Here is a 72,089-nt window from a genome sequence, read left to right as displayed (position 1 = left end):
GTAACTCATTTACTAAAAAAGGTGTGATGCCTTCCTTGCTCAGTAAAAAACATGTAATAGTAAGTTACAGGATAGTGCATTAGTTAGTTGTTGGTATTGTCCTTGGATGTGTCTTCAATAACTTGTGCACATCTGAGATATTACCATAAGCATATCACAAAACAGCTCCAAATTCTTAGGCAGTGTGTTTTTCTTCTTTTTCTTAACTTTCTGATGAGCTTATGGAAAAGAGTCATTCCCACTAGAAGTAAGGGTAAGTGGAAGAAAGATTGCTGGGTGATTCAGCTTAATATAGCATGAAAGGAAATGCCTAACTGCAAGACAGTAGATTAGTTACTGGGAAGGTTTGAAATGTGGGATCAGTCTGCAAAAAACAATCCATTTCAGAAATGTAACCCAAAGCACTGAATATTAAATACTGATAAAATTATGGTCAGGAGTTACCTGTACGAGATTATGTCAAAAAGACCTGAATATTCTTTTATCAGTCAATGAAGCTATGCATTAGCTATTAAATAATTATTTCAGAAATAATTTAGAGCACAGAAAAGAGGAGTATATCCAAGGACAGCAAACATCAGTGAAAATCGTACATACTAAGTTGTTCTAGCTCAGTACTCAGTAGCCACATTCTCAGTAAACAGGCAATTCACATGAGGTCAAAACAATCTGATCTAAAACTTTATTTTTCCCCTGCAGATGCTTTTAGAACATTTCAGTGAAGTTGAGGAAATTGACTGTGGTATGGTTTTTCACCTGAGAAAGGAATAAAAAAAAAAAAAAAAGAGCAATTTGTTTAACCAGAAAGAGAATGTATTTATACTAATACATGTTTCTTGAATAAAACCTGATCTCACTGGTCTTGTTGCCAGACAAAAAGCCAAGGTTTTTGTCAGTCAAACTTCTTATGCTACTCCTGCCTCCCTCTGCTATGCAGTATATCCACCTTTTTGTACAGCTCATCCCATCTGTACGCATCAGTAAAACTAGATTTTGCAGAGAGGAATGCCTCCTCCATTTTCTATCAGCAAGGTGAAGAAATGAGATATGAAGATAGCCCCTACTTCCACTCAGTTTCTCAAGGTTTAAATGACTACACAAACGAAGAAGCTGGAAAAATAGTCCCACTTTATTATCTTGTTTTTTCTTTTTTTTTTTTTTTCAGAAAATTAAGAAAGTCTCCTGAAAAATTTTTAAAGGTCTTTTTCCACTGAAACTGCATTTTCATGGATATGAATTTCTCTGTTGTGAAGTTTGCTAAGGGAGATGTTAAAAGCTGTGATTTTCAAATGACCTAGAGGTACCAGAAAGTTGGCTTCTGCATTTTTTTCCACTATGGAAATGTCAATTTACTTCTAATTTGCAGATGTTACAACTAACAAGCATAGAGGAAAACCTGTAAGTATGACTTGTTCCGTGTCTGAGAAAATCAGGCTACATGTGACTATGCCAAGGTGATATTGTAATGCATATATGCACAGGTTAAAAATTGCTTTATCACTGATTAATTCAAAATAAAAAAGTATGCTTATGCACACTGGGGCATCTCTCACAGTTTGCACTAGAGACAGACAGAGGAGATGGGCACTTTAAAAGCAAAAAGATGTTCAAGATACAAAGAGGAGAATGGAGCAAAGTGCTTAACATTAATGGATGAAGGCAAAAGGCTGTAAAAAAGAACTACAAAAATAGACTGGTAGCAGAGATTTAGATAAGGATAGCACCATAAATACATTTAAGAACAAAGAATGAGGGATTTGAACTACATATGGAATGATGGGGAAAAAAGTAAGGAGAAAGATCACAAGAGAATGTGATGGAATTGTGATGGTAAGGATAAAAAGAGTAGATTCTGAGATAACTAAAGAAGGAAAAGAAAAAAAATACACGCAGAGAACATAAACATGAAGAAAATAAGGCAGAGGTGCTAAGGATTTTTTTGTTTTGTTTTGTTACAACAAAAGGATGACTGACACCATCTGATAAGCAGATCTCCCATGAGGAACAATTATTGTAGAAGACAAAGGTTTAAAAAAAAATAACTTGTAAAGGTTTCTTACTGTCTCATTTTTGAGAGGAAAAAACTTACAAAATAACTTTGATAAGTAAGAAAGATTAATTTTGCTCTAGAAAGGCCAGAGATAACAATTTGATGCGTGGTTGTGACTATGTCTTGTGCTATTAGTAGGACAGTACATTTGCCACAGTGCCCTTTGTGAAAAAACTCCAAATCAACCAACCGAAAGTACCACAGACTGTTTAGAATACACTGTGGAACTGACTTGAAATATGTTTGCATTAAATTATGAAACATGTTTTATGGATTAGATCATTTGAGACACTGGGACAAAGGCCACTGAGAATCTCGTCCCTTCTGTGACAAAATATTTTCTAGTAGAAGAAACACTGAATTTTAGTAATTGCAAGTGGGGAAACTAACCACTACTGGGAAAAAGAAAGGATGGATGTGGGAGCTTTCTTCATAAACCTAGGAGGAAAGAGCAACAGAAACTGCTTTAAAACATTATTTTCCGTAATACAGAGAACAAAAGGAACAAGCAATGGACTAGGTTAAAAAGGCAGAAAATGCTTCCTGGCCTATGAATGCTGAGCAAATCCAAAACTTGCAGAAGTGAAGTCAGGACATTGCATCAAAGGCAGCTCTCCCCTGATGCAGTTCTCTCTTTGATGAGTGTCACAGCACTCTCCAAACTATCAAGCTGTAACAAGGTCTTTTACCATCTCATACCAGCATACTCTTCATATAGTGCCTCTGCTGCCTTCTCCTCTTCTTGCCTCATCCCAGACGTGCATTGTCTCTTCTCTTACTTCTTTCTGCCTCTTCCTCAGCTGCTCTCTTCATTGGCTCTCAATCACTTAACAGAGCCAGCCACAGCTGCACCTTATTTACATCAGCCAACCCACCGCCCCTGAAGCCAACCCACAGTTGTATATTATCAATGCTAATTAACCCAGCTTCATTCCTCTACAGGTGAGAAATTCCTTTGCTAAACGTCATCTTTGAACATATTGTCCACAAATGATTTAACCCGAAGCCCACAGGTAGACGAACACCAACAGCACTTATGTAGAGCTTACGTCAAGTCTGAAGCTCTGATCTCAGGTAACAAGACAGCAAGCATGCTGAAAGAGCTGATACCAGCATTCCTGAATTCTCCAATACATAGGTCTTTGCTGTGCACTGTGTGACCTTGTGCACAGGTAACCTTTCCACCCAGGTGAGCCTGTATATCTAGACCATGAGATTCGGTTTCTTTGGGGTGTGTATGCACAGCCCCCTGCATCCTTTGCTAACGGATCCAGAGTAACACTTGTGTGTCAGATGTTGCTTGCTCTGTCACTGGTGCAGGCTGTGAACATGCTGAGCATTCAGGAATAGACACAGTGGAATGGGGGTGTGATTATACGGAAAGCCTTTTTGTACTGTAGTAAACCAATGGTAAGGTTAAAGAAGAATAGGTTCCTAATACATCTTGGTATCATCTAGTTACCTTCCTTCTCCAAAAGGATCTGGAGTGTCTTCATGTCTTCCTGAACCCTCTAACACCTTCCTGCTTCACCCACCCACTGCCCAGTGACACACAATCCATGGCGCATTCTTGCTCAAATTACATCTTCCCTGATGCTCTGTATCCTTTTAGGTTTTTATTATGAGGGTTTGCTTGTTTGCTGCTTTACTAGGAGATGACAGGACGCAAGGGGAAAGGGAGGAGGCAGGGCAGAAAGTTGATGTATACACAGTTGATTTGGCTCAGGGCAGGGAAACTTGGTAAGGGCAGGGGACACAGGGAGCAAAGTAGCCTGACCAGGGCCTGCAGGAAGGGTACCCCTCCCCCTGAAAACCTCCCTCCCTGTGCTAAGCCGAGAGCTGATGTTCTGGTCCCTTCCCACCTGCCCATAAGGGGTCCTCTCCCTCATCCTTAGGCTTTAGGCAAAAATGGTTTGTTCAGAGAATGACCATGCCTTTTCTGTTTCTGACGGACTGTCAAGATCCCAAGACCTACAGTCTCTGCCCCACAGGATCCTTCAGCCAGATCTCCAGGTAACACTATCTTTGCTCACTCAAAGCACACAGACCCTACACCTTGTATCTTCACCCTCTGTGCACCCCTTCCCTTCCCCCCTCTCCCCAGCATGGTGCCAGACCCTCAGTACCCCAAGATCCATTCTCCTTGACCCAGCTCTCTGCCATCTATTGCAAAAGACTTTCATATTAAAAAAGAAAGTACCTGTAAGCAAAAGTCAAAACCTAATGGGGGGACATCTGTTGAACAGAAATGAGTCATCAAAACAGCACATAAAAAAGCAAGACTGCTCCCTGGAAAAGCCAACATAGCCTATAACTTGTAAGGAGATGAAGAAGGGAAAGTCTGGGGGTGAGATCATGGCTCAGAACTTTTAAAATCATGAGCTGTGAAAGAGGTGGAAGGCCAACATGGGGTAAGGATGAGAGAACAGACTGGCACAGTGCAGTTGTGGTAGATGCCTGTTACAGCTTGCCTGATCATGAAAAGGAAGCAGATGCCTTCTTCGGTCAGCCTAAATACAGGGGCAGGCACAGTGTCTGCTGCTGTGGAAAAACCACGAAAGGCCCAAATATTCATTGTTCAATCCAAAGCCTGTGTCCCGCTAGCCCAGTTTAGGCATCTGCATTCAAGCTCTGTGCTCTGTAGAAGGCAGTCCCTTTCCCAGGTAAGGCTGACCTCCTTCCCTGCCCACATCCATACTGTCTGACCTGGAAGAAAGAGACCTCCCAAAGCAAGAAGTCGTACTGCCCAATGGAGTGCACTTGATTCCTGCCAGCAAACCTGCTCCAATATGTGCTCTTCTCTCCAGGGAGCCACAGGTCCTTCCAGGAGCCTGAGGAACTCCAAGCTAGGAAGAAGTATCTTGTTTTGTCTAGAGGGCTTAGCAGTAAGCAAAGTATGTGAGGGAAAGCACCAGAAAGAGTTTGCTGCCATTTCAGATACAAAAGAGCTGTCTTAGTTTACAAAATACTTATTTCCAGATTTCTAAAGGCAACTTACTAGCTTTTATGTTCTTTCCATTCTAGTCAGTGCTTTTACCTGATACTTCCATTTCTGCAATGCTCAACAGGGTATCAAATGCATTTTTCTTCTCATGTTGTCCAAAAAAGGGGATATGTAGATTCGTTAGACTGATCTTTCAGGATTATTTATTGATTGAGAGCTGGATCAGAACTGATTTGATTTTATAGTGAACCTGAACCCTGAGAACATTCACACTGAATTATTTTTGATAGTGCTGCTGAAGTCTTTGTTCCATTTCTGAACCACTGTGACGGAATATCCCTGTTAATACTAGTGAAATGTTTCATGAACTCTTCACACCTGAAACACTCAAGATGGATTATCAGTTAGTATTTTCATTTCTCAGTTCTTTTGGCTTATAGGGTTGCTGCTGCTGATAAATTTTTCATTATTGTTATTTTTATTATTATTAATAAAGCAAGGTTCTGCTGCAGGAATGAAATTCTGTGATCAAAAAATCTCTAAAAGAATATCTAATGAATTCAGCTGATGACTGAGAGTATGTGAGCTATAGATGTGTCAAAGGATTAAGAGGAAGGCAATGGTTCTTGACTTCCCTGATTCATTTAGTGACAGATGTTAGATTCAAGGAGCAGGGGGATGTTAGAAATAAGCATTCATTTATTCATTCCACAGTCTCCTGCAGCAAAAAACTACTGTAGTGACAGTGTTCACCCACACTGAACAGCTTAGAAATGCCAATTTATGATTAAGAAAAAAATGCTGATTGTTCTGTTAACTTGGAAATCTTTCATAGTACAATACAGGAAAAAATCTTCTACCTCCAGGGTCTTACTGGCTACACGGTATGACACGTACAATAACACATTACTGCAAGTTTTATTTATTACTACTTGAAGGTGGGGATGGCAGATGTTTTTGCAGAACCACAAGCCTAGAACTCATGCTGGCCATTTTCAGAAAGCTGACTGTGGCCCAGTATATTAGAATTCTCTATGAATAAAACCAATGATTCTTGACAAAACAGCAGTGCGTTTTATCCTGAATGTACATGCTACATCTAGATGAATGACCTTGCCACCTCTCAAGTTTCTTCCTGGAATTAGAGTTGCCATAGGAGGTATCAGTAATAAAATGACATCAGTGCAAAGTCAATTATAATTCCCTCACTCTCCTCAGTCTCTGCAGAGCCAGAGGATGGTCACACGGCTTTAGCATTCAGTAGCCTCTTCCCTTTGTATATTTTCAGATATCAAAGTTCCATTTCCACTGTGACACTGCAAACTTTTATGAACTCGGGGTGGGGGAGAGCAGAGAAGGGTGCCTTTGAAAGAAAGCCTTTCCACCACAGTCATTCCTTTTTCTTTTCCCTAACATTTTTTTTAAGAGATCAACAGATGTTTGGCGGAGGGATAGGTCTTAAAATCTTACATCTTATCTCTTGCAGGAGCCTTTCCTTTGCTGGTCAGCCTTGTCTTCCCCCTCATCTACAGATCACCCCAGGACAGTGACTGCAGGGGGCTGGTAGTGGTGCCTGCTGGCAGGCCTGGGATGACAGGAGCTCCAGGGGGTGGCTGATGGTCATCACCCAGTTCTGCTGGCCACCAGATGCAGGAACAGCCCTGGTGGTGGCATGGCACATGAGCTGTGAGTGCCTACGTGGCCTTCACTATAGCTCTGAGCCATGACGAGACAGCAATATCCTATCTGTTGCTTCCAGCAGTGAGGGGAAAGCTGTAATTATCAATCTCTTCAGACAACTACAGTCCCTATAAATTACGATATATAGGTGATAACGACAAAGGACTGTGATCTTCTTTTTTGCTCTTCCTTCCCATCTCTCCTCTGTCTTCCTTCACCAGCCTTGAATACGTGTGCTCCAGTGGGGGTCTGCCTCATCAGACAGGATCATCCCAAAAGGATAATTGGCTGGGACAACGTGAATAAGTTCCCAAAGCAACAGCTTCCTGTTTGTATTTATAGATTTTAATTCATTTTTTTTTTCCTGGGATCATCAAAATCAGACACTTGATGCCTCTCCACAGGAAAGTGCCCATCTTTAAACATGTCATTATGAGTGTGATTTCTTACAGAAAATCCCTATTTTTAAATCCAGGCAAATTAGCTTTGTATACCTAATTATTTCTTCCCACAGTTCTTGGAGGGCACATGCAATGTCTGTCTCCTGTTAGCTATGCAGCTTTATTCTTTAACAAAATTCCATCATTTGCTCTGTATTTTTATGTATTTATTATTCCACCATTTGCTCCGTAGCTTTATATATTCATTAAAGGCCTGTGAAACGCACTATAAAATGTCAAGCACTTTGCCGATCTGATTCACGTCTGCTCAGCATTCAGGAATTAGATCTAGCAAAGCTTCTGTGAACTTTTCATTGCAGCTGGTACAAACTTTGTGCTCTCCCTGTCTGTCTACAATCATCTTTTCATACTGTTCTGTGATGCATTTGAAGGCTGAATCTTTTCTTTCTATAGCAAATCAACACTGTTCTTTCCATTTCCCTGGCTGGCTGAAAGTGCCGTCAGTGCCCTGGAGGATCAATTAGAAACTATTTCATTTGTGTGACTAAAGAAAGATAATCTGACTTCTTTCTTCAATGGAAAAATAAATGAAAAATTAAAAAAGCTGATTTATTTCAGTCCTCCATTCTGTGTTAGCTAGAGCTATGAACTAGGGGAGTTTTATTTTCAATTTCATCTCTCAGTAAGCCCACATGCAGTCAGTGCAGTGTGACAGCATGGCCACCAGTGGTCCACCCCTTAGATCAGCAGTCTAAACAATGCCTCAGAGTTGGTTTGTGATATGCCTGACCCTAGACCATGTCTGACTTCAACACACAAGCAACAAAGCATCACTGAGTGTGTGCAACTATGTGACATAACAGCATTAGGGTACGTGTACAAAATCCATCTCTCATACCTTATCGTGGCTTTTTCTTTTCAGCCTCAGTGTATCCCATCAGCTACATCCATCTTTTGTGAGAAAAAATTATCTGATTTGGGCTTAGTTGGCATGTCCTTTGCCATCTAGCTCTGGTCCATCCGGATCTCCTTGCCACAGCACCACTGCATGCAAACTCAAAATGACTGTCTCGGGTAGGTAGCTACATCACTATACCTTCATACTCCATCTTTGAAGATCCCATTGCTCTCAGACCTCTTATATACAAAGTACTCATGTTAGTGATGGGCTTTGTGTATTCCCAAGCATTTAACTATTCTGGCCACAACTGCAGAAGCCCTGCAACTGCAATGCACTTGCAGACGTGACTCCTCAGAGCTTTGACTCATAATCTCTAATGTTTCATCTGTGGACACTAAATAGGTTACTGGATCCAGATGTCTTTCCATCCTTCTGCTGCTGCGTAGCCACTGCATATCACAGGCTGACATGTTATTTCAAATCAGCAACAAGTTTACTTCACGTTGGTACACCAGTCTATGAAGTATGGCACTTAAGAGAGGACCTTCTTCCCTTTTACTTCCAGGAAGAACAGAATAGAAGGTTTGGGGATCAGGGAAGGATGACACTTTAAACTGACACAGCATGAATGTGGTGACTCAGTCTTCAGTTTCAAACTATCTAGTGGGCTTGTTAGTAGGGTTACACCCTGTCAGCTTATACTGCCTCAAATCCTGCTTCTTCCTTCTTCACTTTTCCCCGCTATACAATATATATTTCTGTTCTTTACTTTCATCATTAAAAAACCCTTCTGTGATGTGTCTAAAATCCTCCTTGGCATTTTTCCATTTGAGTTTCAGTGCTGCCTGTGACCTCAGTGAGCTTCTGAGCACATGTTCAGACATGTCTATGATTTGACAATGAAAGCTAACCTTTGCTGGTTCAGTATTTGCAAACGCGTGCATGCCTATTTCAGACTGAATATACTGCAAAGATAACGTGGAAAATTTGTCCTCAATGAAATTAACTTGGAGGTTTGGCTATTGATTTCAGTGAATCAGTTTTACTTTTAACTTCTACATATAATTTCACTCAGAAATGAAAAGAGAACACTTATTAATGTGCTCTTTCTAGCCCCTTATCTATGGCCACTAAGTCTGCTTCCTAAATCAGTTTCATCCAGTACCTAACATGTAGATACTTTCCCTAAGGGCTGAATGACTGATCCTTTTTACTGATGATGACTGAGTCTTAATGACTCAAATCTGATACTTCTTTCTGACCAATACTAGGTGTACTACTGCCCTTGAAAGAGCAGGCTAAAGAAAGTAATGTCTTCTACATCAAATGTTAGCTTTTCTGACTGTAGCAGGGTGATTTTTGACCACAATTGATCAACAACGTCTTAAGGAATGAACAAGACATCTGTGGGCATGTGTATTTCCTGGAAATTAAGAAACCACAGAAACTCATGAGATGTGCATGGAACTTGTGATAGAGCATAAACATCCCTGAGTTAAATAGCCACCCAGAAAGTATAAATGAAGGGTTTAATTATCCTCCGCTGTGAGCAAGCAGATTATTAGAAATAGCTGCTCAAGAACACTATCCCAGGCAAAAAGGGAGCAGCTGTTTCCCCAGAAGAGACTTATGTGGTACAAGCTGAGGAAAGCTTTGGAAGCAGACACTATCAGTCATGGAAAATAGAAAAAAAAAAAAAGAAAATTAAAGCATTTTTCAGACTTAACACAGAGTTTCCACAATAAAATCTGTAGCAGATAGTGCAGTAGAAGACATTACAGTCTTTGAGAAAAGAAGTGGCCTCCACGTAGAGATCAGTGCTATATATACAACTGTTTGTCATGTATATTGACACTATAAATTCCTGAGTTACAGCTAGTTAACAGAGATTATGGCAGGTGAGATGCCTGCTCTGTCAGAAGTGGCTTATGTGGGCTAGCTGTGTGTGGTGGTCAAGCCTCTTGTGTCAAACTAACAGGCTAGAACCACCTGTCCTGTTGTGGAGCTATTACCTTTTAGCACAATAGCATTCCCTTTCCCCTCCACCTCCATGATTTCTAGAGTAGTTTAAAATACTGTGCCTGAAGCACTTGCATGCTAGTTGAAAGGAATTGAGGACCATGAGAAGGGAAACTGTACAAGGGGCTCCTCTCATGGGGGAACAGTAATGGAAGCATATGTAGCTCTCCTAGCTGGAAGAGCAATAGAGCACCTTGAGTCCCTGAAACCAGCAGAAGAAGACAGAAGAGCCCGAAACTTTGTTTTTGAAGCTAATGCTTCCAGCACTACTTCGAGAAGCTACAAAGAGTGACCTCTAATAAATAATTCACTGGAAAATAACACATAGAGATGCTCCTGTACGGAAAATATTCTTCAAAAAAGGTAAGTAATTTTCCACTTCAGAACAGTACTGAGTCAGCCTCTTCTTTCTCAAATGAAGTGGAAATATAGAGACTGAAGGTCTAATTACATAGTTTCTCTTCCTATGAATCTACCTTTCTTTTTTTGTTAGTATGCAAGCAGAAATTTAAATGTAAGTCTAAGGATCATCAGGCCTAGTTAAAACAAAAATCTCTGCAGTTAAGACTGCTGTTTTGAAAAGGCCTTCTCACATGTAAGGCATTTGGTGTGAAATCCAAGCCTTGGCAAGTCTCCTATTGGTCTCATTTATTTCAGACACATACACTAAGCAGAAAAACGCTTTTCAGTGATGAAGGAAGTGAACTAGAAATGTAACTTTACCAATAAAAATCTTAAAAATTATTCCTACAAAATTTTCCTTGTGTATTTCAGGTTTTAGACTGAAAAGTATTTTTTTTTCCTTCTCCAGAGCTGTATTTATTTCATGTGGCACTTTCTTCAAATCTAGCTTCTGATATTGGAAAGAATCCTCCTGCAAACATTTTAAATTCTAACCTGATTAACTCAGTCCTTTTGATTTCTTTTTTGATTGCCTACAGGTACATAACCCATTCCAATTAACTACTACAGATAATATAAATAGCCATCTTATTAGCTAGCAGCCGCAGCTACCATGGTATCCTCATTTAGTACACCACACGAAAGTCATGCAGAAATGAGAAAATGTAGAGAAGTTTTTAACATACAGAAACTATTTGAAATATGAAATGAACTCCTAGCTCAACAAAATCTTTTTTATGGATAAATTTTATAATGCGTGAGCACCATGATTTTCTAAAGAGCAGACCAGAATATGGGAAGGACATGGGCTACTGTATTTCATAGCTATCAGAAAAAAAGCCTAGAACAAAAACCTCTACAGCTAAAAGTAGATACAGTCAGCCAAGTGAGATCGCTTTTGAACAACCATCTATGTGTACTGAAAGGTCCCTTTGTTATTTCTGCTATTAGAAAAAATTAAAAGGTCAAACACTCATTTATATGTGATAAGTTTCTCATTTTTTTTTAAATTCAAAAGTAAATTTTAATCAGACATTAAAGTATAGTTCTTTACATATTTCCATTTAATTTGGGGAATGGTTTGGAAAAGAAGGTTGGTATATCATCTCCATCAGACACAGAACACTACAAGATCTATGTCAGGCAGCATGTTGTCCTCTCAGACAGTGAAGATTGCTGTATTTCAGGATCAACTGAAAAAAGAACTGGACTATAGAAAATTTTGGAAATGTCATAGTCTTTTTGTTGTTGTTATCTTTAGAATGAGTCAGTTCTGAAGGTTTTTCATTTACAAATTTTAAATGTGGAAGAAAAGGTGGAAAAAGGTTTAAAAGGTGTCACACTTTGAAAAATAAGATAAATCATTTTGGTTTGACTACACAACATTTAAAAAAAACCATTGACACCAACAAGAAATACCAACTATTCTCAAAGCCTTTTGTGCAGGAGAAAAAAAAGGATGGGTTAGAAAGCCAGGATAATGCTCCTGAATTGGGAGATCGTGTCTGTCAAAGAGTGCTCTCAGTGCTGCTGAAGAAGTGCTACCTGTTCACTGGAAGTAACTGCCTGTCTAAAAATATGGGGGGTCATAAAGGAGATGCTTTTCAAAGTTCTTAAGCTATTAACTTCCCCACCCCCCGCCCATATCTAAGTTGAAAATATGTCCTCTTTTTTGCCTTACAGGAAGTATAAGTCTATGTATAAAGCAAACTATCAGTTCCCATTTAAATTAATTTTCTTTTTCTAATCACAGTACATATCAAAATAACAGCAAGCATTCTCCAAAAAATAAGGGACCAAATCCATTACCCTCTGAGCAAAACTGCTTGACAATTCTGGCATTTAAACCTCATTCTTAAATTTAGTCAAGGGATATGGTGAGAAGTGATGGCTCTCAGAGAAAGAAAGGAAGATGTCACAGAAACTTTAGTTGTAAAGGATGGTGCAGGGATGTTCAATATCTCACACAATGTGTCTGAAATTGCTGACCACCACATTTTGCACTGTCAAAAAATGAATTATTTTCCCTTTTTCTTTCCTCTTAATCATTAATAGAACAGAACACGATCACCTAAAGGTGATTCCCTTTTGCATAGACTAAGTCAATGCTGTTTTTCACTTTTCAATTATCTTCTGGAGGAACCTGTAATGAAATAAATCAGAATTTAGATGTATATCTGTAGGTTTGGGACTACAGTTGCTACAGCCTTGCTGCACACCAACAGTGCAATATTTAAAATTATATAATTTTTAGTGGTCTTCTGAAAAGTCTAATCTGCTTAAGCCATACGAATACAGCAGGAGTCTGTGACAGATGTGTTTTGTGACTAAGCAGAGGTTTAGAGTAGTGAATATTGACTTGGGTGCAAAGAGACAGTGAAGGAAGCAATTCTGTGACTCAGGATTTAAAGTGATTACACTGGCAGTGTAATTTTGAAAATTTTACATGGAAACTTTTACATTTCTTGGCCAGGAACACACACTATGACTGCTGGGCCACCTTAGATAAATACCTCTTTTGCTTGACAGGCTTAAAAGTTCAATTGATTGCTGTGAAGAAGAAGAAATATCAGAGATGTATGTAGATGCATTACCTATTAAAGTACTTCTGATCCTTGCCTTTTCTTCAGCTGTCTCCTGTTCATGACCATCTTAAACCCCTTTCCTGAAAAATAGACTTGTATTTAGCAAGCTTGTCATATCAAAGCTGAATGCATTTGATTCTAAATAAAAATGAATGGTATCAAAAGAGTCCATTGTTCTAACTAGGTTTTATAATATATGTAATCTTTATCACATAAAGCACTGACAATAGTAATTTATTTTTTTTTAATAAAAGCAGTTTCCTGCCTTTTTCTGGATTAACATCCATTCTGCAGTCTCTGCACTATCAAACCGTCAAGTCTTTATGTGGGATATACCTCTTCTATAGCATTGATTTCTTTTATGGCAGCATTATAGAATTTCTCTCTTTAAATAAGCTCATTTGAACCTTACTGCAGAAAAAGAGCTATTTAGATGGATGCTTTTACAGTCATTTCATTGTTCATTGTGTCTTCTTAGCAGACACATGCTTTATTTGGGATTTTGCCAGAATTTGAAAGCATCTTGCCAAAAAACCCCTGGGTATTTTTCTGTCATAATATATGTACAGTCCAAGTCGCAGTCCTTGCTGTTGTTTTGGTTGATGTTTCAAGCTGCACTGGGTCAAGTTCCAGTGGTTGTTGATATTTTATTCTTTAATGTAGGCAGGTGCAGTAAGAAAAAACTATGGCACAGTATCACATCAATTATCTGTAAAGATACAGATGTCTTTGAAGACATAGCAGAACTAATGAGCAACTAATATTCACTGTTTTTCTAAGGCATGTGTTTAAAGCCATATCTATCTCATGGATCAATACTTTAGAGAAACAAGAAAAAAGAGGAAAGTATTTTAATTATGAGACCAAAAATCAATTTTTTTTTCTGTCAGGCTTGATCTGTATCAGGAAGATCGATTGAGATGCTCCAAAATGTTGACAGAATATCTTTGGATATTGAATTTGGGTATGAATCAAAGCCACAATAAAACACTGAAGTAACTATTTTGAAATGGGAAGATGACAAAGTTGTTACTGATTGCCATATTGAGGAAGGACCTCTGTGCTTAGCTTTGTTTATATTTGAGATTTCATTCATAGATACATGTTTCAGTGGGTGCTCAGTAAATAAAAATGGTTATATCTCCATACTATCAAAGGAACAAACCCCCTAAATTAGTTGTAGAATTCAGTTTGGATTTGTAGTGATATAGGAAGAGATGAGATCCAATTTGTAGACTGTCACCTAATGAAGAATCTTTAGGTAGACTTTCAGGCCTACATTGAGCAGGGTGTGTAGGCTGTCATTGCTCTGGAGACATCTATATTATGCTGAGAGCTTAGACAGCAGTGTGTGAGCACAAAATTTAGGTGTCATTTCAGCTAGTTACTAGCCATGCCGGTTTACTTAGGTTATTAATCTTGAAGCTGAAAACTGATTGTTTGAGACATTCATGCAAAACACTTCTGGTTCATTTAAGGAGGTGTAAATAAAAGGTTGCATAAAATCCTTGTGTTGATCTGTGTGAGCCTGAACTTAATAATTTTTGGCTATCATGATCTACCTACTTCAGGAGGCTTTTGTGACCAAAAAAAGAGAAAAGTAATTGACAAAGGGCTTGAATATTGATGGAAAGACTGGCTTTCCGGCTATGTATCAGGCTTTCAGCCTTCAGCTGATTGAAATATGCAGACATTAGTATCCATCTATATTAAAAAGTTGTATGGAGAATGATCCCAAATATGTTCTACTAAATTCTTTTACCTTGTAAGCAGCTCATCCTTGTAACTGCCTAATGAGAACTGTAGTCAGCCCATGCTAACCTCTGACTAGCACCCAGGAGGTGTTTGGGGCAGTGCTAGTTGACTTGGGCCAAATCGCCACAGGACTTATTATAACATTTTAGCTTTATAAACTGGTTGCTTCAGGGCCTGGGAATATCTCTTTGTACTCTTTAGTTTATTACTATTTATTTTATTTATTCCATTTTATTCAGGTGCTGGTTGACAGCTGGCTGAACACGAGCCAGCAGTGTGCCCAGTTGGCCAAGAAAGCCAACATCATCCTGGCTTGTATCCAAAACAGTGTGGCCAGCAGGACAGGGGAAGTGATTGTCCCCCTGTACTTGGCACTGGTGAGGCTGCGCCTTGATCATGGTGTTCAGTTTTGGGCCCCTCACTACAAGAGGGACGTAGAGGTGCTGGAGGCTGTCCAGAGATAGGCAATGAAACTGGTGAAGGGTCTGGAGCACAAGTGTTATGAGAGGCTGAGGGAAGTCGGGTTATTTAGTCTGGAGAAGAGGAGGTTCAGGGGGGACCTTACTGCTCCCTACAACTACCTGAAAGGAGGTTGTAGTGAGGTGGAGGTACATCTCCTCTCAGGTAAGTGACAGGACAAGAGGAAACTGCCTCAAGCTATGCCAGGGGATGTTTAGATTGGATATCAAGAAAAAAATCTTCACTGAAAGGGTTGCCAGCCATTGGAACAGGCTGCCCAGGGAGGCAGTGGAATTGCCATCGCTGGAGGTGTTTAAAAAACACATAGATGTGCTTAGGAACATGGCTCAGTGGTGGACTTGGCAGTCCTGGATTAACAGTTGGACTTGACGATCTCAAAGTTTTTTTCCAACGCAAATGATTCTGAGATTCTACTATAGATAGAGCATATATGTTCCTCTAGCAACATATTTATAGTAATGCGTAAAATCCTGAGTGTTCCTATGCTATGGTTGAAGATATGTATTTGGATACAACAAAACAAGCACACAAATAAATCTTTCAGATACTCTTTAAAGAAAAAAGCAAGATTGAGAACCACCCTAGATGTACAAGATTACTGTAGAAGAATGCTGTAGCTGAGGATCAAAGCTATAGAGAAACCAGTACAGTCAAGAGAGTAGCAGGAAAAGTAGTGATCAGAGTTTTGAAGGAAAGATCTTGGAAAATACCCAATGTCCAGTTACTTCAGAAAAGTCAGGATCCAGTTTTCTCCACAGTCCTAAAATGATAACAAATAGAAGATGCCTAAGATGTGGGTAACTTTGAACTGATTTTTCCTTTTAAAATACCTAGTAATTTCAATAATTTAGTTTGTAATACTTTATTTTCCAAGCTGCAATTAGTTGGAAGGACAAAATACTTATCAATGCCTATTTCTGTTTTCCTGAACTAAAGTAACTAAAACTTGCTGCACCTTCAGTTTGTATGTGTTGAGTAGATATCTGTCAACATTACCTACCTGGATTTTATTTCCCTCTCCTGCGTACTTCAAGTGTGTTTATTTCTCTTATTTGACCTCTGCAGGAATTTAGCAAGGTCTGAATGCTAAGGGGAAGGAATGTCTTTCACAGAATCAGGGTAACAGAATGGTTGAGGTGGAAAGGGACCTCTAGATGTCATTCGTCTATGCCCCTTGCTCAAGCAAGGCTACCTAAAGCCAGTTGCCCAGGACCATGTCTATATTGCTTTTAAATACCTCCAAGGTGGGAGACACCACAATCTCGTTAAGCAATCTGTGCCAGTGCTCTGTCACCTTCACAGTAAAAAAAGTGTTTCCTAATGTTCAGAGGGAGCCTGCCTCTGGTCCTGTCACTGGGCACCACTGAAAAGAGCCTGGCTGCATCCTCTTTGCACCTGCCCTTCAGTTTTTTATATACATTGAAAAGATTCCCCTCTGAGCCTTCTCTTCTCCAGGCTGAACAGTCAGTTTTTTATATACATTGAAAAGATTCCCCCCTGAGCCTTCTCTTCTCCAGGCTGAACAATCTCAGCTCTCTCAGCCTTTCATCATATGTCAGGTACTCCAGTCTCTTCATCATACTGATGGACCTTATTGAACTCTCTCCAGTATGCCCATGTCTGCCTTGTACTGAGGCTCCCAGAACTGGACACAGTACTCCAGGGATGACCTCACAGCACTGAATAAAGTGGAAAGATCCCCTCCCTTGACCTGCTGGCAATACTTTGTCTAACACAGCTGGGGACACCATTTGCCGCCTTTGCCAGAAGGGCAGACTGCTGGCTCATGTTCAATTTAGTGTTGACCAGGACCAGGAGCTTTTCTACCAAGCTGCTTTCCTGCTGCGTGGCCCCTGGCACATATCGGTGCATGGGGTGGTTCTTCCCTCGGTGCAGAGCTTTGCACTTCCCTTCGTTGAACATCATGATGTTGCTGGCAACCCATTTCTCTGACGTTTCGAGGTCCCTCTGGATGGCAGCACAACCTTTTAGTGTATCAGGCACTCCTCTCAATTTGGTGCTGTCTGCAAACTTGCTGAGAGTATACTCTGCCCCATCATCCAGTTCATTAATGAAGATGTTAAACAGGACTGGATCCAGTACTGATCCTTGGGATATACTACCAGTCATTGTCTCCCAACTAGATTTTTCACTACTGTTCAAAAACATCTAGGGCCAGCCATTCAGCCAGTTTTCAATCCATTTCACTGTCTTCTCCTCCATCCATGACTTCCCGTTGGTGAAGCCCTACTGACTACTTCTGATTATTTTCTTATTTTTAATGTGCCTGGAAACAGTTCCTAGAATTACCTTCCCAGGGATCAAGGTGATGCTGACCAGTCTTTAGTTCCCTGAGTCCTACTTCTTGCCCTTCTTGAAAATGGGGGTGATACTTGTTTTTCTCCGGTCTTCAGCTATTTCTCTTGAAACAGAGCAAGGTCTTAAAGGATTAGTCAGGACGGGTTTGGTAACATGCTCTGGGTGATGCTCTGTTTATGTTGAGATATAACAGAGATGGCACAGCCTGTTCTGTTCCGCTGACAGTACAAAAGTCAGAGATAGGAGGAATGTACTCTGAGCAATCTATCAGTCATAAATAAAGATAAGGTGGGTATTTGAAGGAGATGAGAAGGCCATGAGTCAGGAGGTTTTGCAAGCTCTGGAAACAAGTTCAAGCAAGGAAGAAGATTAATGGAACAACCACCCCAAAAGTCTCCCCAAAGACGATTCTAGAAGATTCCACCTCAAGCTCCACCTAAACCCCACCTACTATGAATATGATGATTAGATGTCAAAATTGCATGAATATGTATGTAAAGATGTTGTAACCTCTCACGAAAACTGTAAAAATTACCTGACTTTTCACTGAAAACTTTGGAGCTAGTTTCTCTGGCACGAACCAGCTAGCCTCCCCAACGTTGCACAAAATAAATATCTTTGCTGCTTAAAGACAAAATTCGTCTCTGAGCAGCTACTCTGTGCTGTTTTGGCATCACTCTCAGCCAACATGATCAATAAAAACTATTGACAGTAGCCTCACAGTCATCAGCCACCTGCCTCAGTACTTGTGGGTGCATCCCACAGACTCATGTATGCCCAGTTTACTTAAATATTCCCTGACCTGATGTTTTTTTCTACCATGGTTACAGCTTTCTTGCTCTAACGTTTTCCACCTGGTCTTTGGAACCTGAGATTCCTGAAGGCCAGTCATGCTAGTAAAGACAGAGGCAAAGGCAGCATTCAGTACTTCCATCTTTTCCATGTCCTGAGTCCTCTGTAACCAGGCCCTCACCTCATTGAGCAATGAGCCTACATTTCTCCTAGTCCTCCTTTTCCCTCCTATGAGTTCTGGGTTTCTTAATTCTGAATGCCAAATGCTCCATTTATAGGGTCATGTGTGCTATCATAACTTTCATCTTAGGAAAGGGTTAGTGAGAATGTAGCTGGAGATAGTGCTGTTGACAGCCGCCTCTGAATACAAAGCCTCAACAGGTAGCAAAATGCCAGCTATAGCACAACCCTGGAGTCTTGTCTCTTGCTTTGTGACTGAAAGTACCAGATCCTGCTACATCGGGGTTATGATATCCTGTATAAGGAGAGATTGTGGTGCTGCAGATGGTTACATGTCCTGTTGTCTGAGTGCCAGAGCAACCTGACAGATCTGTGGAAGCTGTGGGAGTTCTTCTGGCAGTGGTAAATGGTCTCACTTCAACATGCATAGGTCCCAGTCTGACCCTCCTTATACTGCTCTAATGTGAGACTCGGGACCACCATGGGTAGTGGCAGGCTTAGTGGATGACCAGACCAGCAGGCTTGCTGGGCAGGTCCATAGGTGGTGGGTGGCAGGTCCTGGACGTCTGTCACAGAGATGCTTCCTTGCCTACCCTAGCTTAAGGAAGGCTGTGGCTGGGGTCAGACAAGACATGTAGTTGGGAGGGATTGCCCACAGCCTATTGCCTGTCCTCAGTATCTCCTGTATTATAAATACAGTGGCCGATGAGCAGTGCAGGCTTGAAAAGAACAGCAGGAGAGGAGCAGAAAACGGAATGTTTCAAAGCGTTTTGATTTGGCAAGCCCAGCATGCCCTGAGGCTGGTGATGTCAGTACATAGATTCCCATCAACTTGTATTTGACAAGAATGTATTTTATTTATGTTCATGACAAAAAAGCAGACAAAAAAAAGACATCATGATTGTGGTAGTTCTGGTCAGTGCTAGTTTTCATGTTTGGTTGGTTTTTTTTCAGTGAGCTTGGTTTGGTAGTTAAAGAAATAGCAGTCTTTGTTAAAACTCTAGTAGCTAATCAGTGTATTTGGTGTGACACTGGTTAATAATAACTTGAAAGCAGAAACCTCTGTGAAATCCAGGTTCTCAGATGAAATAAATAGTTCTGGTGACACTGACTTGATTTGATATGACAGTTTGTATTAGCTAAGGATATCCCTGACACACGTATTGGTAGTGTATATGGCACCTCTTACAAAAATAATTTGCTATGGCAAGGTGTTATTTTTCATATAATGTATAACACAGTTTTCTTGTTAAAGTAATGAAAAAGTAAATTAAACTCCATGGAGTGGAATGGAATACAGGCTTTAAATTAGCAAGAAAATAATTCTTAATAGCTTTGTCAATTCAAACAGTAGTTCCAGTTCACAAAATCTCTATCATGTTAATGCTACCCATTAATTTGACTAAGGCTTAAAAGGCAAACAAAAGTTGACATATGGCCCCATATGTTCTTTATTTTTGTCTTCATATAAAACCAAAAATTAATACGTTTAACCATATGTTCCAACTTTTACAAGTAATGGTATTTATTAGAAGGCAATTGCCTGCTTCATTTTGAAGACCTTGAGTATCATTAAGATAGGGATGATGCAGACACATTCAGTAACTACTATTTTTATTTCTTGTAAAATATATTATTTATTAATTATGTCATCTTAAAATTTATAGTCAGATAATTTTATGACTTTTTATTTTCTGACACTATTTATTGAAAAGCAAGTTAGAAGTAAAAAATAAGTGTCAGATTGCTTCCTTACAGATGTATGGAAGGCATCTTGTTTGTTTGTTTGTTTTGAATATTTCCCAAAGAAAACAGAAAAAGTGGCTAGGAATTTTCTTTAGTGCTTTTCACTGTTTCTTACCACTTGTCTCCAGAGGCTGATTTAAGAAAAAAAAGTATTACTTGGTTCAGCTACCATCTCTGGAAAAAAATACTGATTTTTCATGAAATTTTGTTTTTAGTGGTGGAACTTGAAAAAAAATCCTGTTTTTAGGAGTATTGTGTACTCAGACATTCATTAGAGTGTGAGAACATGTTTCAGGAGTTTCGTATCAAAAAATGATTTAATATTCCACCTCCAAATCCTCCTGCTCTTAGTTCCTTAGGATTATAGAGTTTATATCCTCTTCTGCTTGTAAAGCAGTAGTGAAAAAATATTGTAAAAAGAGTTGGAACGACTGCAAAAAACTGTTAAATTATGTGTCTCTAAAAACTGAACTTGAAGTTAATGCTATTTGTAAGTTTAAAGAGTTTTATGAACTGATTTTTAAAAGTAAAGTTATTAGTATTAAAATTAACTACTGACTTGCAGGTCATGCTAACTGGATTGTCTGAGAACTATATTTGTTTTCCTTGAAGGAAGAGTATATAATGTGACGACGAAAATGCCTAAAACTTACCATTGCCCCTAAATTAAGCTTAATTTCTTATTTCCATGATGCAGTCCTCAGCCTTTCTGCCATAACACCCCAAAATTTACATTCTGTTATCATGTCCTGCTCTGATGCAATGTCGTCTCAATGGAAAAAGGATGAACAAAACTGATTTTGGAAAAAAAAGTACCTCGTAAGACAAGCAGATAGAAATCCCTACTTCTACGAAGTTTTGCTCTTTAAAACTTGACTGAACAAAATGGGCTTTATTTCTTTTTCTATATTTTTTCTTTTTTTTTTTTTTTTTTTTTTTTTTATCCCCCGAAATAGTAATTGTTTAAATGTTACACACAAGGTGAAGATTTCTTTCAGGTTTCAAAAAAACAAAGCCAAGTTTGACCATTAGGATCTCTGCCTGAAATCTCTGGGGTAGTAACTTAGATTTCTCAACAGAAAATCCTTCTTTTCCACATTAATTATATCTTACCAGTTTTGTGAACAAAGGACAAGTTACATGCTAAGTTTTATCCACCATTGCAGAGAAATGTACACAACAAGGAAATTTTTCTAGAGTTTTTGTTAGTGTTTGTTTGCTTGGTTTCTTTTCTAACAAAGAAACATTCTCGTTAAGACTAAAAGCACCTTTTGAGAACACCTAATACTTTGGCACAGTTTCAACATTTGCCGCTCATGCAGAATGGTTTGTGAGGCATACTTTAGAAATACAGAGGTGTGGGTACAAAAATACCTGGCACATCTACACAGCAGTCTCAGCTTTACTACACGAAAGGCAGCACATTTACAAGGACCGTACGGCTGGGCCCCAGCATATATGGGCCAGACCTCTAATCATCTGCCCTTAGAGTGATATCGCCAGATTTGTGCCCAACAAGAAGTTTGCAGGGCTGAAATCAGGTGGTGTATGCCTTAGGCTCTTTTCAAAGGACAATTAGGATGTTGGAACTTCCTAACTTCAACAGCAAAGAACAATGACATCAGTATGGATGTGAGGGGCTATGTTTGGGAGTGTACCGGGTTTTGGTCTGCCTCTAGCTCACCTAAGGACATTATTGATATTGCCTTAATTTCTGGTAGCCCGGCACATCTTTGAGTTTTAGCTTGAAGGCAAATGCTGTTTTCAGAACTTTTTTTAGAGGTAGGAGTACAGACGACAAACTTGCCATATGTAGATTTGTGTTTACTTCACAAAAACCTTGGTCTGCAGAAAATGCTATATATCTCTATAGTAAATACTCTTAGACTCGCAACAAATATTTTGATTTTTATTTTAAATGCACATTTGAATCATGGCCTGCTGCCTTAACATATTAAGAACAAAATTTTTGTGTCATAGCACTCCACTAACCTGTCTCTGAAACATAATGTGCTGATTTTCACGTTCTCCACAAAAATCTGTCAAAACAGAAATTTCAGCAGTGTTCCAGAAAGTCATCTTTCATCCTAGAACAAGCACATATAAACACCTGCTCTTCCATGTTGGAAAAGTCTCAGAGGCAAGAAAAGAGGCTCTCATGTGAATCCAAGGATTACTCAGCAATGCCTGCTGCTGTCTTGAGCAAACACATTAGTCTGTTGCTTAAAACAGATGCAGGTCACGTTCTCTGGGCCAACAAGCACAGACAAGACTGTTGAATTGCCATCTGTGCTTAATCTGTCACTAAAGAGCAAACAAGGGTGTTCCTGCCTTTCAAAGGAAACGCTGACTGGTAGGAACATGTGCCGCATTAGAAGGGCCTCCATTCACGGGGCTTTCTTCAGTCTGCCTTCTGTTTGATTGCTTTCTTAATTAATTATTTGGCCACGATAGCTATCTTAATCAGTACAGGCATTTATTTAAAAGATTAAATGCTCCCCTTGAAGGCTTTGGGTTATTTTTTTCCCCAGTATATTACAGCAGCTATGTAAGTTCTAGACAAGTCTGTTCTAATTAGTCATCTTCTTCTTCAAGAAGTTTTTTAAAGCAAAATTTAACAAAGTACATGCTTAGGAATGTAAAAATGTACAAGAAGTACTTTCAAGCTACTTTATTTTAATATATTATCTGAGGGTTTCTTTACAGACAATTCACACGGGAGTGCGTTTTCAGGAGAAATGTTCTGCCAAAACCACGAGTTTGCCAGTGGGGTTTTTAGTCCTGTTTTCTACACTAGAGATACTTCTGCGGATTAAAAGTAGACTTCGCCAAACTCCTTCTCTTCTCTGAATCTCTCCTACATATACAGCAATTCATGCAGCTCCCTCTATCTTATTGCCCATCACCAAAGGAAGGATGTAATTTCGCAAACCATGTATTATGACTCAGCTACTGTAGCAACTAGAAAAACTTATTAAATTGCTTTCTCTCTAGAGGCAAGGCATCCCTTTGATAATTAGGCAAGGCAGCAGAGAAAGTTGATGAAATCAAGATCAAGAGAAATCTCCCTGGATTTTAAATAATATGGATGAGATGTATATCTTGTATGACAAGATAGAGTTCCACCGATTTAAATGACATCCTTATTAATACAGCCTGAGAATTAAGCTTGGTGTGTTTTGGGTTATTGTAATTTATCTAACAAACCACTTAGCTATCTGGTGTCATGGGCGGGGCAGTGGGGGCAGGGAGAGAAGGTAAAATATAAATAGCCAGGCAGTTTAGTTCTGCAGGCAGGCAGAGGGCCTCCCAGTGGGGCCACTGAAATAGCAGGAGAATAATTCTGTTGCACCCTTCATTCTGCTGAAAATCTACAGCAAACTGGACAATGTGCTAGCCTTTAATAGCCTGCATGAGCCTGATTACCTACAAAAGAAGCAAAATGATGAAGAGAAAGGCTTCTGAGGAGAATAGATGGGGGTTTGGGTTTTTTTTGTTTACTCTGCCAGTGCACGAAGTCCTCATGAATCTTTCATAACCTCAGAAGTTTTCTGGCCAAGCACAGCCTTTTTCTGAAACTTACTGTTATATTTCAATATGCCTCTGCATATTAAATTGATTATATGTAGGTTTTCTTCTCCATTTAAGAACAGAGACATCCCTAGCCTGTATTTTGCTAGCCTAAAAGGGAGAAGTTTCAGCCCTAGAATGGTAACACTTTTTTTTTTTTTGGTGTACAGATTTGCCAAACTCAGTGGTATATTGCATCAACTATAGGTGCCTCTATAAAGAAATCTCTACCTTTTTTTTTTTTAGCCTATGGACATAAAATTACTGTACTTCATATTCAGGATAGCTTTGTGACCTCAAGCCCTATTCTATAGAGGCAATAACCTTAAAAAAAATCCATGTGTGGCTTTTTTTTCCCCAAGTCCCTAAAACATCTCTGAAATATTTTTTACGCAATTTTTGTGGTATATCCAAAAAACATGGCAGTGGAATATAATGGTCATTTTGAGCAGTCTTTTGGGGTGTATGATGTAACTTGATCCTGCTCTTACCATGTATGGATAATCCAGTTTCCCCAAACTCATGCTAACAGGAATGAAAAATTATTTGGAAACAAACCCAAAGTATGTTCCATTTTGCTTTTAGCAGAATCTCCCCTCTGTCACCATTGTTATTTTTTAAACGACAGTTCATCAGAGTGACCCTGAGCTGTGTTTCAGTTTTGGCAAACTGTGTTTTCAAGCAGGAAAACGGTCTGTTGGACTTGGACTAGCTCTTCTGCTAGAGCTGAGCAGATGGAAAGCTACTTCTACTACGCCCACCAGCAACGAGATTCAGGGGGTTGATGCTTTTCACTTCCCAGGAATTTTTACTGGCTTAAAATTTTTCTTCTCCCACTCCCAACCCTCAATCCTCTTTGGGGCTGAAACCAGCTTTTTCTTCTGTTTTTCAGTTCTTGCTTCTTAGTAACAGTTAAAAATACTCCCCGCCCCATGTAAGTACTGGGATGACCCCGGGATACACAAACACCTGTATTTCTCTTGCAATGTGCATCCAGAGCCTTCTGAACAGTTTACGAATGCATCAAACACACAGACATATCTAGCAACATCAAGTAAAAGATCACTATTTTACCTGTAGAAAAATCAAAGTGGTTTGGCAACTCCCTTCTCATTCTTCAGCACGCCAGGACTGGAGTGGAGGTGAACGCTTGGGTATTACATGGCTGTGGGCACGTTATTCACACTTTCCTGAAATATTTTGTCTCTTAAGCATCAAACTATTCAGGCTATTAAACTATTTAGAACTTGTTCTAAGAGGACTGCCCCTTCAACGCCTGGATAATGCAGTGCCTTAGTACCCAGGTGTCATTTGTTAGGGAAACTGAAAGGATGTCTCGAAGCTGAATCGGGTCTTTTCAGGCACCGTCACTGGTGCAAGAAGCTCGGCTGGCCGGGTGCCGGTGCCTGTGCGCGGCGCGAAGGCACGCTGGGCCCCGGCGGAAAGCGCAGTCCCCGTAACGCCTGCTGCACCGGCCACGCCGAAGCGCCTCCGCTCCCCTGTTTCGCAGCTCGTCGAATGCACCGGAATTGCGCGGCTGCTGGGAAAGACCCGAGGCAGGCAGCGGTCCCGCTGCGCAGGCTGGGAGCAGCGGCAGCCGCAACCCGCAACCCGCAACCGCCTCCGCAGCGCCGCCCGCGGCCCCCGCCCGCCCGGGAGCGCCCCGAGCCGCCGCCCGCCGCCCGCCGCCCGCCGCCCGCCGCCGGGGAATCGGTCACGGTGCTTTCTGCAATGCAGCGGCAGCACTGGGGCGCTGGAAAGGAGAATGTTTGCTCATATACGGAGAAAGAAACACCAATATAAATATAAACTGGGGGAAGAAGAAGAAAGGTGGGGACATCCGGCGTTATGGCGTTTGTCTTCCCGAGTAACCTTAAACGTGTGCTGCAGCCCTGCTTCCCTGGGGATGGCTGAACCCCTGCCTGCCCATGGGAAGCGGTGAATGAATTCCTTGTTTTGCTTTGTTTGTGTGCACGGCTTTTGCTTTACCTATTAAATTGTTCTTGTATCAACCCTTGAGTTTTACATTCCTTTCCGATTCTCCTCCCCATCCCTCTGAGTGAGGGGGAGTGAGCAACTGGCTGCATGCGTTTAACTGGGGTTAAACCACAACAGTCCACAACGACCAAACCAGACCCAAACCACCAAACTGCGCCACATTTAATTTTGGTGATGCACCCTCCTCTTTTGTGTCATCATGCTGGCTCCATAACTGCTTAAGGATTTCCAATCAGATTTTTCGCATTCAAAAGGACTGAAAAAGATAAGTAGATAATCCAAGCTGCAGTTTTGACAAGTGGTGCAGTACTGGGATCTAAAATTTGTCACAGCTAAGGATCACAACCTCACCAGTCCTCTGACTGAAAACGTTGCAACTCTGGGTGTGTACAGGTTGTTCTTACCCACGAGGGAAATTTTCCATGTGCCTCTTCAGCAGTGGATACATCACTAATGTATCCTGCTAGTATCTCCATAATGCATGCATTAGTCTGCCAAAATTTGCATGGATTTGAACTGCGTAATGCCTCAGAAATCTTGTGGCTAAAACTAGCCATGCTGTGGATGAGGCATGGAGCTGAGCTCAGTGTGACCTACAGAACATACCTTGCACTTGCAGGGCTGAAGCTCGTTTTTCTTTTCTTTTCTGTCTGCATCTTGTTCCAAAGCCCTGTAGGGGACAACTGGCACTGTAGATACGTCAAGTTGGGTCGTATGATTTCCATCGCAGGTTTACATATGAAAACTTTGGCACAGACCAAAGTTGTCTGTTCTGACTGGTATACTGTCATTTTCTTCAGAATATGTTTTTATTCACATGCAATTTCATCAGGGAGAGATTATTTCACGTCTGCAGTTTTTCTTTGTAGTTCACTAGTTGTAATTTTAAGCACTGCCTATTATCATTGGTAATTCTCACTGTAATACCATGTCTCCAGCTGTTGGTAACTGATTGACCATGGGACTGAAATTTTCTCTGTTGGATATCTTCTTCAGGTTTACCTTTTTGGGAAACTTATAGTTAAATTTATTTTATCTGTTTCTGAGAACAAGACTATGAAAAGGTGTCATGTCCTTGTTAAAAGTCTGTACGGTCCTTTTTTTTTCAACCTCCTGTACTTTGAGCAGGAACTCGATGTTGAACTGAAGAATGGCTTTTGATTTAGGGCATAGCCCCTCTGTTGTGAAGAATAATTTAAAAAAAAAAAATCACACATTTTTCTTCCATTTATGAATCTTTAAAGAAAGTGCAGTTTAGTTATGACTGTGGGAGACTTGTGAGTGTTTTGCAGTTTGACTGTCTGAGGATTCCGCTTGCTCTGAGCATGCCCATGCAATCCATGTGGGCACATATACAAGCCCATATTCCAGGGCAGGGTTGGAAGGCGTTGAAACGGATTTGGGCAGCTTTGATCTATTGCAAGCTGAGCTGGGGATGGGGCCTAAACTTGGAGTAAGAAGCTTGCTACTGTTCTGTGTGACCTCGTACTTCTACCAAGGAGAAAATACTTAATTTGAGCTTAGAGAAAAGATGGATCAAACAAGGAAAGGAAGGATATACAGATTGGAACAAAGATGCTGAAGCTGTATTTATATTAATAGATAAAATGGGCCGCTTTGGCCTTGAGGCTGACTGACCCAGCATAGCTTATTTCTGTGTAACTCAGATCCCTTCCCACCCAAAATAGGATGGCCACATCCAAACTGCTGGCTTTGGGTGGTCTCTAGTCCATGCTAACTCCAGGTATTGCCTGAGCACTAGTTCATTCAGGCCAAAATGATGCCAAGGCTCCATGTTAATGGTGTGGAGAGCTGCACAACAGTGCCGTTTAGTTTTCTAGTGTAGATGAAGGCTTATGGTGGGAGTGAGATGGGAAAAAGGAAAATATTCTGCTGCTCAGTCTGGGAATATTAGAGGAGAAGACAGAGGAAGGGGTCTAAATAGGAAACGGGAGACTGAGAGAAAGCTGGCTTTAGAGGAAGCGCTTACTATGAATAGGGAAGGCTGCGATCAGAAGGTAATTTAATTGCAGTCTTTGTAAACAAGTATATAATTTTCCAATACTGTATACTTATCTTCTAAACATCTGTCAAAGTAAGGTGCCCAAACCTCTGTGCTGGTGTAGCAATAACAGCAGTCAGCACAGAGTTATAATCAGTCTAATGTCTTGCAGTCCCAGGTTAGACTTCATGGATTTTGAAAGATGCTACATTTTTGTATTTTTATAAAGATGTCAATACATAATAGAATGTGTAAATCATGTGGATGCCTTATTTGCAAAATAAATAAATAAACAAATAAACAAATAAATAATTAAGCTTACTTAACCTTGAGATTTCTTAAATTTATGTGGCCTAATTTGGAAATAATTACAAGTACTGTTTAATGTTTACATTTCAGATATATATTCGAAGTCACACCTCCCAGTTAAGCAATAGTTCCTGCAGGAATTTTATTGCTTTTCATAAGGTTCATTCATGATCACCAGGAAGGTAAATGCAAAGAAGCATTATTACTTAATCATTAATTGTGTGGGGCTGTGTTTTTAGTAGAATCGCAGGTTTATTGGAGTAGTGATTAACAACTACTTTGTGTTGCCAAAGGAGACAAATGCAGCCCAGATTAAGTGCTTACAGAATCACACAGTGGCTAGAGGCTGGGAGGTCCCTTTGGAGACTGCAGAGTCAAACCCTCCTGCTCAGAACAAGGTCTGCTAGAGCAGGTTACCCAGGACCATGCCCAGTCAGGTACTGAAGATCCAGAGACAGTGACTCCACAGCCCCTCTGGAGTCTGGGCAATCTGTCACAGTGTTTGACCACCCTCACTGAGTGGTCAGTACTTCTCATATTTAAATGGAATTGCTTGCATTTCAATTTGTGCTCATTGCTTCTTGTCTGTTCACTGGGGAACACTGAGAAGAGTCTGAGTGCCTTCTTTAGTGCTCTCATTAGGCATTTATACACATTTATAAGATCCCCCTCAACTTTCTTTTCTCCAAGTTAAGCATCCCTAGCTCTCTCAGACACTCATAATTTTTCAGATGCTCCAATACCTTAATCATCTTCCTGGCCCTTCCCTGGGCTCTGTCCATTATATGCATGTCTCCATAGCTTAGTCTTACTTTCTTTCAATGGCTTTTTTTGTATCAGAGTAACATAAAAGTGGAAGAAGGATGGGGTGCATCCCACTGCTGCTTTTTAAAAGGCTCTCTCAGTAGTCCTGTTCTATTTTCTCTAGCAGTTTTCTCAAAGGACCTGAAGGGTCCTTCAGCTGCCCATCCTTACACCCAGCATAGGGTCATTCACTTGTCACAGCGGGGTTGGTATTCAAAAGATCAAACCAACAGCAGCAAGGAGTCTTCAGGAGTCACTGTGACACCAGAGCTGTGGGATAAATCATCTGTGAAGGAGACATGGTGTTTAGCTGAATTATCCCTGGTGATGTAGTAGCCTTACTCAAGAGTTAGCTAACTATGACTCTGAACCTGTCAATAACCTATGTGGTCATAGCTATTTCATATCAATACATCAGTTACCAACACTGTCCTAGAGGCAGTGTGCACTCAATTTCTGATACGGTTACACTAGAAAGGTTCAAAGAAGAGATTCTCAGTGTCTCTGAAGGTGGGGATGACACTGTTCCCTCACCATTTAATAGCTCAGTAATTTTAATACCTACTTAGGATTGAGGAGACCTGAGTGTCCATTTTTCGGTGTGACCTTAGTCTGGTCTTTTGACTCTATTCAACTTTGTAGTACCATAAATTGCACACTGGAGCACAGATAGAAATCCAGATCTCATCTCTTGAGGTAATTTGCTGAACTAGTGGCTGCAAAGTTGTTCACAGCTTGTTTTTGGTCACTGTTTGCATGTAATACCAAAACCAAAATACTGACCAGTCTGATCTCTTGTATCTGGCACATGAGACCATGGAAAGGAAGAGAGGCCAGCTTGCTGTGCTGCTTGCATTATATACTCCCGGGCAGAAGCAGCAGCAGGTCATAACTAGTTCTGTTAATGTCACAATCAGTAAATAAAGAATAGGACTTTGTTTTCCAGCACCAATGTTAGGAAATAAGAACTACTAAAAATAGCCCTTCTGCTTTACAATAAAGAGATACTGGTAGGTCTGTGGAGTTCCATTAATGGCATTCATAGCAATACCATGTTGGCCTCATTTACCAAATTGAGTATATATTTAATTATGTACAGTAAAAATATTAGTGATTTAGATATTTATGTAATGAGCTTTTAAATCTAAATGTCAACGCCAAGCTGATCTTTATGTGCCTTCAGATGTCATCAGTAATACTTATTCAGACACAGTTCACAATAAATTCGTGCTTTAGGAAGTGTGCATTTTGGGAGGCATTAAAAATGTTTTTCCGGGGCCTTAAGAAATGTTATCCTTATACACAAATAATTCATATTCTCATTCTGTTGATGTGCTACCTATTTGAAAGTATTTACGTGCCAGCTTGAAATTATTATATACAGGTTGCCTGGAGACCTTATCTTAAATATAAAATGTATTTTGATAAATAAGATCATTTCAAAATGTTGCTATAGTGTTGCTTTGGCCTCTTACCTGCAAGGGCACTTTAGAGCAAACTATTTTGCTATATCAGCCCACATTATAAAAAAAAACCCACAAACAAACAAACAAACAAACAAACAAACAAACAAACAAACACAAACCCCCCAAAACAAAAAAACCCTACCAAACCACCAAAAAACGGGGGTGGGGAGAAGCTAATATTTTCTGTATCAATCGTTCTGGTTTTCAATGAGTTCCCTATGCCTGGCTCATACCCTCTTGGGACACCATTATAGATAATCCCTTTAGCAGAACTTGCCCAGGCTTTTTATTTTACTGTTGTAAGAACATCTTCCACTTGTTAATGTTTTTTCTTCCTCCCATCCACATGAATTAAAATCCAAAATTTTCCGCATGATTTTCCTCCCATTCACATGAATTAAACCCCAAAATTGCTCTTGTGACACTGCAGTTCTTGTTAACCTTCTAACCTTATAGTATATTTGCAGTTGGAAGGGGCCTACAATGATCATCTAATCCAACTGCCTGACCAGTTCAGGACTGACCAATAGTTACAGCATGTTGTTAAGGGCATTGTCCAAATGCCTTTTAAACACTGACAGGCTTGGGACATCAACCATCTCTCTAGGAAGCCTGTTGCAGTATTTCACCACCCTCTCTGTAAAGAAATACTTCCTAATATCCAGTCTGAGCCTCCTTGGTACAGATTTGAATCATTTCCACAAGTCCTATCACTGGATACCAGGGCGAACAGATCAGTAATCCCCTCCACTTCCTCTCCTCAGGAGGCTGCAGAGAGCAGTGAGGTCACCCCTCTGCCTCCTTTTCCCCAAGCTAGACAAGCCCAAAGTCCTTAGCTGCTCCTCAGAGGACATTCCTTCCAGCCCTTTCCCCAGCTTTGTTGCCCTCCTCTGAACACATTCAAGGACTTTCACTTTCCTCTGAAACTGTGGCCCCAGAACTGCACACGGTACTGCAGGTGAGGTCACACCAGTGCTGGGCACAGTGGGACAATCACCCCTTTTGGCCGGCTGGTCACGCTGTGTTTGATGCACCCCACGATGCGGTTTGCGCTGTGGGCTGCCAGGGCACGCTGGTGGCTCATGCTGAGTGTGCTGTCAACCAGCACCCCCAGAACCCTTTCTGCAGGGCTGCTCTCCAGCCTCTCCTCTCCCGATTTATGTTAGTGCCTGGCATTAACTGTCCTAGGTACAGAATCTGGCATTTGGACTTGTTAAATTTCATTCCATTAATGATTGCCCAATGCTCCAGTCTATCTAGGTCCTTTTGATAAGCTTAAAAGGTTTCTCAATCTTTTATTGCCTTTCAAAGGCAGAAATATACCAAAAGGGGATACTATAATGAGGCTATAAACCTTACACATAATTTTTTCTTCATGATTAGCAAAGTTTCAAATCATTTTTACAGGCACTAAAAAGACTGAAAATTACACTGATTTAGGAATAAATTTAGTAATGTGGTTTTCAATTAAGTAAGGGCTTGAGAAGTCTAATATGAGGTAGCAGTTTCTGCTAGTTAGTTTATGGCATATCAAACCTTTCCTTCTTGCTTTACTGTCTCTTTCTCTACACCACCCTATCCCATTACAGTCCATGATATCATCTCATGAGCTAAGTCAAGATACGGGAGCTAAAAATGAGGATTTCTGTCGAATAAGAGATTTGCATTATGCATAATGTTCAAGTTCTAATGTTTTAAGAAGGTTTCTGTTAACTAGCAGTGACAGAGTGTGAAGAAGGAAAAGCATGATGAGATTTAAAGGTAAACTTCAGTAAGAGCATCTGGGATTTTTAAACAATTAGTTTTAGAAAAGATCCCAAAGGGGAAAAATAGATCTATAAATCTGCATGGCTATTTAATTCTACATAAGGTATTCAAGAGATTTAAATACTTATATTTATATATACAACTATATGCTTATACATAATTGTTTTACACAGAAAGCAGATTGACATCTATAGCAAAATTGTAATTAGTATTTATTTTGTTTCTGTTCTTGTTTTTCGGTGGGTTATTTCATTAGAAACATGAAAAATGGAATACTTTAACTAGCTGAATTTTAGACCTTGGCTCAACTTAGACCAAATTTAGAAAAGGCTTATGTCACCTCATTTTACCTTTGTCTGTCCACAAATCTAAAGGTCAGGAACACAGCCTTTCCCACTAACTCCATTTTTCTTTCTGCCCTTTTTAAATCCATAGCTCACATCAGCATCATTCTCTCCTAAGCAACCTCTTAAGCCAGGGATTTTTAGTGACTGCTTTTCTTTTATGATGGCTAGTAGACATATATGATTTTTTCATCTTTACATGGAAATACTAGTATATTTGTGATAGTTCCTATGGCTACAGTTTCAGTCACCTTAAAAACTGAAGCTAGGGCATATCACCAAGCCTCTCTCTCTTCTTGATCTTTGGTAAAAGGAAAATGATATGACTTTAATGACAGGTCAAGGTGCATGGTCTGTGACTGGGCTGTTGTGCCCCAAATGTTCTTTTTCTCCTATATTTGAGCTGCATTTCTTTTGCTTATGTGTACATATGCAAATACACACTTTAGCCATGGATAAGCAGGTTGTAGTGTCTGTCTATATCAAAAAGTATATTTATCTAACAAGTACTCCTTATTTCTAATGTCCAAAAAAAAGCTTCCCTTCTTATGTGTGCTGAGATGTATGTTGGGATTGTTTGGGGTTTTTTTGTTTGTTTGTTTGTTTGTTTTAATCACCTAGTCGGGCCTGTTTTCATTATAGTATAGTAATGTACTTAAAAGCCTTCCTGAATGGGATGCATACCTGAGGGGAACCCAGGGCCTCAAGATAAATCTCTGTGGTAGTGTTTTTGACCACTTTGGCATATGCAAAGCTAACCTTTTTGTTTTTCTGGTTCTTATACTGCCAGCCAGCCCTATCTCACGGTATGTGAATCACTAGGCAGTAGGCAGCAGGATTAGAAGCACAGATATATATTTATTTGGGGAGCTGAATGTCAAGAGCTTGCCTGCTCTTAATAGCTGATGATCTTACAAGTCGGATGCTTTCCTTGTGCTATCACTCCGTTTCACAGTAGGTATCATCTTGGCACTTCTAGTCTTGGTGGGCAGGCTGTGTGCTTTCCTCCTCTTCCTCTTCTGTTGATGTGCTTTCATCCTCAGCTGTGGAAGGGAGAGGGACCATGAAAGGCAAGTCCTCATCCACAGTGTTGTAGTCACTGCTTCCTTCAGACATTGTCACTGCCATTTCTTCATCATTCCATGTGTACTCGTGCTGGTCCATGATGTACTGGCTGGTGTTGTAGGGCGTGCACATCCCTGGCAGGCAGTACCCTGCCATGCACATGGGACGGAGGTGCTTTCCTGCCTCTCGCAGCATGGCTGCTGGCACATGGACGGTCCTAACCAAGCAGTGCTTCTTCACATTCCAGAGCAGCTTCTCCTCATGACCACCACCGCTCTGCCCACCTGCCTGGTCTTGGTGGAGGGGCTCAGTGTGCTGTTGTTGCTGATCTCTCCTCCAGACGTGGCCCTGGCAGTGTGCCTCCCCAGGCTGCTCACACTGTGGTCCACGCACAGGAGGCCCGTGCTGGCCACCCTGCCTCCTGCAGCCATTTGAGGAAGATGCACAGGGGTTCTGCTCCATAAGGTCTTTCTCTCTTCCCCATTGCTTTCCCCTTTGCTGCCATTGCTGATGTTGTGTTCTGGCACAGCCATACCTGTTGTATCCCTGGACCGAGCGGAACACGTTGCCAACCTGCACCTGCTGCTGCTGCCCTTGCCTGTTGCCACTGCTTTCACCTTGCCATGCCTCCTCACGCTGCATGGGACTGACCACAGCTAGTTGTGTGGCATGGCTGGGTAGGCTGCGCCAGTGGTGGTCTTCTCTGCTGCTGAGGTCTGGTTCTGTAGTGAGGGCAGGATCCCTGTCCTCATGAGGCATGTTTAGCTGGGAGGGAGACCTGTAAATTGCCTGCTCCATGCTGACACCCTGCTCATCGATGGTCTTCGCCTGAGGTGAGGTGGGTGCAGACTGACAGACTGCCCTGCCACCCCACTTGCTGGAACCAGCAGGGTGTTTGTGACAGGGAGGTGATGGCTGTGACAAAGGTGCCAGCCTTTGTGACCTCACCTTCCGTCAGCTGGGGCAACAGGGTGCATCTGTGCCTCCCTCCCACATAAGCCCAGGCCTCAGACTAGGCCTAGCCTTTATGTTAGTCAGTCCTAATTTTTGCTTACCTCAAACCACCTTGTAAAAATGAGTGAATGTGATGGAGAAAGGTGCAGAGGGACTAAGTAACTTTCACAAGCTCATGCAGAAATTCAGCACCACCAAAGAGCCTTTCTTGCTTTCCTTACTCAAAATACTTGCATCTAGTCCTTTACATGACCAGTTGACATTAACTCCTGTCCTTTTATTGTGAACAGTAGCAGGATGGATAGCAGGCCTGCCTTAAGATTCATTTTTTAGACATGCTATATTCACATCACAGCAGGTGCTATTTGTAGAATCCCTTTTTTTGGATTCCTGGGGTACAGAATAAATAAATAAATATTGTCTGCTATGGTGAGAGGAAAAGCTTATAAAAGACAGCTAGGTTGAAGATGTGTTATACAACGCACATTGGAAAACAGGTGGTGTGTCCTCATTCTCGCCATGCAAAGATAAGGGTGAGGTTCTTTGTGGTTGTGTTTGTCTACGTGGAAGTTCACAAGGCTTGTGTAGCTCAGAAGAAGTGGGGATTTATTGTTTTAGCCCCACTCTCCATCCACTAATACTGTCAGATCAGGCTTATGGTTTTATAGTAACTGATGCAGATCCACATTTAGATCAGAATCTGTGTCCATCTTTTGCTGAGATATGTCATCAAGAACTCTGAATTTTCGTACTTAATAATTAGAGCATCTGTATAGTATTATGCTCTGAGACATAAGTTGTTCTGATGGCATTTCTAGTCTTTTCATTTAAATAAAAAATAAGGAAAAGATTAGAATATTTTTAACATACAAAATATTTGTTTGCAATATTCTATACAAAAAGGAAATTTTTCCCCTTTTTTATTTTCTAGGCTGATAAAAAAAAAAAAACAAACAAAACCCAAAGCAAACAAAAAAATCCCCACAATGTTCCTTTGTTTTTCTCTTGAAAGACTTTCCCATTCCTTTAGATTTCATTAAAGGTGAAAGGAAAAAAATGTGCATAGGATTAAGTTTACCAAACATAAACACAAGTCACATCTACCCGTGAAGTTAGGCTTTGGTATAATATCAGGTGTCACTATTTATCAACACACGATGGCAGTAGCAGTCCATTCAATGATTAACTGAGGCTGCACACTGGTGAAACAAAATCTCTCTTACGCGTTCTTTTCTAGAGATAGCTGCAGATTTTCCTTACGAATCTTGACGATTACCGAGCTCAGCTCCATAGAGGAAAGGAAAAAAAAGAAAGAAAAAAAAAAAAAGAAAAAAGAGGAAATTTAATAGTCTTTGTTTAATCAAGGCAGCCCTAACTTATTCCAGATACAGTTTGTGATCTCAAATTTGATGTATAAAGGGGTAGTCTGGTGATGTCATTAACCATGGTGACTTTTTGGAAAGCTCTCTCTGGCTTATCATGTTAACTCTAGTAGGTTCTGTAGTCATTCTTTACTTCCTCGTCAGATAGCAGCGCTTCAGGGACCTTCCCAAATCAGAAGAAAGATTTCTGTAACAGCCCATTCAGCTACTAATGCTCTTCTACCTGTGATCAGTTTTGAGTGAGGTATCAAAGGTGCTTGCTGGAAGAGACATATTGACTAAGAAAATACAACTTTTTCCAAACTGCATTGTCACTTCATCTTCAATATGTCAAGAAAAAGTCTTTTACACACATAAAAATAGCTTAATACTCATAATGATCAGTTTAATTTAATTTGATGCCATTACTTCTCTCCTTCTTGAACACTGACAGCTTCAGCCTTTTTGCAGAATGTCTGCGCGGATTTCCTTCCAGATGAGATCTTTAATAGAAACTAGACATTTAACACCAACTTCCTGTAACTTAAGGTAATTATACACTGTTGAACAGTTGAGATTCTCATGGGTTTCCCAAGCTGAGTCAGGTTGTTGGTCCTGTGGCTGAAGGAACATATGTACCAATCAATGGACTGTGCTGTGGAGACAGCCCGTACCCTCCCAGCTGCAGAACCTAGCAGCAGAAATAGCTACATCACTGCAAAAAGCCTAGATTAACAGGATTTACTGAGAATGGCGCAAGGGTAACATAGCTCAACTCCTTCAGACAGCTGATGTCCTCCCAGCACAGTTCAGTCCACCAAACCAAGAAATTATTTCCAAATTATTTGTTCCTTTTGCAACAGTTCTAGCAGATGTTCTCAAATGATGTCAAACACACAACTGCTGCACTGAACTGTCTACAAAATGTAACAGCAATCTTTCCCTCAAAACCAGCACTGGTTTTACTTTTGTGGTTCACTAACAGAGCTTTTGTAAGAACACTGACTTCCTAGCAAAGAGGAACTGGCAAAAATTACCCCTGAAGAGACTGGGCTCTGTCCACTTTCAGGGCTTTGCTACATGTCCAGACAGGAGTCCTGGAAAAAAGCAGCAAATTGGTCCGTACATGACTCAAGGACGTAACCTTGGCATTATTAGTGCTAACCTCTGAACTATTTTCTGAAGTGGGAAGCATATCAACTGTATTACCCCTGATAACACCCTCAAGCTGTAAGGGTGGTATAAGGCTTGGTCAATTGAGGAACTCGGGGCAGAACATAGGTTTTCAGACTGTGGATTCAGAATGAGTGGAAATATCATCCAACCCAGCAAACAGGATGAGGCAGGTCTGAAGACTTGATGACATACTCACTATGTCATAGTAACCAGCTGGAGTGAGCTGCAGCTGTTTTGGTTATGTTCCATGGCACTAAGAACCTGCAGCATGGAAGGCATCAGACACCTCACTTGGTGTCCCACTCTGGAGCCACTAAATCAAACAATGCAGGTGTTCTCTGCAGGTGGCCAAATCTGTGTTATAAGAGTAGAATAGTGCACAAATTATTAAGGGACAGAGTTAAGGAAATTATTCCAATGAAGCACAGGCAATTTCCTCAGATAGGGCTTGGCTACAGAAAAGATGGGAATCACTATTTGTTTGGTTTGGTTTGTTAAATTAGTTTATATTTTTATTTATTTCTTTATTCCTAATGGACTTTCCAGGTTCTTTCCCCAATAGTAAGTATTTGGCAAAGAAGGAGAACTTTTGCAAATCTGACACCTTTCATTTGTCACTCAAGTACTTAGGCTCTGCATACAAAGGACATATATGCTTTTCATTCAGGGGGGCAGTACAGCTATCTTCCTGTATTTAAAATGTACCCCTTTGTAGCACGTTAATTAAAGTTTCAATCAATTATTTGATGTTAGGGTGGTCTAGGTCTGGATTTGCTCCTAAAAATTTTGCCTGATTCAGTTGCTGAGAGAAGTGCTTGAATTTTCTCCTTCAGAGAAGTAAGATTCTCTCCCTCCTGGCTTCCTTTCTTTTTCAAATCCTGGGCACATACCCTTTTACCACCTATGATTTTTCTATTTTAGTGCCTGAATTTTGGGTTAGCTTCCCTTTTTAATAAATGAGAATGCCAAATCTCATATACATTGCTCTTGAAATAATTACAGAAACTCATACAAACATAATTTTTAAATTCAACCAGATAAGAGTGAAGAAACTGTTCTCGCAGACATAATTAATATGAATTGTGAAAGGTAGTAGACTCAGTGGCAGAGAACAGATTATTATTTTTGCATTAACAACCACTCATGATATAAAGGGATCACAACTGATATTCTATATGTATAATGAATAAAATTGAGATTGTGGTGAGCATGCTTGGCCTTGTGAACTTGCACCAGAATATTGTCCTTACTAATGGGGTTGTTTGTTTGTTTGTTAGTTTTCCCTAGGAAACAGAGACTTACAGTATGGGCATAGGACTAGGCACAGTCTGTGATGCTTAGTTTTTTTTCCATTACAGAGTTTTTTCAAGGCTCTTAGTTGTTCTGGTGTTAGCTATCTTTTGCTAAAATCAAAGTCAATGCACATTCACTTCTTGAAAATCAGTTTCTTTTCCCTAACACAGGCATATGCTTGGCAGCTACTTGGATGGCAAAGTTGCAAGACTGCTTGAAAGACGAGCAGAGGCTTAGACTGTATGTTTGGCAGTGCTGTTGCGTGATACTGAACTGCAGAGGAAGAGAAGTTAAGGCTCAGGCAGAGAAAAGTAGAAGAGCAGGTAGCACAGGCACTCTGCAGGCTAAGCACCTCTTCCAAACCTCTAAAGAATGGAATTTGGCAACAAGCTTCAGGAGGTCTATTCGCATGAAGCAGGTCTGCACCTGAGCATCACAGCGAGTTCCATGAGACTCAGTCTGATTAGTATCGTGGAACAAGGACTAAAGTTCAGAGAAACTGCACACACACAAAAAAATACATACACAGAAACTGTGAACTCCCCTGGCTAGATTCCCACAGCTGGGTAAGGTCTGCATTAAATTAGTACAGCTGACCACTATACAAGGGGTGGAGCTCTGGTCTGTGGTTTTGGAGGTTTCTTCCAAGGCAGGGTTTAGAGGCATTATATTCCATTCAGTATTTCTTGACTTCTGGGGTATGATAGTAGATTTTTATCTACCACAGAAATTTCTGTCTTGTTTTTGGCAACATACCCTTTCCTCACTGTCCTTGATCTGAGAGTAGCTTGCAAAACAGTCTTCAAATTGCAGGTACACACCATAGAGTATGCTTGGGGGTCAGATAGCTGAACACTCACATTCCTTTGTATAATTTGGGGTGCACCATACCCATCACAATTAGCAAGGGTTGCCCTCTCTCACTGATACGTGTCTTCCCTGAAACGGGTGTGGTATGGCCAGCAAATCCATCACCATGGCATGGTGCTTGACATCTGCACAGGAGCTCAGAGGTTGATTCAGCCTACTGCAACAACTGTGAAAGAGTTTTACTGCTGTCCCCCACTCTCTTTCACTTCCCCCTCAACCCGTGAATACTTTATTTTCCCCAGAGCACATGTACTTTACTGGGAGCATGAAGATCTGGTGTTGGCATGAGGGGTGAGGTGTGAATGGAAAAAAAGGCTAGAATATCTTGAGCATAAAAATAAATGCAGCTGGAGTCTAAGACTTCTGAGGTTTTGCTGCTCTCCCTCTGCCTTTCAGTGAGACAGGAGAGAACAAGAATAACCTCTCTCTGCTCTCAGCCCTACTTTCTTCCTCTCTTTCTTCACCGTGTCTCTCCATATCCTGTACCTGCCTCACCTCACCTCCATCTTCCCAGCTCCATCCCCTGCTCAGTTCCCAGAAGTTCTTTGGCAGCATAGTTCCTTCCATTGCATTATATTCTGTGACCCTTTGAAAGCTCTTTATCTATTTTCTTGCCCTTGGTAGGCAAGTCACTCATTCAAACCTAGGGATTGTTTGCTTACCCCTCCATTTGCTGGAGAGGAAGGAAATTCACAATCAGGGTGTGAAGTAACCAGTGGAGGCTGACATTCATACATACATTTTATAGGTAATTAAACACATCTGTGTATGAAAATGACCCTGTTCTGTAGGAACCTAATATGTTAATTAGAATACCATAAAACATTGCAATAGACTGTTTTTCGGGGTTTTGTGTGTGGTTTTTTTTAATTATTTTTTATTTGGGTTTTTTTAAATGGTTTCTCAAGATCAATTCTTTACTGTTTCCTTAATATGTGTAATACTGTTGGGTTAACTGCACGGTTACAGCCAGTTCAGAGAACTTCTGCTTACCTGCTTCACACTGGGAAAATACTTTACTTGAACTGGAATGAGGCATTACCCACACCTATGTTAGCCATGTGAACTTGACTAGCTAGTTCTTTTTGGAAGTGTATGGAGATAAATTTACACTGCAATATTAGGACTCTTAGGAATAAGCTTGTCTGCATGGCACTGGCCGTATCTGTGAGAGCTCCACAAAGGTGTGTTGACATTGCAGGCTAAATGGCTGTAGATTAGGCAATGTTCAACCTCTCTGTATATCAGGGACACAAGTGTGTCGACATTTAAACCCAACACAAAATCACGATCATTTTTTGAAGTGTGCCCCTAAAGCTTGTGCCTCAACACAGGCATATGACCAAGCAATGCAGATGCATGTAAAGCAATGGTGGGTGCACGCTCTGGCTGGTATTTAGAAAGCAATGCATATGTACCCTAAGAGATCATAAACTTCTAGAGGCAGTTTCTGCTATCAGCGCAACATATTGACAGAGACAGAGATTTCAAAGAAAATGTCAGCCAGATAGAACAAGTAATGTTTTTCCTCCTCAATATTAATTTTCATTTCATTGACAAAACAATATAAAGCTGGTTATTTACACATGGATTGACAGAACAGCGAAATTGAGTCCCAAAGGTAAGACAAAATGGCTACAGAATAAAGCATTGCAGATTCTGTGTATTTAAGGATGTATTGCACATCGTTCCTTTGACCAATAAACACAGTCCCGCTGGTTGAGATTTTAGACCTGAAATGAAGTCTGTAGCTCAGAAGGTGTTTTTAAAACCATTGACCTTTCAGTTCCTATTAGAAAGAACTGGAGAGTGGAAGAAAAATATTTTCTCAGCTGTAAAAGCATGCATCTAAGAGCAACTCATGTCTTCAGAAGGAAATGCTAAAATGAAGATAGCTGGTTTTTTACAGTCTGTTCTGTGTAAGTGTCTGAAAACAAAAATTATTTTAAGCAGAAGCTAAGAGTCAGGCTGTTATGCTTGATTTGTTTTTTTTTTCACCTATCTAGATTTTAAGTAAGACTGGCAATTTGGTAAAGGTACAGTCATAAAAACACAGTCTTTGTAGCCTTCTGTACTTCATCAACTTTGATTTTAGCCTGTCTGAGATTGTGGCGTAAAAATCTGCTGTTCTTTTTCCCCATGTGTTGTCTTCTGGAAAGTGGCAGTGAGGGTGAAGAATGTGTTCTCTGTGAACAGTTTCCATTGCCTGGCCCAACAGAAATTTAGCAAGTAAGATGCATTTACATTTTAAATGAACATATATGTTCAGTTAGATAAAAGGGAACTTTGATATTCAAGAAATACCAGGTTGTGTAAGTGGAAGGATTTGTTGTGTTTGACGGGGATCTTTTTAGCTGAAGTCTTTCACCAAACCTTTTACACTGAAGATGTGCAAGTGGTATTTGCTGCTTGTCACTGTAGAATAGAATGAGCAACTACCTGTGTTATGTCTAGTGGATCTTTCCTGGCGGCTTTTTCTCTAGAAAAATGAATTAAAGATCCAACCCACCCCACGCCCCCCCACCCACCCCCGCAAAAGGAAAAGAGTTCAAATGATCCAGAGGGAGGTAATCTCCTAATCGTTAACTGGTCAGGCTTTTAAACAATAAAGCAGAAAAACTCAGCACAATTGCTTCAAATAATTGGAAACTGAGCCATGGCTCCACAACATATGTGAGTTGGGTATCTGGATTCTGGTCCTCAGTATATTGAACTATAATATTTTGTATGACTGTAAATATGTCAAGGGGAGTTTTTTTCCACTTCCTGTGCAGAATAAGGTTCAATATTTTTAAAATAGGGTATTTTAGATGGGATTTTTATTAGCTAGATAATCTAGCAGGCAAGGTTCTCAAAGATACAGAAAACAGATTTGGGTCTCATCAGCATTAGAAAGACCAATTATTACTGCAAAGATATAAACAAATAGTTTATGTACTTTTAGGGGGTAATCTGATACAAGTTTAAGCTCTATATTTCATTATTAATTCAAGGAAATATTCTGTTTTCTAAAAAAACCCATGTGTTTGGAACATTGCTTTGGAACATTTCGCCAGATGAAGAGACCTTTAAGGAAAGAATTAGAAAAATGGATGTGTCTCTAAGAGAAAAATATATTAATTAAATGAAAAGGGGATAAATACTAAATTTGACACACATTTTATTTTTATTTCTTTATTTATTATACTATAGTTAGATTTTAACATATAAAATCATTGAACTTTAGAATTCATACTTTTGATCTGAATAATTTCGTAGAAAATTTTGCATTTACATTGAACTTATGGCTTTCAATACAGTGTTTATAGTAAAATATTTTTCTTGATATTGCTATACAACTTACAGTTGGGTAGATAATGGAGCTGTCTTTTAGCATTTCATATTATTCTTTATATCTCAATAATTGATTTCATTATAATAGAAATATTTCCAAAATTAATGAGATTTGAAAAAATGCATCTTGCTTAGTGTAGCAGCAAGTTAATATTTTGTCTTTCAGGATTCTCACAGCGTAGGACAGTATTGGCTTCTGTCAAAGCTTAGATGAGGTTACCAACTGGCAAACGGGGTAGACACATGTATGCATAAGGTGTTTTGCTCAGGTTGATGGGATTACCATCCAGTCTGATGTCTTCAAGAGCCCTACGTACGTAAGTAAAATCTTTCATTTTGCAGAATGTGTCTTCATGCATCTCTCGAATGTTATTATTCTAAGAAAGAAAGGGGGGAAAAAAAAGTACTATCAAAATAGTTGCCTGAAAGTAATTTTTTACCCTTTAAAGAACAATTTATGGATGTATTTTCAGTGCCTAGAGAGATACTTGCTTGATCCCAAGGGACCAGATTGTTGCTGCATGTCATCAACAAAGAAATCTTCCAAGCAGGGAAAACATTTCTTGACCAGTGCAGAGCTGCAAAACTAAGTAGCTCAAACCATGTAGCACAGACAGGCTTTGCAAGAGGGGCCTAGCAGAAGTATAGAGCATTTTCATTTCTGGGATCATAATGAAAAGCCTTATTAACGCAAATTGGAACCAGTATAGGCCAGTCCAAAAATCATAGAACCATAATTATCATCCTGACAGCTTGATATGCCTCAACCTACAAAGGAACAAATCTACAGCTTGATCTGTGATAAATTTCTTTCCCCCAGGCCCTCTCACATTAGTTTAACCCACATCTGTACATATACAGGGAAAATCAAATGCTTTAGGTTTTATTTCTTTGATTTAAATTCCTCTTATATACCTTATCTTCACTGAGCTTATCTTCTTGAAGTGAAGCATTTTCAACAATGAGTTGCTAGAATACAATATTGTCTGGAAATTGAGACTAAAAAGGTCATCTCCTGAAATGAGAGCTAGCTGTCTGAAAGTTTTTCCCTTCTCCATTCCTTTGCTAGTCAGAAATTGATGTGGAAAAAAGCCCAGCTTGCTAGCTTTGGTCTGTAGCACATAGCACTGCATATTTAATTTAAAGGCATGGTCAGGTGAAAAAAATAGTCTGCTAGTGGGCAGAGCATTTCTATAGATTTATTTATGGAAAGATAGCTTTGATCTGTAGCACATAGCACTGAATATTTAATTTAAAGGCATGGTCAGGTAAAAAAATAGTCTGCTAGCAGGCAGAACATTTCTATAGATTTATTTATGGAAAGATAGACGTCAAAATATATATGGTACATCAGGTTATTTATTCAAAGGCTTTTTGCTGTATTGTATAATAAATAACATCTTCTGATAATCAAAACTGGGCATTGGTACTAGAGGAGATAAAGGGAAAGAAGCAGAGTCGGAAAAGGTTAAAAGGAAGAATTCAGAAACAAAGGTTTAGGTAAAAGCAAACAAAAACAAAAAGAAAGGATTACAGAAAGATGATGGATGGGATGTTCCAATGTAGTCAAATGGAAAAGTCTGGCTGAAAAAATACTAGCAACTGGGAATAACCTTTATTGAGAGAACGAAGTGCACTGGGTATAAATGCAACCAATATGTAAAGCAACTCTCTTTGTGTATCTAAAATTATTCCTTTTAGAAGATTTGTATGAGCAATGTGAGGGATTTCTGCCTCTGAAGTCTCTAAGACTAATTTTGTTCTTGACAGCTGTGAACATAGCTTTAATCTGTACTAACATTAAATATAGGGTTTTATGTTTGAAAAATATTGTACTACAAATTCTAATAACTAATGTTTAGCTGAGCTAGATTTTACTTTGCTCAAATACTGCATTCACTAGTTAATTGTGTGTTTACAATAGTCTGTTTAGTCAAGTAAGTACACTTTTGGATAAGCAGAAGAAACAAAACAAGACAATAGTTACCCTGTCCAGTTTTACTTACTATGTGAACATGACACATAAAACCATTACTTTTGTAGCCTACCTGAAGATGAAGAGCTTGCAGACTTTCAGGGAGTGGCAATGGAATGTGATCCAAGTTATTGTCAGTGATGTAAAGATGCTGCAGTTCATGCAGATCCTAAAGGATGAATGGGAAAGGCAGGGAAAATGATAGACATTTCTGAAATTCTCTAGCAAGTAAGTCTGTAATCTATCACTGCAATGAGCACTGATGAATACTAGCACATTTTATTTCAGCATGATATGGTTGAAAAGGCAGAAATTCAAAGACACTCATGAACTTTTATTTGCATAGGCTGAGAACAGTTGCTGTTAAAAATTAGGTGTTTACTTTAAAAAGAAAGGAAAGAAAATGCCAAGTCTAGAGACTTAATAATTTATATAATTTGTTCTGTGAAATTACATCTTTTACAAAAATGGAAAATACTGCCTTTCCCAGTCATTATGCACAAAGGCTTCCTATTCTGTCTGTTTCTTTGCTTTTTTGACAGACTTACTCAATTTTGCAGAATTGTCTTGGTACTGAAGCAAATTATAAATGCATAAGAAAAGCCTGAGCTAAAAATAAATTCAGCATTTCATTTGAAAAGGTAAATGTTTTTTTTTTTCCTTGACTCAGTGGAAGAAGGAGCTTCATCTGATCATTATAACAATAGCAGGATATACACTTGACTAGGTCAATAAGGCTCAGCAGAATACTTTAAATTTTGTCCCCTTTTCACACACACAAGTTATCATAGAATCTAAATACTTTGCATTCAGTGTTCTAGTTTAATTCCCACTGACAGAACTCTGAGATATCAGAGTGAAGGTTCTTGGCAAATATGGAAAATAAAGGCTGAGAGTCCTTCATGGCTAAAATCAGAAGAGTGCTGAAGAAAAGAGTGCTAGGTCAGAGTCTCAATCTGGGGGACTGAGTTTTGCTTATCATTCCCATTCCCAACACCTGCCTTAGGTTGAAAGGTGAAAGAATGGGAAAAAATATCTGATTCAGTTACTGCTGTTGCTTGCTTCCTTAAGAACCTGTCTTCCTAAGGGGGAATTTGGAGATGGCTGGTTACAACTATCTTCTTAGATGCAATTTAAAAGTCAATCTGAGCCAGGTCTAACATATGAAGCTAGCTGTATCCTATATCCCATAATGACTTCAAATTTCACATGCAGTTAGGAGGAGTACATGGCTACCTCTCTCCACCAAAATTCTCACGGGAGGACTTTTGGAAACTCAGAGGTTCCAATTTTCCTGCTTTTCAAGGTGGAAAGGAAGTGTATACATTTAGTGAATACTCTAGCAAATTCCCATGTAGATATATGGTAGAGTAAGTCTGAAGCAGCATCATCCATAGCTTTGGCCTTCCCTCTTCCCTTCTTGTTTTAAGGGAACATCAAGCTGCTTTCTGGAGCCCTGCTAGGCACGTGGATGGTTGGATCATAGATACAAACATAGTGTGCCATCGCATCTTTTGTGTGGATCTTTGTCAAGAAGAATAAAAAGGGTTCTCAAATCCAGTAGGTAGGACTCATACGTCTTGCTCCATCTTTACATATTACCAAGTAGCCAGCACAGTCATGGTGCCTATAGTCTTAAAAGTTTTACTACTGTAGAGGGACACTAAGGCTGCTCTTCTGAGTGCATCCTTTGGAGACAGGAAGAAAAGATTTTCCCATCACGCCCAGACTTACTTTAAATGCCTCATTACGTATTCCTTTACGACCAAGCCTGTTCTTACTGACATCGATGAATGTTAAGGTAGATGGTAACTCAGGGAGTTTCCTTATCCTATTGTCACGGAGGACCAGCTCCTTAAGTTGAGGCAATCTCTGGAAGGCATCATCATGGATCTCTGATATAAAGTTTGCAGTCAAATCAATCCTCCTTAAATCGTCTGGCAGAGAAATAAGAACAAGCATGTAAGAATGCATTTCCTGAAAGTTTTGAAAAAGAAAAAGGTAAATGGGTTATCTACATTACAAGTGAACTTTTTTTGAAGTTAATAGTTTTTAAATGTCTGTGTGTTCTGGGAATCCTTTAAATGGTTTATCTTTTGGAAACATAACATTCAAAGGGAAATAAACATATTCTCTACCACCTTGTTCCACATATCTATTTTCAACTTTTTCTTAATGAATGAAGTTTGATATATTTTTTTTTCTAAAATACACTGAAACACTTTTTCCAATTAAAAAAAGAAAGAAAATGAAATTTGCTTTTGTCAAAAGAGAATGATGTCTAAATATCAGTGCATTAACGTGCATTAATTTTAAATGTATTATTCTGCAGCCAACTTCTATTTTCCACCCAGAATGTTGTTAATGATTATTTTCTTTTATGATTATTTTATTTTTATTCTAACAGTATATTTTGGCCTAATACATTTTCTCTGTTCTTATTGTTTATTCCCCCTTTTTATATATACCAATTGTGTTCCTTCCAAACCTTCATGTTGGTTTGGGCAAGCCAAACCCTTATAGTTTTCTTTCATGAAACGATCTTTGCATTCCCCTGAATTACTGTAGTAGCCTTTTTTGGCACTGATTTCACACATCTCATAATGAAATCAGCAAACATTAGTTACGCAAAGTTAGGTCTAAAAAAAACAAAAAAAAATTTGGCTTGATATTCCAAGTGGTAAGTGTATAACAAACCCTATCCCTAAACAGGGTAGGCTTAGTACTTCCTGAAAAATCACATATCTTTAAGACTTTTAACTAGGAAATGTGAAAATATAAATTCCCCAGGTCACCAATTTTGGCCAGCTTTAGGCCACAAATGGTTTTGGAGTAGCAGTTTTCATTTACTGAAGCTTTTCCTAGGTAATTCTGGAGTAAACCAATGAACATATACTTTAAAGGTAAAGTTTACAGGTAAAATTTAAAGGTAAAATTATTTTCACATAGATACTTTGCAAATATTTGAAAGCATGTGTACCTTTGAAACGATCTTGTTTAGGAAAACAGTACTTTCTAATACACTACAAATGTTCTATGAGGTTTCGGGTTTTTCTACCTTTCTAAAACTGATTATAAGTAACAGCAGAAAGACAGATGAACTTTGTAATAGAGAATATGCATTTGAAGTACTGACCTTTATGTTCAAAAGCAGCAAACCACTTTTCCATATGTGCATTTATGTGTATAACCCTACCATCATCAAGCATTATATAAAAAGAATCAATATGTCTTAGATTACTGTGAGCCAGAAATAATAGAAATTAAAGCTAATTGTAACAACACTGCTTTCCATACTTAAGTTAGCAAAGTCATTTCTCTTGATCTTCCTGATTCTGTTGTAGCGTGAGTAGAAATACGTTGTTCTTTTAGGCAATGGTGGAACAGCATCAAGCTCGTGGTCATCACAGTAGACTGTGGTCCCTAGGCATGTACACAAAAGGCAAGTGGGAAGACCTATCAAAGAATTTAAAAGAAAATAGTTTGTTCTAAAAAAAAAGTCAATTACTACAATGAAATGCTCACCTAAGCACATAATTATAAGATTTTATCGATGATAAAGTTCACCCCCATTCTTTTTTGATCAACACATCGTATAATTGCAGCAAGTGATTAAATTCTGCTTAAAAGTAGTTTTTTTTTTTTCCTGCCTGTGCCAGATAAAAGGCCATTTAAGTTGTTCTAATACAGTGTTTCTCGGTCTATAACAATAGAATATTAGGTGACAGCAGCCAACAAAAGATCAATTTCCCCTAACCTGTCAAGTGTGCACTTTCATCTCGATGGAGAAATAACAGCTGATGACTGAAACTTGTATTAGTTCCCAAGTTCAGTTTTGTAGATAGTACTTCTGAATAATTTAAAAGGAAATTGATATTTTCCCACAGAGCTATGGCAAAGAACCCCAATTTCTTTTGCACGTTGTTTAATTATGTTTTCTGATTCAGAAATTCAGCATCCTGAAAAATTTCTCTATCAGTCTGAGTTAAGGTAACTTGGAGACCATGTTAACAAAACATTTGGTTACCACCAGAAGTTCATTAAAATGAAAAATCAGGCCATTTCATCTCAGTCATAGAACAGCATGAATACCATGCATGCAAAAGTTTATTTTGATGGTACTGTTCAAATTTGGTGAGAATTGTGACACTGACTGTTTTTTCTGAATGTAATTTTCAGTACGAAAAGTTGTTAGTTGCTATGTGTATTGAATTTTTGATACAACTTTTCTTTGATTAGGGATATAAATCAGCATATCTGTTTCTCAGTTTTTAATCTTATAGAAATACTTTTCTGTTTCATGTTTTCCTCCTCATTGTAACAGATGTCTGGTCATTTGTTCTGGTTACTTTATAGAATAGTAGCATAAATAATGATATGAAAATGTTTTTCTTGCAGATTAATTTTTTCTACAGTTAAGTTATGGCTACATGGAAGATTTGCCTTCTCAGTCTTGTGTCAAATACCAACAGGCAGCATTATCTAACTGAAGGGCAGGCTATACAGGTCGTGTATTCTGAGGCAAGATTAAAGAATCAGTGACTAGACTACTCTATTTGAGAATCTCTACTTAGACATCCAGGAAAAACACTTCTGGAGAGGTAAGACTCTTTTAATACTTTCCCTAAGTTCCTTCACAGAACAGTTTAAATTAGCTACAGGGAGCAAGCCTGAGACAGGGAAAAAATAAATTGTCACATCTTGTACCATTCCAGGAAACCTAGACCTAAAGGAACGTAGAGGTTAGGGTGGCTGACGTTTTTTTGAACTGTTACAACATAGTACAGGAAGAGAGTTTCCCCTTCTGTCTTATTTTTTGACCTTGGAGGAGTGGTATTTGTCACCTATGGCTGGTGTAGACTGAAAAAGGAAAGATGTATGGGGAAGGATTCAAAAGATATCAACAAGAAAAATGAACTTGGCTTGATGTTCCTGAGCCTTGTAGTCTTCTATCCAGTACCAAGCCAAGAACAGCAGCAACATCTGGCAGGAAAATATGTTGCTAAAAAGAAATAAAGACACAAAAAAGATCTGGCTTGATATGTTACCACCTTGACCCTCCCATGCATTCTTTAGTTGATGCACAAGTTGATTTGCATTCAGTGCTCAAAAACGTTGACAGATACAGGATTCATGATATGTAATATTTATGTGAAATGTTTTGTAATATCCTGCAGCTTTCAAAAATGAAGAAAATTGTATTTTTTTTTCATAATGCTCCTGGGAAATTCTAATTTCCATTTTACTTTTTTTGTCTTGACGGGTGTATATTTTTTTGCTTGGTCAAGGCTGACTAGTAATATGTATAAAAACAAGACTAGGAATGATTAACTTCACTAAACACACAATTTTGGAAGCATGAACTCTTCCCCCCTCTCCCCGCTCATTTCATTTGTCTTCTGTGACACTCATTATAGTGTTAGGCATAGTAAAGAGTAGGATTTTCCTGTTGTTGTACGTTGTTCACCATAAAACACTAAGGCCCATCACAGCAGTGGATAACTCTAATGAACTTCAATTGCAAGTTTAGAGTAGCTACTGACAAATGCCAGTTATTAGCATCACAATGTTTGTATGGGAGAGGGACAGATTGTGTTTTACAATCTTAAATCCCTTGTGAGATGCAGAAAGCTCTTATTTCACTATAGCTAGTCAGAAGGATAGAAAATCAGCTTTGCCTAAAATTTCTAAATAGCCCATTTCCTAAGTTTCACAGTTTCTAATTTTCACGGTCAAAAATTCTTCAACAATTAAATTATATTTTGTATGAACACATTTATAAAAACCATGTAACAAATCATTATAATATAAAGTTATTTGGTGATGATATTGAAATTGAAGTCAATAAAAAAGTACTGGTGGCATTTGCCAACCATTAGCAAATTTTTAAGTTGTAAGTGTCTTAAGTGTTAAATAAAATTTTATTTCAAAAAAATCTTCATTGGCACAGTTATTTTCATAGTGAAATAGTGTGGAAATGTTTTAACTAGGTACCTATCTGACTTCAGAGCTTTCAAGATAGGTATACTACACCTCTTTTCAGTAAGAGAGGTACAGAAATACACCTCCTCTTCAGTAATAGAGGTAGACATTCATAAGCAAATAAAGTGGGTTCACTCAAAAGCAAAGCTACACATGCAAAACTCATTTCTCTTTCCTACTAACCGTCTTGAGTTTGGGGCCCAAGAACCCCAGACCCCTGTGCTGAAAACCCATCAATTAATTTTGGCGTTGATGCTTCCTCCTCAAGTTCTTCTGTCAATGGTGCAGAAGAATAACTCTCTTGAATTATAGAAGGTAGTGCTGTCCAAATCTCTGTCTAGGGAAAATTAAGATGGAACAGGAAATGTTACTGTTTACTTCCACTGGCAGCTGTTCATCTTCCAGTTACTCATATTCTCCCACTAGAGGTCACGTATGTTCTAAGGTTTATTGCTTGAGCTGCATTTTATCCGGCAGCTATAATGAATTCTGATGATGTGTCAACAATTCATAGAACTCCAACATACTTACTCATTTTTTGTCTCCATGTTTTAAATGTATGCACTTATGCATATACTTCATTAGCAAGAACATGTACTAACAAAATGAGTTTTCCACATTTATTTAAAGCTAAATTAGTTTTGTAATAAAAAATGATATATTTGGTGTTACTTATCTAAAGCTAAATTAGTTTTGAGATAAAAAATTTATATATTTGGTGTTACAAAGGAAAATTTGCTGTGAAGCATCAGAAAGGTATAAGTCATATTACCATAAAATTGTAAATTGTGCCAGTATAAATCCAAATCAAATATAGCTATGCAGGCTTTGTTTTGAGAACAGTAACATGCCTTAAAAATCTTATTACCTAAGAATTCTGAACTCTAAGTTCATATACTACTTGCTAATATATAGACAGTGTTTTTGTCATTTTTTTTTTTCTGAATCTGAATATCAGAAGCCTCTGGTTAGCTTCAGTCATCAGCAGCTGCATTATGTAGTAAGAAAATTAAGAATATAAATAAAACATTTTAGATTAAATCTTTATATACAAAAATCATATAAAATTTGGCAGACCTTTTCATGGAAATAGAAACCTCATCTTTTTTTCTCCACTCAACATAATTAGTCAAACCCGTAAATTTCATTGTGTTAACTTTAATTCTAAAGATGCATTCTGTTGATTTTACTGTATAAGAACTTCAGGATAAAAATGAAGATGTAGCAATTTTCTTGCATTATATCACCCCTCCTAGAAAGAGTATTGCAGATTTGTGAGGCTTGTTGCAGAGGAGCCTATGTTTGCAAAGAGGCAGAGTGGTTTACTGTTATCACCCAGATACTGAGAATCCATTCTTGTGTGACCTTTGCAAGTTACTTTACCACTGTATCTTGATTTCCCCATGTGTAATAATATTGTTTGACCACACCAAGGCTTCCTTTGAAAATGCACTTTTTGTTTTTTAAGTCACAGACAATGAATTAGTGTCCTTATAGGACTTTGCACATCTGAGGTACTGTTTAAAAATTAGGTAATACACCCACCCCATGGGTGCTGCACCCCTGTGCTGCAGTTAACACTCCTTAGCCTGTATCTAAGGCATGAACAAAAATAGGAACTTTGGCACTTTATCCCAAGTGCAAAGGTACTGAAGCTTAAAATTATGCTTTAATAAAGATTTGCCTCCACTGCAGCCTCCTAGCACATCACCACCATAAAACTATGAAATCCTGAGTTTTGTACTTGGCCAGTTAAGTCTCTTATTTGAGATCATCCCCCAGCTACTGCTGGTTTTGCTGTCTCCATGGAGAACTTGTTGTCAAAATCACTCACACTCGTGCTCATAATTTCTAGTTGTAAAAGATTGGTAAAAGTAGACGGAGTTCAGACCAAACAGGTGGTTAGGATTTTTTGAATTAGGTTTTCTATGTCGACTATACAAGTTAAAGGAACTAACACACCTGAGGTCAGCATGCCAAGCACGAGCAAAATTTTTGCTATATTCTGATCCCTGTTTGAATCTCTTAGCTTAACTGTATAATATTCAGCAAGTAGAGTTATTTTTGTCTTTTTATTCCCAGATAGAATAGATTTTAAATATTTTTGTGTGAAATACCTATATAATTTCATATGTGTCTATATATTTACCACAATTGTGGAAGAAAACACTTTACATTTCATAGTAGACTCACTGGATCTTTCAGTGTAACTATATAACATTACTAGGAGTATTAAATGTTATGATCCTGGGTTGCCTAAGAACATCTAAATAACCATCTAAAATCTACTTTTTGCAGAGAAAAAGTTTGGTTTAAGATATATAAAGGCCATAGATTCAAACATTTTGTGTCAATTAGTTTTACTAAAGACAGAGAATATGGAAACAATGAGAAACCAGGAAACACTCTGAATCTCACAGACTCAGATTTTGACTGAGCACACTTCAGGTTCTTTGTATATTCTTTAGTTGTAAGTCATAGATAGTATTGCTAAGTAGGGTTTATGGATAAAAATTCCCTGATACAGTTGCTAAGATCATAACTTTGTAAAATGCAGGGTGATCAGATGAGCAAAATGAACTTCAGCTGAACTGTGACTGAGTAACCTGTTGGTGTAAGGAAGGGTAAGGATGTACCTTGTTGCTTTGTGCAAATACACAATGTTCCCATCTGCAGCACTGACAGTAAGACAGCTTAACCAGGAATGGACTTGGGGACAAATCAAAAGAAGACTTTGGGAACAAAGGAAATGGGACAGATGTTCTCCGAATGGAGGAAGCCTAGAGGGAGAGATGCATTCCAGGCTTTTATTGACCCAGGGTAGTCCTGCACTAAAGTGCTTGCACATGCTCTCTACTTCTTCACCACTTTTGTGGAAATCAGATAAGAGTCCCTGTCCTGAAGTTTGGAACAAAATCTAGAGGTTCTGAGACCTATTAACAGCTTTATATGCATATTTTCTGGCAGTTCTACTGAAAATAATGTTCTGGAGAAAGGCATTTTCAAGGTACAGTTTGTAAACAGGCTTCAGACCTAAGATAATGTTCTTTTCACTTCCCATGGGATTTGGGTCATCTACCCTGACTGCCACTTCTCTGAATATTTGAAGGCATACTTTATGGAACTTGTTAGCTTGGAATTTCTGATTTCCTTTATGCTTTCTCAGTTCTTAACTGATGAATCACTGTAGATGTTTGGTATCAAAGCAGAGGTATTAACTTATGATAATTCTGTTTCTAGACTGTTATCTCTCTCTTTTTATAGGAGGTTATCTACTTTTGGAGGTGCACAATTGAAAGCCTCCCCATAATTTCCTTGCCAATGTGCTAAATCTGGGTTCTAGAGTAACAGGTCCAAGGAGTTAGCATTGTCTCCTTGGATTCAGTCTCCTGCATATGACTATCATAAAAAATATGGATTATTACACTGAATTTAATGATGTTGCCATTTTTACACTGGTACAGGAGTAGGAGTTCACTGATATATGTGTATTACATACCAGACCCAGAGCATGAGCAATATTTGCTTGCTGTATGTAGGTTGGACTTGAACCAGTAACCTAAAGGTAAAAGTCTGTTTCTCATTATTGGTCATCCGATCCATGCAGCTTTCTGTCAATCTGATAAATCATGCAAGATTGTAACAAGACAAAGATGTTTCTTGGACTATGTACTGTACAGAATGATCCTTCATCTTCCAGAGGTTTGTTTATTTTTGGCAACATGTACTTTACTAAAAAAATTGAAACATAAATGATTCTATATCACTTCATGGTATTATTTTCCATAGTTTTTTAGGGGGGCTGGGGGTGGGATTGTATTTCCTTTGCTGCTCTAAGTAATATTCTTTATGAAAAATCTTAAAGCAGGAAGAATATTGTAGAGAAATATAATAAAGCATGTTTATTTTTGCCAATAGTTGCAAATCTTCAAATCATAATCAGCCTTGCAAGACAGATTTAATACATGGCATAAGAAAACACTGAAAGGGAATCGCATCACCTACCTCTAGCCATCTAACTGTGTGGATAATAGTTACCCTATTCTGTCTTTGGAAATAATCAAGAAATTTGGAGAATACCAGTGCAGAATATTAGCCACAGAACATGCCAAAGGAGAGCAGTATCTTTCCTAAGATTGCAGAGCATCTATTTTTTCCCCATCCTATATTTATTCAATGTGACTACATTTACAAATGAAAATGCTTAATGTAGATAGCCAATTATGGGCACTTTCAGACCAGGGAGCACAGGAATCTGAACGTATCAATAAGCAATAAAATGCAGTTGGTAAAAGTTAACTCATAACTTCTGTCATTCATAGGCTAGACATTTAGTCTATGCTAGCATCCTTTCACAGTCAGCAGGTGGAAGTTCGGAAAAGCAGTTCCAGCTACTGACCACAGAGGCTTCTTTTAGGATGGGATCTTTAGGTATCTATCTCTCATCATTGGCTGAAAAGGAGGTGAAGCAATTAAAAAGTTTTTAAGGTTAGAAACAGCTCAGGAGCCCAAGCTGTGAAAAGAAAAAGAAAGGTGAAAGAGTATCTGTGGGTAGGAGTCAGTAGGGATGGAACAGAATAGAAATGTACGAGTAACCTATATGAGAATTATGGACCCACATAATTTGTGCAAAGTAATAAAATACAGAAAATAAATAGATTTAAAGAGGTGAACGGCAAGGCTGGAAACCATTAGTTGCCACATTGATTTTCTGAGGTGGTGTAATTCCATTGGCAGATGTTTTGTCTATTGTTTTACATCTACATCGTTTAGGATAAAAGTTGATATATTACATGTAATAAGTTTAAATGCACAAGATAATAAGAAGTGTGTCCTGTTTCAGTGTTTCTTTTACTGCAAAAAATATACTTAACAACACAATCAAATTTCAGAACTTAAAAGGAGATATTTTAAACTTGAAGGGACAGTTGTACCGCACACTGACCCATCAAAAGGAACTACTTTCCCCCACAGCTGTTCTGAAACTACAAAAGACTTACAAGAAAATGTCTAATTATGGTAGAGGTTTTTGGTTTGTTTTCCTTTCCAAAAGTGGCTCATGCTTGTTTCTTCTTGAATTTTGAATTTAAGGTCTTCTTTCCTCCTATTGTTTTATCTTGAAGATAAATAGATCTGTGAGCCATTGCATGTTAATGCAATAACTACTTAGATTGCCAATTATGCACCTCAGATAAGTTGTCATATGCTACATACATAAGTTCTGTGGAGAAAATAGTATAATAAAACTCAGTGACATCTTGGGGAAGGAGAAGGTGATACTTGTTTACAACATTTCTAAGTAAACTGATTTTACCTACTCACATTCATTCTCTCGGATTTTAATAATTTGCACAGGTCTACCCACATACTTCAACATACCTAAAAGTGTATGTGCAAGTGGTCTGGCCAGGATCACCTGTGTCCAACACAGAACACAAGGGACAGAAGCTACTGAGTCATTTTAGTGACTCGGGTTCTTCTTGACAAGCATTGAAAACTAAGCTTTGGACAGGTTTTTATCTCCTTTAAGATTCACCGGCTCTTATGGGGCAGTCTTTTTTGCAGTCTTGGATACTACAATATCCGTTAGTCATACACCAGGTTGCTGCCCATTGCCTCTTTTTCCTCATTGAGAATGTGATTTAATGATGACTAACATGGAAATGAATGGTATATATTGTATTCCACAACGGTGTTTGCTGTCTGCTGGTGGTAGGGTGAAGAGTCTTCACTGAGAAGTCATCTGTGCTGTGATATTACCGGGGTGCAGGACCTTTGATTTTGGCATAAAGAACACATTCCTCAGTTTTGCTGCTGGGAACAGTGTTCTGGAAGTGATGCAGTTGGGTGCAGTGTCCTTCATTATCAATGCAGGCCATTCTTTTAATCCTTTAAGCCTTCTAAAATTTTTAAGTTATTTTGTTGTTTCTGCCAGGTCTTACACACACATACACGCATAACTTTCCATTCATACTTCAGTCAGACCAACCTTAACATTAAGTTAGAGAGCTCTAGAGTTCTAACCCAGTTTTCTAGAAATTGTGGCTTCTGCCTTGGAAAATACGGGTAGGCCCTGAGGTTCTTTTAATAAGTCTTAGAAAAAGGAGTAGTCTTTTTACCACCTTGACCACAGAATATCCTAAATCTTCTTGTCCAAAAGCAGATCTATCTATGTCGCATCTGATTTTAACTGAGTAAAAACATTTATGCTGCACAGCATAGCTACAGAGATTTTACTTACTAATGTTGTCTGAGAATGAAGAAATTCAATGTAAATGGAGCTAATCTGGATTTGCATGAGTACAAATGAAGTCAAAGTCTCATTCCAGTGCTGTATCTGAAATTACAGATTTTATTTCTAACACTCTGCTTTGAGGGCTATGTGATATCTAACTTAGCCTACAGCAGATGCTTTTCTTTGAAACAGTGCTGAAGTTTTGCAGGACATAAGATTTCAAAGAGAAATACGCCAGTTTTAGAAACCAGAATAGGGCTTTTTGCACTGTTATAAAGCACAGAAGGACTGAAAACTTGTCCCAGCTGTTTAATGGAGATTTCCACAGGAGCTGCTGCTGATCCAAGCCACAAAGTAGACATACACAGCCAGGCAAAGCTGGAGATCACCCAGCTGACCAGAGTGTCTACGAAACATTGCCAACCCTCAGACCTGTACTGAGGAGCTGCCTCAGCTGCAATTCCAGTGCTCACTGTAAAGGGAGGGTTCAGGGTTCCAACCGTATTTCCTCATGCAGTCCAGGCAGACCAGGCACCCCTGGAGCTGAACATGATTTTGCCCAGTTCACCAGCCTGGCTTTTCCTAAATACACTGCGATTGCTTTGAATCTGAAGTACAACCAAACAGTGTTAGAAACATGAACAAAAAGGACAGGATTCACTATGTCATTGAATTTGAGGTCCTGTTTAGTCATTTAGTCTCCTTACACTCCTTGTGCAGACAGTGGAGAAAGAATCACCTCCTGAGGGAAGTTCAGCACACATACGTTGAGATTCAGCTCACTGAGGTGCCTGTCCATCTTCCTTTGGCTGTAAAGGAGGCAATATAGACCAAAAAACCCATATTTTTTACCAGACATCAGGGCCAAATCCTGGTGTCAGATCTGCTCTTCCTCTCATTTCTACAGCTTGCAATGGAAAGACATGTCATCTGATTTGATCCAATCCAGAACAAGTGTATTGTCTGCAGTGATACTGATGTAGTGCTTGCAAGCTGCTGTATCTCACAACTAGAGAAATTTCTGATAGTTTAAGTTTTTCTTCATAGTGCAGACTGTTATGCTATATAGAAATGTCCTGTCAGTGTAAGATCGATTAGCAATCATTTAGTGAGAGGTCCAGGACATGAATCTGGTGCAAAGAAGAAAGTGCTGAGGACAGGGGCACAGGTAGTCCTGCCACCAGGAGTGACATTCTGCATCATAACAAGAAGCATTGCTACACAGCTCTAAAAATAAGGAACACCAATATCATAAAAGGAACAATTACAATAATGGAAGGGGTTTTTTTGCACATTATTTTTTTTGTCCTTCCTACTTCTTCTTGAATTTGTGGTCTGAATTTTATGTCCAGGATCAATAGCTGCAGCTATTTTATCCATGCTACTATTTACCTTTATATTAAGAAAGAGCTAAGTTGGGCGTGGAAGTTAAAAAAGTAGAAATTGAAAGTTGGTTCAAGCTTAGGCCTCCTGTAAAGAAAGCCAGAGCCAAAACCACTTGAGAAATAACATTCAAAGTAAATTTTCAATCCCCAGATGTCTCTGATATCACAATAGGGATTATGCTGCTATGAAATAGATACAATTACTGCAGTACCATTTCTTATACTATTTTTTTCTTTAAAAAAACACACCAAAAAGTGTTACAAATCATTAAAAACAATATCTATGTTGATACTGGTTGACAGTCCATCAAGTCTTTAAACATTTAACAAGATATTAGGTTGCACTGAGGAATCCAGGGAAAGAAGCTTAGTGACAGTTTACTTAGCAAATTCAGGTGTCTGATACATATTGTATGGCTAAGGATTCAGGCAGGAATTTCATACGGGCTTTACAGGTGTGCATGTTCTGAAGAATTTATTGAACTATCTGTCTCACACTGAAGGTTATTTGTGTAGGGAATGAGGCATTCCTGCACCTAAGTAATTCAAAGAACCAATCTGCTAAATTTGCACCACTGTTTTACTCCATTTCAGTACACATTAACACAAAGTTGCTGGTTCTCCACTCATCCAAGCAAGACAGATGAGGCATAAGTTGCTAGTCTGAGGAGGCTGGTACCCCCCAAATTTCTGTTCCAGAAGAGATGTTAATCATCAAATGGGTGCCGAAAGAGAGTTTGGATGAGATGCTGAAACAAAGCCAGAATACATCCAAAGAAGCAAAACTCATGGCAGGAGGAGAACAAGCCAAAGTAAACATGATTATGTAGCCTAATATGAAAGTAACTGAGACCTAGGATCTTTTTCAAAGGTTTATTAATGTCCCATGCATTAGATAATCACTAAACATGAGCAAAGATAGAAATGACTCAGAGCAGAGCCACAACACTCCCCCATCTGAGCTGTGTACCAAACCATGCTCTGGATTCTGCTTTGATTGGCTCTGAAATTATTCTTATCTTAAAAGATTTTTCAATGGGATAGAAATGCATGTGTTATTTAACTTGACAGTTTTCAGAGAAAAAAAAATATAGCCATGGGTACAATTTAGCAATTTGGGGTAATTTTCTAAAAAAATCTGTATCAGTGTTTCATACCCCATGTCAATAGGGATGATGTGTATTTCCAAAAGAAGCCACAAAACTGGAAGTCTGAGGGGAAAAAAAAAAAAAATGTTTAAGTGACCAGGGAAATTGAGATAGCAAGCATCTACTGTAAAAGGTCTATGTAATCTCACTGTGGCATCAGGTGTCACCTATCACAGGAATTTTGAACATTGTGATAGTTACTCTTAAGCAATGAGCCCTAGATGGACCAATTTAGGTGTTTTCAGACCAGAACAACTACTTAAAGAATCTAACTCAGTCTGAGGCAAGAGGAAGGATGTAGCCACTCTGTTCAGCTAAGGTAGTGGTAACTAATGGCATGTCTGGTATCAGAGTTTTAGGTGCTTAAGATTGCCTTAGCCAGTATAGTCTTTATAACATTTCAGATAGCTAACTGGGTGAGACAAGCTCTTCTTGGCCTGTTGTACAAGAACTTGGGGTTTTCAAATCCTTCCTTTTCATTGCCTGGTATTTGCTGCTGCTATATGGCAGACAGTTGAAACATCACTCAGGCATTTCATGACTACTTTTTAATCTGCAGAAATGTTCACCTTCTGTGAAGATGTCTGTGCAGAAGCATATGAAATCAGTTATGGACAGCCAAGTGAATGAAAGAACTGTAATGAAAGCCTTTCTGAAAATGTAGAAAATTGCCTATTTGGGGATAAAGCTTTAAATGGTAAATTTAGTTCTCTTATCAACTATGTAGTTATCTGACTTCTACATTACTTGTACCAATTTATAAGTTTGTTAAACATGTATATGACATGTCCTGAAAAGTCATTATGTATCCATTTTGAAAGGTTTTATTTAATCAGATACCTGCCAGAGAGAAACAGCAGTGTAAGCCTCTCTCAAGTCTGCAGAATGGCAAGAGGGAGTTCTTGCACAAGACCCATCTTCATATCTTCATGTGTGTTATGGCAACAGCAGAGATGCTTTGTGTGGATGCACACATACATATATGTGAATGTGCGTGTATGACTCAGGTTCTGAACTTTGTGAAGTCACCTGAATATCCTGTTATCAGTATGATTCAAATTCAACAAGCTAATGCAGAATCAAATATTAGGCTTTCACAGTGCTTGTTTCTGATTATTTTGTGGACTGTAATTTCCAGCTTACCTCTTCTGTCTAGACAGACTCAGAACAATCTGTATTCAACTCCCTTGTTTTGCTGCTTATTCAGTGCTAGGACAGCTCCTGTGCTTCTCAGCCTAACTGATAGACTATCTTATTGATGAAAATGGTTTTTTGGTGCCCCTATATTTTCACTTCTTATTTTCCTAAATTAGTTTTTCCTACCTGGAAATGCTTTTTCCTACAAGGAAAATAGACTGGTTATGTTTATTAGACACTGTGATCAAAAGTTTGCACTACAGTTTTATTACACATTAGTAGCTGATGAACGCAGGAATCTCTCTCCACAACTTGTTTTTCTTACACACCATCCAACCAAAGTTTTAGTTTCAAAAAGATGAAAACTCTGAGCCTTTTGTTTTAACAGCAAGAAGCTTACACAAGAATGCTTTTGACAGTTTGGCTTGATTGGATTGATTTTGAAGAAGGAAATTTGTCTTTGTATATGTTTGCAGAATACATGGGACAATGAAGACCTAGAGCTTCACTGGGGCATCTGGATGCCCATGATATAAATATTCATTTAAAATAGTAATGAAACTTACTGTGAAGAAAAGGGGCAATACAGCAGCCCATGTTCACACTATTTTAACTATCAGTTTCAAAAGAGAAATTCAACACAGAACTTGTACACTACCCTACACTGACATTCCTTTGCAGTCTCTTTCTCCTTTAGGACCTTGGAATTTCTTCCTCAGTAATAGGTTTTTCTTTTACATTGCCTTTTTTTTTGCCATTATCTGTGAAAGACTTTATATTGTTCTCTCTAAAGACTCTATAAACATTGCATTTTTGAGTGATATATTACTTAACGTCTTTTTTCCGTAAGAATTTCCTTTTGGATGCAAAGCTTTAGCTTGGTCTTCTATGTCTCAATAACCTGGGAACTTGGAAACCACAGATTTTATAGCCCAGATTTGACCCATTAATACATGACAATGCATAGCTTTGACTGAGGATTCAGTACGATTCTCCCAAGTAATTCACAGCTAAAAGTATTTTCCCCATGCAAAATTTTTGCCTTAAAAAATATGTTCCATGTACACATATTGAATACAATGAAAAGAATGCAAGAAATGAAACAGATCTGCTCATATTAGCAGGCAATGCTAGATAACATTTGATTTCCATTGTTAAGTAACTTTTCCAGACCTTAAAGTTATTCTAAAATCTACAACAAAAATAGACAGATTTCAAGTGGAAAAATATGAACAGCTGTTATCAAGATAAAACATTCTCAGAAAAATGTTTGCAAGCCAATTAAGTGTGGGTGTATATGCATGCATACACTTTATTTTTGGCATAGACACTTCATGAGGAAAAATATTTCCAAAGTATAAGAAACTGAAAAGAAATCATGAACTGGGACTCAGTCACTCTTGATTAACTTTATTAAGCTAAAATGTTGGTACTAAGCCTGAGATAGGTGCCTAAGGTCCATCTAAGGTTATTTGAGGAAGACAGGTGTATTGGGTCTGGCTGAAGTGTAGTTAATTTTCCTCATAGCAGCCCCTGTAGTGCTGTACTTTGTGTTTGTAGCTAGAATGATGTTTATAACACACCAGTGTTTTGGCTGCTGCTGAGCAGTGCTTGCACAGCATCAGGGCTGTCTCTCTAACACCCCCTTCCCACCCCAAGGCTGGTGGGCTGGGGTGGGCAAGAGTTTGGGAGGGCATATAGCTATGATAACTGACCAAACTGATGAAAGGGATATTCCATACCATATGACATCATGCTTAGCAACAAAAGCTAAGAGAAATGAGACTGGGGGTAGGGGAGTGGGGGGTGGGCTTTGTTAGGCATTTGTCATCCAAAACAACCACTACGTGTACTAGGGCCCTACTTCCCGGGATAGTGTTTTTCACATTGCCTGCTGATGGGAAGTAGAGATTAAAACTTTTTGGTTTGCTTTGCTTGTGTGCACAACCTTTGCTTCTCTTCATTAAATCATCTTTATGTCGACTCATGAGATTTTAAACTTGATTTCTCCCCCTGTCTCTCTGATGAGGGGACAAGGCAGCTTGATGGGCACCTGGCAGCCAGCCAAGGTCAGCCCACCACAATAAGTATCCCAAGAGAATGACTCATATTTATCTGGGGGAATGGTCTTGGGTTGCATTGCCTAATTTTGGCCAGATAGAATGAGTGGGAAGACTCCCTAATTACCTCTAGGTCTTTCCTCATTTTGGTGGTTACACATTGAGTGAGTGATTACAGTACCCAAGGGGTAACATTCTGGAAAGGACATACTAACATAGGTGCTTTAGTTTAGTTCCTTAAGTTACGCAGGTGCCCAATTGTCATTGAGATCCACAGGAGTAACACACTGGACACATCTGAAGCCCTACAACCAGCCAGTCTCCTGGATCTGCTGAAAATCAGTTGGGGACCCAGCCCTGGAAAAATTCATTTCTCCAATTGAGTCTAAAAACATGTTAAAAAGAACGATTTCTATTTGCACATAACTGAATACTAAAATCTTAAAATGAAGACAGCAACAACAGAATATACTATTTTGTTTTTTCTCCACTATTTCAGAAAGGATAAAGACAGGATTCAGAGTTCTCTAAAAGGAAATGCAGGCCTTAAATCAGGCCCTAAAGAGTTACTGTACACAGGCTAGAACTAATGAAGGCCTGCTGTTTGTCTGGGTCTCTGTGGTATTGCTCATCATTTAAGCTATGCATAATAAAAACTAACCAGTGACCTTGCATACTTTTACACATAGAGCCGCTTGTGTAGTTTACATCTTTACGATAACAGGAATGTAGGGAGGAAAGTCATAGCCATGAGCCAGAAACCAAATGTATTCTGTTTAAAACTCGAGTGACATCAATAATATTCAGTGTCTAAAGGATAACTTGCAAGTCTGACATGCATGTCTACAAAAGCTGCTTGGTTTCTACAGCCCTGACCACTCTGAGCTCTCCTGGGTTTAGGGGAATTGTGAATGCTTAGGTTTCTTTGGGGGTGGCACATGGTAAGAGGAGTGCAAGCAAAAAAAAAGATTTTGGCTAAACATCTAGGAAAAAAGGGTCTCACAGGGAGGTCCATGCATATGCAAAGTAACATTCCTTCCAACTGCTATGATGGACTACCTTCACCAGATGAATTTTAAGAAGGCTGCCTGAAGAGCTCAGTAATGGTAGACAATCCTGCTGTCAAAAAGAAGTTTGGAAGACATAATGAAAAGACTTTTTGGACTCTGTCTATTCTGTGCTTCCCTAAGGAAAGCAACCTGTTACAGGACCTCTTTTATCTTTTCTTGTTGGGTGCAGTATTGATCATCCTGAATCTCCTTTCAGCTGGAAAACAGCCACAGGATCCTTGCCTTACCTCTATCCTTCACTCAGAAACTTGGAAAGGGGCCACCCCATGCTTCAGTGTCATAGGACCACACAGAGAGAGCACAGCAAAGGAGACCCCTACCTACCATTCAATGTATTACTAAAACATCTATTGTTTGAATGAGGAAATCTCTGTGGTGAGGCACATACGAAATAGCCACTCCCATTTCTGGGAAACCATTTCTATAGGACTGATAAAAGCTTCATTTTTAAGAGCAAAGACAAGAGCTGTGACTTCTTAGTCAATGTGAAATAGAGAGGGCATAAACTATTCAGTGGCTAAAAGTGGGGGCGACATCAGGGAAGAAAGCTCAAGCGATGGGTCTGTAAAGAGCTTTGATTCTGCACGGCACAGGGAAGCAGACCAAAGGCAAAGTGATTTCTTTAGAGCAAAGCTCTTCTCAGTCCTCCTTAGATGAGAAAAAATATTTCTTCAAAACTGTAAGGTTCTGTTCTTAGTGCAAACTTTGTGATTATTTTTATCTTTTCAGTTCTGTAGTTTTGGGATATATTTGTTCTTAAATTGTCTCTGTCTTTTGTTTTCAAGGCTGCTATCCTACTCTGATCTCACCTTGATGAAAGACTAATTCCTGTCCCTCCTGCTGCAATCATGAATCACTCAAAGGAACATGTTTTCATGAATTATTTACTGTTATGTAAAAAAAGTACTAAAATATTATGAGCAACAGCAAAACCCCCATATTATTATTTAAATGTTTTATTTTTCACTCAAATTCTATTGCACTCAGTCCTGAATCATACAGTGCATATATCACCTTCAGGAAAGTTGTGCCCATGTCTAAGCAGCAGAGTGAGATAAGAATTAATGTAGCCTTTTAGTAATGTAGAGAAATACAGTAATGTAGGAGATGAAGGAGACATTTAAGTCAGCAAATGAGTCCCTTGCTCATACCAGCAATACATCTTACTATCTCATACTGTAACAGAATTACAACAGTTTTTCTTCAGTAATCTTTCTTACTTTCCTGTTTTTCAGTTCAAGTGTTTTCCCTTTCTTTTATACTTCCTTCTGCCTGCTTTCCTAACAGAAATAGAAAACACTAGCACATATAGCCTGAAAAGCTTGTATTGATCATATCTATGACTATAAGAAATAACCCCAGGAAACAGCATTTGATAACCTTATTGAATGGGGAATGCTGGATGTCCTATCTCAGCTGACTCCGTGCATCATCCAGACAGGTGGATGAATCACAAGGAGTATCTCCACCAGAATTTGTGGCAATACAAGGACATCTGAAAGGAGCACAGTACCTTTCACCTGCTCTCAAAGATTACCCCCAGAAAAGGAACAATCAGGAAATATTTCGGACACATTTGATAGATCAGGGAAAATCTGAATGAACTGCAGTGTGTCATTAGCACAGAAAACTGTTGATAAACCAAAGGCAATAGCAACCACGTGAGTAGATTTGTCTGATAAATGTTTTCATGGCCAGCAAACACATCAGTAGCCACTGCATTTGCGCACTTTGCAAAGATAAAATACATGAAGTTCTGATTACCTCTAATTGGTCAGACTGCTCATTTTCATCATAGACAAATGGGCGAGGCAGCTCTCCAAGCGATATATCATAGAACTCAGAATCATAAATTACAGTATCAGTGATAGATGCAGCTCCAACAGGCTCAAAGATAAAAAATCCCAGAAAAATATTTACAAAGGTCTGCATTTTGCTTCCTTTTCTGAAAGAGAAGAAAATGGATAAATTGTGGGTAATCTGCTGTTTGCAAGAAATCTATGAAAATTTAATATCAAGTACAGTACATATTGTATGCAACAATATTTCTGATGGATAACTCATATTTTTTAGTGATGATTCAATAGTTTATTCTGTTTTTCTTCATGAAAGTTGCCTGGATCTGAGAGATTCTGTAGACTGCTTTGGCCATGCTAACCTTTAGACAATTTGGGAAAGACCTACTGAGTTTTGCTTTGCCAGAATATAATTTTAAATGATTTAATGCTGTGGCGTATTCCTACCATCACTTCCACAAATATCTGGGGGACAAAATAAAAAGTAGTACGTATCCTCCGTAGCCCTGTAAGTGACAGTACTCTCTCTGCATGCCTTCATTATTCAATCAACACCATTTTTAAAGTAGTGAGAAATAGTAGCCTTGTACAGTAACCTGTTCTCCTTGGAGAATGGAATTGTAAAATAGAATTATCACCCATCTAAAAGTTCCATATTTCAGTAAAATAGTAGAAAATTCATACTAGGCTTGAATATTAGTGTGTATGCATTCTCTGTTCCTTGTAAGTGATATATTCACTATTATCATATAGGATGCCTGACACAAGGCTCTATTCAGCATTCCTTACCTACACCTTGATTTAACTACAACTCCCACTAGTTTCACCAAAAGTGTATACAGTGATAATAAGCAGTGCATAAGTCTAATAAATTGTACTCCTGATGTGATGCCATAATACACACACTTAAATGTTTTATTTTTAAACTATAGCTACATAAAATAGATGAAGTATAAGAAATGCATGAGACTTTTTTTTTTTTTTGAATGTGAATGCTGAGCAGCAAGCTGAATTTTAGCTTCATGAAAAGAGGTCTTTATGAAGCTGATTTAGGTATGAGGATATGAAATTCCTCTGGGGATGGTCAGCAAAACAAGGCAGTCATTTTTCACTTGTTTGCTTTATTCAATAGGACTTCAGCTGCTGCTAGGAGAAGCTAGAGTCACTTGGGCTTGTGTTTGAGAAGACTTAGTTGAATTGCACCTTTCAGTATTAGCTTCCGATATTACTAAAGGTATTCTGCTTCATTACAAAAAACTGAACTGAAATGAAATAAAATAAGTTAAAAATGCAATGAATTTCTGAAATAAACAACTACCCTGGAGCTTATTTTTCTCTGGTTTTATATTTTCTGCTGCCTATTTTTGACAATATTGGTTTTGGTCTTACTTTTCTTTTGCATGTAATTTACCCCAAATGACTGCTATAAAGGATGTTATCTATTAACCCAAAAATGTAATATTATCATATCTGGTGTAATATCTACTTTGAATGAACAATGCCTAAGCAAAAGATTACTCATTATTCAAAATCATTTTTGTTTCACATTGCCTAGAAATAAAAGGTTTTTAAAGGATATAGGGCTTGATAAGTATTTAATTTTGTACATATATAGACAAACCCAGCAAATATAATGGTAATCTCTGAAAAAAAAACCCACCCTCCTATGACTATAGTATCTGCATGAGCTTGCAGAATTTGCATGTCTCTGTACCTCCCTTATTTGCAATATATTGGAACACACTGTAATGATATTGGCATCTGCAGTAGCTGTAAGATCAAATATTTTGATGAAGATTATGTACTCTTACAGGAAGGAATTAAGACATATCCAGGGAAAAATAAATAGTTTCCTCAATCTGCAGCCTTTGAATCAGTATTATGCACAATAAAATAAAATAAATACTTTAAAAATACTTCCAGCATTAAAAATCCTATTAACTGTTCTAAGAGAGAAGTACCAAAACTTACCTTTTAGCTTCCAGTCTTTCAAATGGGATAGAGTTACTTAGAATGCAGAGCCAGTGGTGTTAGACCCCGACCAATGGCAGTGGCATTCTGGGGCTGTGGGAGGTAGTACAGCTTCTACCCTCAACTGGAGACCTCAGCGTGGGGAGTTTCTCAGACTTCAAACACCTTTATATTTGATTTTGCTGAATCAAATTTTAGCAAGGTCAGACAAAGGTTTGTTGTACATCACAGCTCCCCTTCCCCCAGATTTCTTATTGCTGCTACCAATATACAATATACCGATATAAACATTTTCAGTTGCATTCTGGAAAAAAACCTTTTGAGTCTCCTGATAATCGAGAAATGCGTATTTTCCAATGTCCAAAATCAAGGCTTAAGCAAATTGGATTGCATATGAATATTATTTTTTTATGTGTGACATTTCTATTTGGGGGTTCATTATATATGATAATGTTTATTGAATTTCCATCTGCTGTGGAAATTTTCTGGTATGTGTTTAGAAGTACTTTTTTCCATTTACATTTCTGTAAGTACTTATGGAGGAATGTTCATAGGGACTACTCTTTCTAGTATGTTTTCCTTCTGAAGGGGAAATACCACTTCCTTAATAGATACGAACTACTATAATATGCTGCAAATGACAGATATACACTGTAGTATCATGCGCTTTATTACACTGGAAATACGTTTTACAATGTTAGCAGAAGTCAAGCTACCTCTTCTCCTTATTGATAGCATTTCTTTTTATTATCACTTCCTACTTAATTCTGTACTTACTTTTATATTGCTGCTATTTTGTACAATATATAAGCATTCTTCTGAATTTTTTCATCATTCCTCCAATTCTTCAATAAAATATACCTCCTAATACAGTCAATGTCCTATATTTATAGTTAGGGAAAGGCAGAACCCATTCCTTATATATGGAGGAATATAAGATTCATGTAGAAGATTCCAATGTGCTGATTCCCTTTACTTTATACAATTTCCACACTAAAATTTTTCCAATAAGAAGACCATCCTAGAAGGCCAGATTTGCATGAGGCACTGAAAGCATGTTAAGAATTTTAAGCCAGCTCCCAATAATTTGAATGCCCAACATAAAACTTCTAGTCCTGGCCTAGAGAATCCACAACATGTGAAAGGTTTGTCAGATAGATAGGTCAAAGGGTAGAAGAGCAACAGCTCTGTTAGCAGATGGATAGAAGGAAGGATATTGTAGAACATCAAATGACACTAGGTATCATGTGCTATTTTGGCAATTGAGTCAAGTCTGCAGTGTCTTACACACTATGATCACTCCTGGATGACAGACTTCTTTCTAAGGAAGGTTCTGCATGATTTACTTCTATGAAAACAGGGGCCTTGAATCATTAAATCAGATCTTTTTCATTTCCTCATTCACAAGCCCTTCCCATTGTAAAAGCAGCTTCTTCCATGAAGTATCAGGGCAAAAAGTACAGTGGGAGCACCACACATCACACAAATACATCCTGTTGCTACTCCTTTTTTTTTTTTTTTTTTTTTTTTTTTTTTTTTTTCAGGACACTAGCTTTGGACTCAGTTTAAGTTAGTGATCTAGTTGCCTTCAATGCCCATGTATGCTCCTTCCTGGAAACAAAGCAAATAGTTGTATCTTCTGCAACAAAATGCATCATTTCACCTTCTTACTGCTACTGGTAATTTTTATGCTGCTCCACCTGTTGAGGTAATTAACTTTATTTCACTTTTATTTGCCTCTGTGCTTGTTCGTTTAAGATTTACTCTACTAAATCCTCACTCCCAATATTTCTTCTACATTTACAAAACATATTCTCTCTAAACGGGCCCAACGTTCATTGATTTCACTAGTAAAAAAGACCACAATTTTGTATTCTTTATTGAAGGAAAATTCTTATCTATAACAAATTCTTCACATCTGTATTAATGTTTTTTCTTCATTCTTATGCAACTAAGTTGATTTAGACATACTGTGACCTAGGACCTGAAACTGTTGTATCTTTTGCGCAGTAGGGTGCTTTTTCTGTTTGTTTTATTAAGACCAATGAAATTAAAAAACTTTGGATATGGATCTCAAATTAATCTTCTTTTAGTGGTTTATTGTATTCCTATCAGGCTACAATATGCTTTGCTGGTCTTGTTTTCCTGAAACACTAAGCAAGTAAAATTAATTGAAGGCAAATTCAACTTACAAACATTGAAATTGCTTCGATTTTTTGTTAAGATTATGGAAACTTACCTGAAAAGAGAATATATTTTGTACAAAGCATTTTTCAAGCTTATAAGTATGTCTTTCATATGGTACACAAGTTTTGCCAATAAAGGTCAAACAAAGAAAACAGTTTTCTTTGTCAAAATTTATGCATTAAAGAACCAGAAATTTGAGAATGAGTGGTGCATCTGTAGGGAACATGGCTTAGTTGATGCTGGAATTAATGTTTGGCACTTTGTTCAAGCTTGAATGCTAAAAGTCCTGATGTTAGCAACCCTAGACTAGCTAGAAACTCAAGAGAACCAATATTTAAGCATTTCAAGAATACTATATTAAAAGCAAAGGAAAAGAAAATTACTTATAGCTCTTGTGGTGTTACTGAGCAGAAAGACAAGCACTTTAAAAAGCTCACAGAAAATCTGTGCTTGAGCTAGGAACTGATTCAGATCACTGCTTTGTGCTTTCTGAATCCTGTTATCACAGAAGATAATGAAATTCCTGAGTCTGACTAAAGGACATTTGGGAGTGAGCTTTTCATGTCCTCTAATTAGTCCCTTCACTGACACTTGGTTTTTTTCCAGATCCTCTGGCCTTGTGCTGTTTAAGTTAGTCTTGTAAACTTCCTCAGTTGTCTCTAAATCTTGCTGTCTCACTTACTAATTTGGGCTTGATTAAAAGCTTACTGAAGTTAGTGGAGAGTTCCATTGCATTCAGTGGTTTTTGGAGCTTGACTCCAGCTGGAAGCATATCCAGCTGTGGCCATTGCCTAACACATTCCTAACTAAAATGCATTCCCATTGTATAATTGCTGGAAGTGCTAAATGAATTAATTTATTCCCTTGTTTTTTGAGAGGGCTTTGTTTCCATTTCAATTCTCCCACTTGGAGGTGCAATGACTCCCAACTGTGTTCTTGAACTCAGTGCCAAAGCCTCAGGGTTGTCTTATTTTTGTTTTTCCAAAACCTTGATTATAAAGTACTGAGCCTTTGATTCAGACTGTCAACATCCAGCTGATATAAATATATATTTTTTTTCTTTGCTTTGTTTTCCTTTGAACTTCACAGATTCATCCCCAGGAACTTGTGATAAGAAAGAATATGTGGGAAAAATACTAACTTAACCATAAAATTAAAAATCCTGCCTGACCCTCGGAAAGAGTTTGTACATGGTACCAAGTTTCCCTCTTTGCACCTTCTCAGTCTGTCAGCCTGAACAAAAGTACAGGTCTTTAGACTGCTGCATCAACTCTGGAAAGTTGTAGTGCTGATTTTTAACAAGGAGAACAAGGTAATGTCCAGCTTTGGAAGGAGTGACGGGGGACTCCCAAAACAAGTTATTCATTTGGTTGTTTCTATTTACCATCTGGCTAAAAGATGTTCCTGCTCTGAAACTACAGAGTAATAGCAATAAATTAAGATTTATATGAAATAAACTAATATAAAACAATAGTGATAAAATGGAAGACCAATTTCTTCTGGACCAGGGACAAGTCTACATAAGGGAGAAGAAATACATGAGTATTCCGGTATTGGTGACAGCAAGTTCAGCTACTTGGGCTACACATCTCTTAAAAAGACACACTGAGTTTTCTCTAACTCTTTTCCACACCTTGTGACCAGAAGTGCATCTGCCAGGTGAACAAAATGGGCTCCCTCGCATCATGTGATGGGGACAATTGTGTTTTGGTCATATGTGGGAGGTCCATAAGTATTCATTTCTCAACATACGCTATGTCTCATGACCAAAATGCAGGTAACATTAACACATTAACATCAGCATTAGCTTGTTAGCAATGTTAATATGAGGAAGCAAATCTGGGGCACTTACAAAAGAAGGTGGCGAAAAATAGTCAGGTTGAATGGGTATAAAGCACTGAGTGTAAGCCAAAGACTATAGGGTAGGCTCACCAACAGGAGCAATTGCTATCTATGCCAGATAAAATTGTTATGACAGTGTCACCTCTACGGGTGTAGAAAACATCAGTCTTAAACGTTTAAACTGATATTTCTGGCAGATTCCTTATGTATTTAAACCTATGCAAAGATCATTTATAGAAAAAGCATGGGTTTGTCCTTTCCTTAAAAGCCCTGCATAATATGCAGTTTATTTTTCATATATTAGAAGAGAATTCATAGTAGAAGTAATAAAATATCGAGTCACTTTGGTTACTGATTTATATATATTATTTAATTTTTTATTTTATATTCTCCTTTTTAAATGACTATAAACTGTCATCCATTTAGGTCAGGTTTCAGATTATTTGGTGGCACACATGTACCCTTTATTAATAAAATGCCCACAATATATGCTTGCTTTCTCTGACTTTACTGTAGAGACTGAAAAGTAGATGTAACTCCTTCGACAGACATTCTAAATTGTTTGGAAAGACACCTGTTATCGTGAACTGGTAAAAACTTTATTTTAGAATCTAAAATATGATTTTTCAGCCAATACCCTCTAACCTGCATATATGTACCATAACCTAATCCAACAGGATAGTTTTTAATTCTCTAAAGAAAAGTAGCACTTAGCACTTCAAACTATGTCCACTG

At 38.7% G+C, this 72,089-nt stretch overlaps 1 protein-coding gene across 1 annotated transcript; it reads right to left on the bottom strand.

Moving 5' to 3' along the window:
* Positions 1 to 42,449: 42,449 nt before the first annotated feature.
* Positions 42,450 to 67,449, bottom strand: EPYC (epiphycan). The gene is made up of 7 exons (XM_056340775.1): positions 67,326 to 67,449; positions 65,323 to 65,503; positions 50,707 to 50,860; positions 47,839 to 47,997; positions 46,276 to 46,478; positions 44,615 to 44,710; positions 42,450 to 42,943 (listed from the first exon to the last, which is right to left on the bottom strand). Exons 2-7 carry the CDS (start codon positions 65,488 to 65,490, stop codon positions 42,773 to 42,775), a joined length of 951 nt encoding a protein of 316 aa, XP_056196750.1. The 5' UTR covers positions 65,491 to 65,503; positions 67,326 to 67,449; the 3' UTR covers positions 42,450 to 42,772.
* Between the last annotated feature and the right edge of the window lie 4,640 nt (positions 67,450 to 72,089).

The sequence above is a fragment of the Falco biarmicus genome, chromosome 5, assembly GCF_023638135.1.
Source record: "Falco biarmicus isolate bFalBia1 chromosome 5, bFalBia1.pri, whole genome shotgun sequence".
Taxonomy (NCBI): Eukaryota; Metazoa; Chordata; class Aves; order Falconiformes; family Falconidae; genus Falco; species Falco biarmicus.
This window is presented reverse-complemented; position numbering and strand designations above follow the sequence as displayed.

Coding starts and splice junctions, on each gene's coding strand:
- EPYC (XM_056340775.1), bottom strand. CDS start 65,490: ATGCAGACCTTTGTAAATATTTTTCTGGGATTTTTTATCTTTGAGCCT. Junction 46,479..47,838: donor AAATGACTTTGCTAACTTAA/GTATGGAAAGCA, acceptor TTTCTCTGCCAG/ACGATTTAAGGAGGATTGAT. Junction 44,711..46,275: donor TACGTAATGAGGCATTTAAA/GTAAGTCTGGGC, acceptor TTCATCCTTTAG/GATCTGCATGAACTGCAGCA.